Raw genomic sequence first — 72089 nt, 5'->3', positions numbered from 1 at the left:
AGCAAGGTACTTTACAACCCACAGATTATGATGGTCTTCACAGAATCCAGCTATTAATACACCGAGATACTGATGACAATAGCCAGTGTTTGTTTATTTGGGAGTTTTTTCTATATAAGAGTAACGCAGTCAACTGTTTTTAGGAGTAAGATACATTGTAAGGACTGTGAAATAAAGAAAGTGTATCCCCACAGTCGAAATACATGTATCAGTGTACAATTGAGAAAATAGTGCATTTTCTAAAGCATTTATATACTAAGAATAGACTACGTCATAAAGAACAAAAGAAAGAAATAGAGGAATTCGGGTCGACCATTACTTCCCCACAATCTACAAAGTGAAGTGGAAGAATGGTTGGGGAGGCAAAACTATATGTTAGTCAATTCAAAATCATTTCGGGGTCTTTTAAACAGCATAATGTCACGTCCGACCTTAAGGAAACGTGCGCTTTTTGTTTATCAATGACATAACTGTAAAGTATCGTTCTTATCGCATACAACTTGTCTGCACAAGTATGTTTATGGGGAACATGGCATACTCAGTAATGTTTAACCTGTTGCACAAAAACCGCCGATACAACGCAGCTTAAAATGCATTCTATGAGCTGTGCGCGCATCGACATCCCTGAGAAAACACTGGGAGGAAAAAAAAAACACAAGCTTACTATGACGTCATAAAGTATATTGCTTCATGTAGGTTACCGGTTTTTACTTTAAATGAAACCATGAGACACAGGGTCTCTTCGTGCCACGTGCCTCACGTCTGACAACATAAAGATCCTATATTATGAGTACAATGTATCCTTATCTCCCTTTTTCATCAATAGTGATTTCTGTGAAGCTCTTGGTTGGTCTTGGCGAACGTTCTACAATACGTCAAAAAGGAAGTAAACTTATTCTGTTCCTTTTCCTATTGTACAATCGTGCCAAGGTCAAAGCCCGGTCACACAGCGCTTTACGGCTTAATCACGGCCAAAACACGTCAAAAAGTGGTCTCCCGTGAAGCAGACGATTTTGTTCGCGTTGATGTCGAGTTTAAGACGAGCTACGGTCGATTTATAGACGTGGCAGGACGCGGGGAAAAATCGGAACGGCGTCGGACGCGGTAAAAAGTTTTGAACTGCTCAAAATTTTATTCCGCGGACAACCACGGGTGGCACACATGGTAAAGACGTGCAACACACGTGAAACACACATGATAATCCGTGTTCCGGCAGTGATTAAAACTTGGGGAGACGCGGTAAGACGCGAAAGTTTAGCGGTCATTTCACGCGTGTTACGCGTTGGTATCACGGGAAATAGCGGGTGTTTAGCGGCTTATCACTGACAAATGGATTTTTCCGCGTGCATACACGTGGCTGGACGTGGTTAGCCGTGCTTAGGCAGTGATTCAGCTGTGGAACAGCCGCCAACGGCCATACCCCGTACAAAGCACGGCCAAAACAAAATTGACTCCAAAGTTACCATTTACGACCACGTCCACCAGATTTTCATAATTTTCTGTACGTGATTTAGACGTGGAGTGCTGTGTGACCGGGACTTTACACAGGGAAAGGAAAGAACACCCAACCATGGAGAAGGATTTATCTGTTTGCGTATAATAACGGAAATTTTGCCCCGACATAAATCAGTCAACACACAGCCATTTTTTCTGCGGTTTCCGGATTCTGGTTATTGCTGGTCATCCTGTGTTCTTTTCTGCAGTTTACTTAAAGGTACATGACAATGAGTGGTAGAAGGCTTTACGGTGCACCACGTATTCTTTCTTGAGTATGTGAGTGGCCCTGAAAAGGGCCTACTCAATCCCGATGTTTCGGCAAGCATGTTCTCGCCGTTCTTAAGGGAATGGGAAAGGGCGCGAACATGCTTGCCGAAACGTCGGGATTGAGTAGGCCTTTTTGAGGGCCGCTCACATACTCCAGAAAGAATACGTGGTGCACCGTGAAGCCTTCAACCACTCAACGTTCTACCACCACGGAAGCCTTCAGAGATTACATGACAATGATAATGATAATGATAATGAATAACATTTATATAGCGCTTAATACTGATGTTTCTAAGCGCATCAATACGGAAAAAGAGAAGAAGAAAGTATACATAAAATATAATACAGCGTTATGTACATATTGTGATACAACGACAGCAACAACAACAGAATTAAGGTTGTGTAAACAGATAAGTTTTCAACAATGACTTGAACCTATCATCATTTTCAGCATTACGGATATAAAGAGGGAATTTATTCCAAAGAAGTGGGGAAATAACAGAAAAGGCCCTATCACCATAACGGGTCCTGGTGCGGGGACCACGTGCTAACTGGAGAGTGGAGGAAGAACGGAGAGAACGGGTTAAAGTGCAGGAGCGGAAGGAAATTAAGTCGTTAAGATAAGATGGGCCGAGATTATTTCAGATCTTGTAAACAATGAGGAGGATTTTAAAGGTGATACGTTGATGAATGGGGAGCCAGTGGGGAGATTGGAGAACTGGAGTAATGTGTCAAAACTTTTTGTAAGGGTCACAAGCCTAGCAGCTGTATTTTGAATTCGTTGAAGTGGTGCAGTACTTGAAGCAGGGAGACCAACAAGGAGGGAATTGCAGTAGTCAAGATTAGAAGAAACAAATGCATGAATGAGACGTTCAGTGGAAGACTGATCCAATAACTTATGGATTTTACCGATAATTATTTTACAAATACCCTAAGCAGCAGAACGACATGAATTCTTAATAATTATTATGTTGTTGAAAGTTCAGATGCTTATCTACAATAACTCTCTGACGGACTGAGAGATGGGGATAGTACCATCTTCAAGGGAAAATTCTGTGAGAGAGCTACCCCGCCTGAACTGAGAATGAACATATAAAAATTCCGATTTAATATAATTCAATTTCAATTAAATAATTATCGTGAGACCATTGCTTAATATCATCAACACATCTAAGTTTGCAGAGTGCTGCGACTTGGGTATTTGGTTGTATGATTATGTAGATTTGAATATCATCGGCATACATAACATGTAGAATATCCTAATGAGAGTTGATTTCTGATTACCGAAGACGGAGGGGCTGTATATAGAAGAAATAGTAAAGGACCAACCACAGACCGCTGGGGTACACCATGTCTGAGAGGGAACGACTGAGTGAGAAAATGCACCGTTCACAGTAACCATCAGTGGCGGTCGTGTAAGGCAATCCATCTCAAGACTGTTCCCGTTAGATCAAAATTAGTCTCCAATCTGTTAAGGAAAATTTCATGATTAATAGTGTCAAACGCAGCAGAATAATCTAAAAGCAGGAGAGCAACTTCGTGGCCTTTGTCTACTGCTAAGAGGAGGTCATTGAGTGGCCCTACCTTCAATAAGGCGGTTTCGGTGGAGTGGAAGTGCCTGTAGGCAGACTGATTACTATACGAAACAACTGGTGTTCATCAAGATGATCTCTCAGTTAGCGAGCAACCGCTTTCTCAAGAACTTACCAAGAAAAGACAGATTAGCAATGGGACTAAAATTATTCAAATCATTACAGTCTAAACTAGGATTCTTCAAAAAGGGCAATATGAGCGACCTTTTGAAGTGCTTAGGAACTACGCCTGATGACAACGAGAGATTCAGAATGTGAGTTAATGCAGGAAAAAATTCATCTAGACACTTTTAGTAGCCATGTGGGGAGAGGATCAAGAGAACAAGACTTGGACGGAAGAGAATTGATGAGACGTTTCATTTGCGACTCATTGATTAAAACTAACTCAGAAAATACACACTCAGTGTTCACATTTATGTGAGAGGAATTAGAGAAAGAGATTTCAGGAGACGCTGAGAATGAAGCTGCACTGGTACTAATCTTTTTGTCGAAAAACTCAGCAAACCGATTAGCAAGTACAGGATTTGAAGTATGATCAGGAAGAGAAGAATCCGAATGTACAATTGTGACTCTTTTGATGATGTTGAAAACTTGTTTGGTGTCTGCAGCAGCAATCTCCTGCCTTAGGTGCCTTGGCTTGGCGTCGGCAAGGTGACCGTAGTAGGACTCACACTCTTGCCGATACAGCTCTCTGTCAATGCTAAGACCAGACTTGATCATGCGGCGCTCTGCGCGGCGTCTACGCCTCTTAGCCTCCTTCACTTCTGTCGTGTACCAGGGATTATTTGGCCGCACTGTTACAGATCTAGTCTTGAGCGGAGCGTATTTATCAAGAAGTCTTGAGAGCGGTGGTGATGGCGGAGTGGTCAGAGGGCAGAAATGTGACAAGATTAACATGCGATGAGGTCGTATGATGCCAAGCTCACAGACCCATCAACATAAAACACTTTACGAAAGGAAATATTACAGAGCCCAATTTAAGTGGGGCTTCCTAGACCAGGCGAACATGAAGAAAAAACAATGCAAAAAAAAACAAAAAAACAATGCAACCCTCCCTCAAAAAAAACCCCAAACAAACAAACAAACAAACAAACAAGCAACCCCCCCCCCCAAAAAAAACCCCAACAACAACAAACAAACAAACAAACAAACCAAGAATGCAACTGGCAGCTCATTGATATTGAGCATTGGTGAATGCAACATACGGCAGCTGTTCTGTCATTAAAAGTCCATTTTCACGTGTATGCGCATAATTGCTGATTATAACACCTCTCATTAATATGTTGCACAACCTATACTGCCGTAGTACTAATGACGTACACACCGCTTCCTCACCATTAAAGAATAAACAAATACTTTTATCCTATAACCGCTGCGCATGCTGCTTTTTCATATTTCGCCTATCCTGCATTGATTACCTTTTGGAAAGGTAGTAATGGCAAAGGACTGGTTATTTCTAACGAGAATCAAATCTACAAAATAAAAGAACCCACTGTTAAAACAAAGAGAGAGAGAGAGAGAGAGAGAGGGAAAAAACAGACGAGATAAATCAAAATAGTGCATTTTCTAGCTGAAGCATCTAAATATTCAGAGAAGACAAAAACCATATTACAGATAAAAAATAAAGAACTTATAGATAGAGGGATTAGGTCTAACATTATTTCCGCACAATCGATAAAATGAAGTGGAAGACTAGTCGGGCAGACAAACTAAGCAATTCCAAAATCTCTTTATCTTCTTTTAAACAGCGTCATGTTCACGTCAAAACGTGCCCCCTTTTTTTTGTTTATTTATGACATAACTGTAAAATATCTTTCTTATTACATGCAAGTTGCCTGCACAAGTATGTTTGAAGAGAACATGGCACAAAAACCGCAGATGCAACACAGCTTATGCGCTGCGAGCACATTGACATACCCTTTAAAAAAAAAAAAAAAAAAAAAAAAACTTGGGGGAAACAAAAACACAGGCTTACTATGACCAAAGCAAACGTATAACGTTTTCAGAACGTTTCCTAAACGTTTTTTTTTTCTTTTGAGGTTCCATACGTCTTCGTATAAAATGGACGTTTTTGATACGTACATATAACGTCAAATTTGGGACTTAGCATTTGAATACCGCAAAGCACAGTTTCCTTGGAAAACGTTTTATAAACGTCAATGGACGTTACAAAATGTTTTTATTTGGTCCGCTACGTGTTCGTCATCGGTTTCTTTATCATGAATATTCATGCCTATTTATGAATATTCAAACAAGAAAATATAAAATTTGAAAACCAGGAGATATAAATAAAGACATTGAAATCTAAAGATTTCTGCTGGCTTCAACCATTTAGTGTTAAAAATAAACTTACCTACGCTATTGTTCAGTTATTTACAATTTCAAATTGAGGTATTTTCATATGTCAACAGGCCTATAAGGTGTGTGTGTGATCTAATTTTAGTAACCATGTCTTCATTCATTACAACATTTTGCTGGTATATAAAACAATGTGATACAGATTCATCAGGTGGGAATAATCATGATGTAGTATACTAGTAGGTGGTAGGACATTAGGAACAGGTTAGGATAGGATTATGTAGGATTAGGATTAGGGTACATTATCCCAGATTGTGCCTGTATAACCTCATAACTATATCAAATGTTTTTTGAATATTCAAGAAAAAAATGATCAGACGTTCTTAAAAGGTTTTCTGGACGTTCTAGACGGATATGAAAGGTTCTCTAAATGTCCTGGAACGGGTCGTAAGACTTTTTAGAAGATCTTAAAATGTTTTTTGAACGTTCACAGAACGTTGTGAATATTCTTGAAAGGTTTTACTGACGTCTATAACGTCCAAAAGGTTTTCTGCAAGTTTTTTATTGGTTTTTGAAACGTATGAAATGGTTTTTATAACGTCCATTTGAAACGTTTTAAATACGTCGAAAATCTTCCAGAAAAAGACGTTCGGAAAACGTTTTGACAAAACGTTCAAATAACGAACTTGGAAGGTTTAAAGAACGTTCAGAAAACGTCCAAATGTTAGGTGGGAGGCCATAAACTATATTGCTTCATGTAGATTACCGGTTTTTACTTTAAATGACACCATGAGACACAGGGCCTCCTCGTGCAACGTGCCTCACGTCTGACAACATAAAGATACCTTTTTCATCAATAATGATTTCTGTGAAGCTCTTGGTTGGTCTTGGCGAACGTTCTACAGAACCTCAAAAGGGAAGGAAAACATAATCTGTCCCTTTTCCTATTGCACAACCGTGCCAGATTTACACAGGAAGAGGAAAGAACATCCAACCATGGAAGATTTATCTGTTTGTGTACAATAACGGAAATTTTGCTCCAACATAATTGGTCAACACACAGCCATTTCTTCTGCAGTTTCCGTATTCTGTTCATGGCTGGTTATCCTGTATTCTTTTCTGCAGTTTACTTAAAGGTAAATGACAAGAATGCAACTGCCATTTACTAGTAGCTCATTGATATTGAGCATTGGTGAATGCAACATACGGCAGCTGTTCTGTCATTTAAAGCCTGTCTATTTTCACGTGTAGGCACATAGTTGCTGATTATGACACCTCTGAATGATATGTTGTACACAATTTAATTTTTGTATAGTGTTATTGCTGTAAACTGCAACCTACACTGGCAAATACAAGAAAAGCCACAGCACTATTATGTGGTACTAATAACGTACACATCGCTGCCTCATCATTAAAGGGGCTTTCCAGACGATTTTCATAATTTCACATCATGTAGTACATAAATCGTCAGCTCCGTGTATAGATTTGTTGCATTCCTTGTGACCTTTGAACAGAGAAACCCGTAATCTGAAAATCTTAAGCAAATTGCACTTAACAGTGCAGTGATGACATAGGAGCATCACATACTAGTATTTCAGAAATGTAGCAGTGTGTTTCCGTTTGAATACCGCTTGCTTAACAAGTCCGTCTGTGTAGAATGCATGCGTGCCTTCATTTGGTCCGCTTCCTTGAGCCCCAACTCTTGCATTCTCATGGTGAGGATGCCATGCCATCATCCTTGCTCATTGCAATTTGTCATAAATTTTGAAAACATTATTATTCCTCATCCTAGTCATTATCAATTCTAAAACTGCACTCACCCTTTATAACGTATCTATAGTTGTTTAAATGTAAAAGTCTGAAAATCTTCCGGAGGTCCCCTTTAAAGAATAATCAAAAACTTTCATCTTTATACTCCTGCGAATGCTGTTATTTCATAGTTCGCCTATCCTGCATTGATTGCCCTTTGCGAAGGTTGTAATGGCACAGGACGCATTGCATAACATGCGTCCAATCTACCAAATCAAAGAACCCACAAAAGGGACTAGAGAGAGAAAAAAATAACAGACAAGATAAATCACAACAGTGTATAGTACTGGACAGTCGCGCGTCTATCAAGTGGAGTGGTGTGTCTTCTTCTTCTCTTCTTCCGTGTAGTACAGTCCACAAAATGTGTATCAGCGTACTAGTGTGTGGGCAGGTGTGGTGCAGGCATATACAGTGTCATTAAAATGTCTACAACGTCACTATGTGCAGCTAAAAACACCCCTGGTTGTTAACGCAGTTGTATGTCCTGCACCCTCTTTTTGAATAGATCTAGAGAGGTGCAGTTGACAGCATCCAGAGGAAGGCTGTTCCACAATCGGATGGCATCTGGGAAGAATGATGATTTGTAACATAACGTTCTTGTGTGAGGGACAACAAGTTTCAGGGTATGTCCACGATGCAAGTACGGAGATGGTGCAGGTACTGTATAAGTCCGTGGGAGGTCCACTAGGGAGTTCATGACCCTGTACATCATTACTGCCTTCAGCTGGGCTCTGCGTTCTTGAAGTGTTTGCCAATGCAGTTGGTGAATCATTGGCGTAACACTACTTGTCCATCGATAGTCGCTAAGGACAAAGCGTGCGAAACGTCGCTGGACTTTCTCTAATTTGGTGATGTTCTCCTGTGTAGAGGGGTCCCAGACAGTACAGGCATATTCTAGGATAGGGCGCAACAGAGTTGTGTAACACAGGATTTTTGTTTTCCTTGGGCAGGCATTGATGTTCCTTCTGAGGAAAGCTGATGTTGAGTTTGCTTTCTTGCTTAGGGTATCAACATGATGATTCCAGCTGAGGTTTTTGGTTAGGTGGACTCCGAGGTACTTTGCAGTGTCTGCCCTCAAAAGTGTCTGCCCATGGAGGCAGTAGGGCTGAGTGATAGGCTTCTGTTTCTTGGTTACAGTGAGAACCTGACACTTTGGGGGATTAAACTTCATGATCCAATCCTGTTCCCACTGCTGCAAAGCATTTAGATCTTGTTGTAGTGCAGAAGAATCCTGTTCTGAGGTGATTTTGCGATACAGCATGCAGTCATCTGCGAACAGACGTACTTTCGTATCAGAAGTCAAGTACTCTGGCAAATCATTGATGTAAAGAAGAAACATCAGAGGACCAAGGACACTGCCTTGTGGCACCCCAGATGTAACGTCAGTGATTTTCGAGGATGTCCCCTCAAGGATCACCTGCTGAGTGCGGTCCTGCAGGAAGGCGGCTATCCAGTCATTCAACAAGCCCCGTATTCCATAAAACTGTAATTTGTATAGCAGCCTTTGGTGTGGGACTTTGTCAAATGCTTTGGAGAGATCAAGTAGGATGACGTCGTGTTGTTCCCGAGCATCAATTCCTTTGGCCAGGTCTTGAACAGCAAGGATGAGCTGGGTTTCACATGACCGTTTCTTGCGGAAGCCATGTTGTGCGTCATGTAGGACATTGTGGCTGTCTAGGTGATCCATGATGGAGCTGCATACGATGTGTTCCAGTATTTTACAAGAGACAGATGTTAGGGAGATTGGTCTGTAGTTACCCGGGTGGTTTCTTTCGCCTTTCTTATAGATGGGCACGACATTGGCTTTCCTCCAGTCATCAGGAACTTCACCCTTATCCAAGGATGTCTGGAAAAACAGTGTGAATACTGGAGTAAGTTCTGCTGCAAGATCTTTCAGCAATCTCACTGGGATGTCATCGGGTCCGGTTGCCTTGTGGATCTGAAGATTTGAGAGGAGTTTAAACACACCACTTTCTGACACCACAATATTCTTCATGGCTGGGTACGGACTGGGGCCTTTGTCTACCATGCAAGTTGGATCCTCATCATGGTTAAACACTGAAGCGAATTGGTCATTCAAGATGTTGGCTTTCTTTTGACTATCAGAGTAGGTTATGCCATCTTGCCCCTTAAGTGTGGCAATGCCCGAGGTGTCACACCGCTTGCTGTTAATAAATGACCAAAAGCGCTTTGGGTTTTGGGTGGCATCTGGACTGATGATGTTAGTGATGTAATCATTGTAGGCTTCTTTGCAGGCTGCTCTACACTGCTTCTTCAGACTCTGGTATTTGTGGAAGTCATTCACCTTTCCACTCCTCCTGGCACGCAGGTAGCTGCGCTTCTTCCTTCTGGTGAGCCTCTTAACTGGTCTTGTGTGTGTGTGTGTGCGTGTGTGTGTGTGTGTTGTGTGTGTGTGTGTGTTGTGTGTGTGTCCAATGTTTAAATTGGCAAACTTTTTACATAATCACCGACGTGTAAACATGCGTAATCAGGGTCCAAATCGAAGTCAATTTGTGGAGAAAAGACCTGTCTATATATAAATCCATATAGTTACGTAAAACCCACTGCCCTTTGCTCTATGATGTGTTACGTAATCAGCAATAAGAACAAATTTTGAATGAGTTGAATTATTTGACGTGTCTATAACGTATATACACTTTAAGGTCATTAATCTTGCTTTCCAAATGCTGTACTACCACCATGCTGACCAGTTTTTACGTGCTTATAACTTGCATTTATCAGTTAGGTTCATTGTTCCGAAAGTTCGTTATAGTTCGAAAATGAAATGAGGTTTGTCATTTCTAAGGTTAGTTAATCCCAAAATTATATAAAAGTTCGTAAAATTGAAAAAAAGTGTGCAAATCAATGAAACTTCCGCATTTCTAGCTTTATTTCGTTTTCGGATTGTCGAACCTTCAGAATAGACGAACATTATTTCATTTTCGGATTGACGAACATTTGGGATAACGGAACTTCGGAATAACGAACTGTAACCGCAGTTATGACCACTGATACTGCGTCACTCTTTAAATGCTGAAAACTCACTGTTACCGTATTTGCATTTGTAAGTTATTATACTTCATGGGATAATACTCCAACATTTAATAAAAAGGAATAGGATAGTGCAGGTACAATACCATTGCCTTTCGCTCGGATTCTCTTTTCGCTCTCTCTTTACCGTACATGTAGAAAGCAAACAAACCATTTAGCAGAATAACTTGTCAAACCGAGAATATTTTTTGTCACAGTATAGGAAGGAAATCAAGGATCGCAGCGTAAATCTTAAACATTTACAATAAAAGAGGAAGTTATCTGAGTTACCTCCGACCACGTGATTTTCTAAGTTTATTTCCGTCTTTGCCGCTTGTGTAAAGTTAATGCAAGAGAATGATACAAAAAAACGATTTCTCCTGAGTGAGTCTTAATTCTGAATCTTATTTGTAAGTCATGGTTCCCCAACCCATTTTGTTCTGACTCCCGCTCTAAATGATACTACCCCTTTCCCTTATCCAGCATCTTTATTGTTTTACAATTAGTGGAAGCATCATTCTAATTGAGATAGCATTACTAGAATGCGATAAAAGAACTTTGCAAGAGTCATTGCTCTTCGTAGAGGGACTATTTTTAGATGTCAAAATATCTCATCTGCTTCCCGAAAAAAAAAAGTACGAAGTATGTCTGACGCCTGCTGGAGACCGGTGGCTTAAACGACCAATGAAAATCCATACGCCGCCAAGTTGAAGAGTATGCAAAAGTTCAAGGCTTCTTGTTTATTTTTAGAAACAGCCAAAGATCTCGCCGATACAACAAGGAAGGAAATGCGCACTCTCTCAGTTATTGTTGGTTTTGTCTGTCACAGTGTATCCGTATGGCGGCACGTACCTGGATGCATTTGCATGAGTACAAGCAAGGAGCTTCAAACGTTTGAAGCTCCTTGGTACAAGAGTACGGCCTGAATATATGCATGTATAAATAAAGATGTTATAGAGACCTTGCAGCATTCCCAGCTCAACTTTTTGGTGATGCTGGTAAGTCTTTTCGGCAGCACATCAAAACATCGCTCAAGGACAAGTCGTCTGGATGCATTCTGACTGATGTCTGCCTGTACTGTAGACAGACTCTGAGAGGTCTTACGTAGTATTGCTGAGGGGTACCAGTTTTTCTATTCGATTGAATGGTTGTTCCTACAGAAGAGGCAGTTAAGATTACCTTGGCACAGATAAAAAGGGAGCTCCTTTTTAAAGTTTGAGTTGATCATGTTATCCCGCGGGGTAATAGTCCTTGCATGCTTCCACTTGATAGCTCATTATCATGTGACAGGGAACGAGCGGGTGACTAATGTAGGGACCCGATTCCGAGATATGATGTTATCGACCATTGGTAACGACCCAACGGATCTCGTCATCGTGCTCGACTCGTCTGGAAGCGTCGGAGCGACGAACTACGACAAATCCGTCGTCTTTGTCAAGACAGCTTCCCTGATATTTCCAATACAACCAGCAAAGACGAGGGTTGCCATTGTCTCGTATTCGTCGTGTGGTAGTATTCACACTTATGTCGATTACATCACAACCCCAGCGGGCAAGAATAAGTGCACCTTCAACCAAGACATCGACTCAACTGTTCGGTATGATGGTGGCGGCACATGCACCAACAATGCTTTGCAGAGAGCAGGACAAGTATTGTCCCAAGGACGTAGTGGTGTTAACAAGTAAGCCTATACCAATAACAAACATTTCCATTGTGTTATACATGCAGGCCTTATACATTGTGTATTCAATATTTACATGTATTATAATATCATATGCATCTATAGGCCTAGGTGGTTTTCTTTTTTCACAAAATGAGTTTACTGCAGTGAGTTCCCACTTATGTTTTTAACGTAGAGTGATCGGATCGCGGGGAAGAACAATCGAGGGAGAAACTTTCTGAATTTGTCAGAATCTTATTTAATTTTCGGACTATCTCACCTTCGAAATAACGAACCTTCTTTCAATTTCGGATTATTGAACCTTCGAACAAAACCTTATATCTTTTTGACAGCTGTTTGATGATACACGAACTGTCCGAATTCAGTAACAAACCTTCGAATAACGCCTTACAATTTTTTTAAAAAACAGTGAAATGTGTAGCGAAATTAAAGCTCTGTATGATGTTTTTTCCCTTTTCATTTGATGCAATAACTATAATTGAATGGAAGTGAGATGAATTGAATTGAATTTAGAATGTCTCGCCACTTGAATCATCTTTTTGTCACCTCTTCCTTCAACCCCTCCCCCCAGGGTTATTATGCTGTCGACTGACGGAGCCTCTAATGACGGCGGACCTCCATTAAACACTGCCCAGGGGCTAAAGAACCAAGGTATCACCATCTTTTCCATTGGATTGGGATCAGGTATTAACGAGGCAGAGCTGGAGGCAATAGCGACCTCTGTCGAGAACCATCTCTTCTATCTTGAACAGCTCGGAGATGTTTCGGACTTTGGTGATGTGATCAAGTCAGGTAATTGCACCTTCATATGTCCACAATATATGATTTTACACACACACACACACACACACACACACACGCACACACACACAAAAGAGTTTGTGCAACCTTTTCCTGTTACACACAGTATTTTGAATTGAATTGAATTGAAATGGTGTTTTATTAGTCAATATCTTTCGCAGCCCGGAGGCTGAATTACAGACATTGTTAACAATAGCCATGTATACATTAAAAATACTCACAAAATACAATGTAGCGATGAAAAAAAAATACATTAAAATAACAAAGGATCAATCTTATTTATCAGAACCATTGCACAATTAGATTAACCTATAATACCAAGCAAAATCAAATATTAAAAATATAATATATTACTATTCTCAATGATTATCAAAAACAAACAAACAATGAGTTTATGTTAATTATGTATACCGGTCATTTATACTTATTAATTAATACAGATGTTGTGTTGTCATACGGCTCAAATCAACACATTTTACGCAACAAAAATAATCAGTTTATCAAAAATAGTCAAAGATAGTCAGATAAACAAAAATAATCAAATAATCATAAAACTCAAATCAACACATTTTACTCAACAAGGATAATCAGTTTGATTTAAAAAAAAATCCTCACAATCTTCTCTTCGTAATATACATAAACTCCCAAATCAGAATACATGCAATCTATTCAAAGCGCATTACATCAAATCAGTCAATCAATGATTCGCATTACATACATTGTATGTGCATTGTATATACGAAAATAGCATCTGATAATTGCACATCTCTCCCCCTCTCTCTCTCTTTCTCTCTCTCTTTCTCTCTCTCTTTCTCTCTCTCTCTCTTCTAACTCTCATTCCACTATTACACACACTCTCACGTACAATATGTATATCTAACAAAGAAATATACTATTGTTTCGATAACCAACGCTCTGTGTTATATTATTGCGCATATTACACCAAAATTCGATCTCACAAATAAGCAATACCAAAACGCTAAAACATAACATTATATAAAAAAAATCCAACCGTTTTTGAGAATAATAATATAAAAAGACACAATTATATCTTCGCAGCAGGTGCAAATACTAATGTGACCTGACAGATCTCTAAGAGTATACATTGCGAAACGTCCTGCAGTATTATCCCCATCATAGCCAAAGACTATTTTTGTGTATATGCATGAAGACGATAGTGATTTAGGGGTTTATTCAATATCTTTCTCTCCTTTCGTCTATAGTCTTCATTTATTTGTCAACCAGAAATCAAGTGAAAGACAAATAACTTTGCTGCAGTGTATTTACAGGCTCTGGAGATAACATTCCATGGTTCTTTTTCGGAGATTTCTCCCCCCCCCCCCCACATCGATGTTGTACATTTTCTTTTGATTTTATACCCTGTGTCAGTCATTAAAGGGAAGATAAACCCCAAGAGCAATGTGGATTGAGTGAAAGCAGCAACATTAGTAGAACACATCAGTGAAAGTTTGAAGAAAATCGGACAATCGATGCAAAAGTTATGAATTTTTAAAGTTTTGGTGTTGGAACCGCTGGATGAGGAGACTGCTAGAGGTTATGACGTATGAGTGGACAAGAATACCAAGAAAATATAAAAAAAAATACTTTAAAAATCCATTTTCATGAAAATTACAAATTCCATCAACTTGACATTGACATATGTTAAGGGTAGCAATTATTCCCCCTGCTTTCTGAAAGCGGTTGGTCCATTGCTCTTTCATAATTCTAGAAAAGTGAATTTTTGTCGAATTTCCTTTATATTTTCTTTGTATTGTTGTCCACTCATACGTCATATCCTCTAGTAGTCTCCTCATCCAGCGGTTCCAACACCAAAACTTAAAAAATTCATAACTTTTGCATCCAGCGGTCCGATTTTCCTCAAACTTTCACTGATGTGTTCTGCTAATGTTGCTGCATTCACTCAATCCACATTGCTCTTTGGGTTTATAAAATACAAAACAGGTACAATTCTATGGGAGAATTGATGTCCACTGCCATAACGTATTTGTTGGAGAAAGATACGAAATCATTATGCCTAGATTGTTTGCTTGTAATTTCTTTGTTTGTTTTCTTTCTTTGGGTTTTTGTGTGTTTTTTGCGTTTTTTGTGTGTTTACTTGTTTGTTTCTTTTTTGTTTGTTTTTTTTTTTTTCTGGGGATCCCCTGCTGGAAAGAACACGGTGTGCCACAGTGTGTCCACAGTGTGTCCACAAAGTCGACTATGTGAAACGCTGGAATTAACTGTGTGAAGATGATTTCACACTGTGGTGTGGTTTTTCTCAGAGTGTTCAAGTAGTAATGCTTTGTTTCACACTGAATGATGATTCACAATGTGTTCACAATGTTAAAACGCTCGAATTTAAAAATGTGAAGAGATTTCAATATGTGCTCACAATGTGGTCACGTTGTGTTCACACTGTGTTTGGCATTTCACACTGTGGAACAGTGTGGGGTTTTTTCCACGGGGGGGGGGGTGTAAGTGATTGAGAGTGATAAAGTGTCACAATCCAGAATTCGATGTAAATTCTCAAGTTTGTTTTACTTTACTTGTGTACGTCCGCGATTGAGCGAATTCTGTAATCTTTGTATACTTCTATTTCCATTTTCATGTTATAAGGTAAAAAAAAAATGCGATAATTTTTCAAAAATATACACTGTAATGCACAAACGTTCGCTCAGACAATTACAATGTGATTATGATTTTTGGTTTAAAATGACTGGCAATGCCCTGAACTGATTAGAAATGCAGTCGCCTCCTATATTCCTCCCATCAGATGTGAAGGATGATGACTTCTTGCTACTCAGTGGTAATGCTTGTCCCTCGTCGTGTGGCCCAAACTCCGTGTGTTCTTGTGCTACAAAAAGCGGAGTCCAGGAATGTGTATGCAATGCGGGATTCTACAACACACCCTCTGGATGTACTGGTACGAACACTTTTGCTCCGATTTCTTTGCAAGTATATGTATAAGGCCTAGCATCTACACTGTACATCAGTGTTCGTGGAATCAAGGAAGAGGATGGGGGCTACAACGCCCCCATCCCTCACAAACACGTTTTGCTGTTTAAATAAATGTAAAAAAAAGAATCATTATACGAAGGTTCCCTTTGGAAATTCTTCTGGTCGAAATGGAAGGGGGGGGGCAATTTCAGAGCAAACTTGGAATATGTCAAGGAATATACATGCCCAATGGAAACTGACGCACAATGCATGCGAACAATAAATATTTCGAAGATACAGTAGCCAAGAAAATGTCCCGTTTTATGGATCGATCACCTGTAGGACGGAAATACCTACTCCCTACACACGGTGTAAACTAAACCCATTTATGGTTTCTACCCATCAGGGACACAATGGCATTAATTTCATGAATTAAGCATCTCATTTATGAATTCTTAAGTGATAAACTGTTATGCTTGTTGGTAGATTTCGAATGCTAACCACCCATAGATACCCATGTTAAGGTGGTCCAACATGGCAGGTGCACGTCAATTACAGGCAGAGTATAGATCCTACTTTAAGCAGAGGAAGCATGGAACTCTTGACTTATAGCACTGAATTCTCTTTGTATGATGTAGACCATGCATACAGATCTTGTTAAGTCTAACGAATTGCAGGCAAACTGTTCCTGATGTGGAGACTACTTTTTGATATTACACTATATCTGATTATGTCTAAAACAAATCGTTTTAACGACATGATAGTGGCTACTACATGTACTAGTGTTTCAAAATCCAGGTATAATTTTTGTAACATGCCCCAAACTGTGGATATATGCACCATTTTGCTCTCTTCTTGTTAATTGGTTGTCGCAGGTTGTCCGCGTGGAACCTACAAAACCGTTCGAGGAAACATCGACTGCAAATTATGCCCGACCCACTCGTCCACGAGTTCTACCGGCAGCCTTAGCCGCGCAGACTGTGAATGTGACACAGGATACGAGGGAACCAGCAACGATACTTGCGAAGGTCATTATCCCCTTCGATTTTCATGTCTTTGTCTTTCTAGAATTGCCAGATACGCTGTATTGTTTTGGGAGAATTCATTCGTAGAAACGACGTAAAACTTGCATCTCAAATGAAACATTTTCATAGAAAGTTATTGTAGAAAGATGTAGGTATAAAACGTAATTATAACAACGGTATAATGATAATATACATGAATAGATCATTGTAGGGCCTACATGTCGTAGGTATACGTAGCCATATACTTTGTCTAATAATATATGCACTATGGTATAATAACAACGGTGAAAGGAAGAGAATATTTGGCAGAGGGGTGAAGGTTGAGTTGTGATTTTTTCAGTTTTCTTCAATTTGTCTCCCTCAATAAGAACGTATATCGATGCACGTATTTATGCAATATATGCAGGTATATAGCATGCATCACGTATGAAACATTCTTTATGCAAATTATTGTACTGTGCCAATACAGCTCCCAAAGTTTTTGTCTTGTTTTTGTTTTGTTGTTGTTGTTGTTGTTTTGATTTCGCTTTAGTTTTAGATTTTGTATTCCCTTGGAGCTATGCTGCTTGACAATGAAACATTGTAAAAAAAAAAAAGATTGTGGAATTTTATTCTTTTACATTTTTTTTTTAACCTTTTCAAAGGGCTGGTTTCTAAGTTTTCAAGAGTTTGTGCATCTCATAGTACAAAGAGTACTTGACATTAATTGATATGAGGTTCCCAGGTAGAAAATCCATCAGAAACCGTTAGAAACCATTAGAAGTATTCTTAACACCTGTTCCTTCGAACAGTCGACCACATGTAGCGACACCAGGGTATAAGATGTCGATTATTAAGGTTTTCCTGAAATAATGCATGTTGATTTGTGTTCACTTGATTCATGATACCCTAAACATCACTTTTGCGGTGAAACGAATATCTATAGAAACATTCCATATATATTTTTGACTAATTTTTCGTCTACTTTTCTTCAGATTACAAAAATCCTTCCAAAGCAATATTCTTGAGATGACCTCATCTGTCAATCATTGCTAAATCACTGAGTTATGTTTAACAAAAAACATCGGAATGCACCTTCCCTTCGACTCAGCATAACTTGATGTTCTCTCGCCATGTCTTCTGTGAGTCACATTAATATCATAGAAACATGCAAAAGTGATGTTAAGGGTGTCATAAATCAACACAAAATCAACATGCATTTGTATTTCAGGGAACTTTAATGAGCTTTCCTTCTAATACCAATCCCGCAGCTGTTCAGTGTCCGGAATGGTCATCAAACCAAAGTGGAGTCGCCATGATCCCATCCGACTGCCCGAATACGTACAGCAGTACCCCGTGTCAGTTCGAGTGTCTGAGAGGCTACCGCGCCTCTGGAGGGTCGCGCAGCTCTCGGTGCACGGAGAACGGCGACTGGTCACATGACTTCTTGCAGTGTGAAAGTGAGTTGACAACATGGCGTCGAAGATCACACGAGAGTTGAGCAGTGGTTGGACCAAGCTTGAAAAAAGTGAATAAGAAATAGAATTTAAAAAAGAAAGTTTCGAGGCAACAGAGAGAGAGAGAGAGAGAGAGAGAGAGAGAGGAGAGAAGCTTTTGTAATTGCAACAGCATTTCACCCTAAATATGATATCTTATGTTGCTTTTTATGTGCTTATCCTAGATGCTATAGATATCCTGTCCATGTCGGTATTTTGAGAGTTCAATTGTCATCTTCAAATTCGTAAGTCATTATTTGTTTTCACTTAAATGTATCATGCATTATATTGATTCTTGTGCACCCAAGGAATTACGTGTCCTGCGTTGACACCGCCACAAAACGCAGACGTCACATGTAGCCCACCAAATGACAATAGCCTTGGAACAACGTGTAGTATCACTTGTCATAATGGTTACGAGATGGTGGGATCGGCCATCAACCAAGGTACTGCCGAATGTCAATCACAGGGCGCCACCAATGGTGCATGGTCTCGGCATGACTGGAAGTGTCAAAGTAAGTTAACTTGTCTCTTGATCTATTTGTTAATCTATCTTGATCTATCTATATACATGGCTCGACTTTAGCGGTGGTCCGGTGGCACGGCCAAGAAGCACTAAAAATTACTGTCGGGCCACCATTTTTGTTGTTGTTGTTGTTGTTGTTGTTGTTGTTGTTGTTTTGGTATAGCTAGATCTGGCAGCTAAAATCCAAAATGATACTTTACATTTTCTATTATTCCTGGCCACTTCTCTATATCTTTGTCGAGCCACTTAAATTTCATACTCAAAGATTTCAGTGGCCCAAATGGGCCGCCAGAGGAAAAAAAAATGTCATTGTCGGGGACCGATATACGTGGTGTGTCATCACGTTACCCGGTTAAAGTCAGAGATCATTAAAAGGGGGAAAATGTGTGTTAAGCCATCTTTGGGAATATGATAGTTACAGTGTTCTAAAAGCGTTATTCTTTCTTTTAAAAATTAATTTTCCTTATATGAAGAAGTGCAGATCATAAAGGCCAATCAATCTGAAGCTTAGAATCTAACCAAATCTGGCAAGTAAGCCTATACAGGGGAGGATCCAGGAATTTTGTAAAGGGGGCCGTGACTAATATTTCTGATGCCACTTCCGGGTTTCATTTCATTTTTTTCTTTTTATTTCTTTTGTTTTTAACAAAAATATAAGGGGGGCGTGCGCCGGTTGCGCCCCCCTCTGGATCCGCCACTGTATATAACAAAACGACAAACAAAACCGCACATACTTTCCGGACATTACATGGCTCTCGTGATAACGGATAACATTAAATATAACGATGAATATTTTGTGTTTGTCTTTCAGCTGAATCAGCCAAACGAGAAAACTTACCGGTTTGTTTTCTTGTAAGACCATAATAACCCTGTCAGATGTTAGAATAAACAAATAACTCTTTGTGATCCCAATCTCTTTCTTTTTGCTGTTTAACCAACAATCTTCAACGTGTATTATGAAACGTGAATCTAGTGTGCTTTCGAAAGCGCATATTCAATAGTCAAAAGCACTTGTCAGGTCAACGTTGATTGTTCTGAGGTATTTCTTACGCACTTTACTTACGAGATTCTTTCTTTCTATTTTTTTTTTTTTTTTGCATGACATCATACTATCGATTGATAAGGGTCTGCTAATATTGATTGGCCAATATGGGTAATGGAAAAAACATTCCTTCGGACATTTTCCTTTGGAACAATGATGTTTAACTGCATGGTTTCTATTAAGCGCTGTCATAGGAATTGAAAACATTGATATGTGTCTTGCTATATACTCCATAGGTTGATGTAAGAATGCAAGATAATAGCGTTATCACGTATCGTTCTCTCTCTTTATCTTTCTCTCTCTGTAGCTATAATGATCATATATACCTACCTATACATACCTACCTGTGTATCTATCTGTATATCTGTCTACCTATCTGTCTTTCTATCTATCTATCTATCTATCTATTTATCTATCTGTCTGTCTATCTCTCTCTCTCTCTCTCTCTCTCTATCTATCTATCTATCTATCTTAATATCTATCTATCTATCTATCTATCTATCTATCTATCTATCTATCTACAGTAGTATTATACCGGTCTGTTTGTATCCTCTGTATGTGTGTCTGATTGAGAGTCGCTATGGTTTGCTTTTAAAACCAGGAGAACGCTTAAGAAGAAGATTTCATTTATTCCACATTAATTTTATACCTCTTTGCGGGCATTTTCTCCTCTATCTTATAAAGAGAAAACTTGCCAACCACTCGAAGTGGTGTCTCCGATGCTCGTGGAACCAGCGTTTTGCCAGAATATCTTCGAATACGGACAGGAGTGTACCTACAGGTGCGGGAATGGCTTTAGTCTAAATAGCTCCGATGACACCGTCAGGTGTACGGCAACCGGAACCTGGTCTAGCCCTTCCCCGCGAGTTGAGTGCATAGGTAGGCCACGCACAGAGTAATGCTCGCAGGGCAGCCGCCTTTGCGTAGGCCCTAGCTTTTTTCTTGTCATGTAGTTGTCAGTCCTTAGTCATGAACAGCTCACAAACACAAAAACAAACAAACAAACAAACAAACAAACAAACAAACAAACAAACAAACACATTTCTTAAAATGCAATTGAATCATTCGTAGATGCAAAAAATAACATCAAATGTCAACTAGAATCGGAATTTGTCAACACTGACAAATTAGGTGATCCGATCTGTTCGGAAATCAATTGTTTGAGTCTCCTGATCCCAATAGCCATGACCATACCGGTTTCATCTGTGTGTAGTGGACATTGGCCGTGTGATGTTTGGATTCTCATTTGGAGTCAGACCTGCCACCTATGGTACACAATTCCGTGTACACTAACGAAGATACAGAATGAAGTATATTTGACCTTTGACCCCACTTTCCACAGACAAGATGGCATCTGAGCAAAAAGTGGTTATTTTGTGAAATGATCCTTGTAACATGGACTTTACGTGTACAAAATATGGGAAAGAAAGGACATGTATTCACCAAGATACAGGATGATACATTTATGACCTTTGACCCTAATTTACATACCCAAGACGACGTCTGATCAAGTAGTTGTTATTTTATGAAATAATGTACGTGACATGACCTAAACATGTGCAAAATATGGTGGTGATAGGGTATATTTTTCTTGAGTAATTGCAAAGAAAATTGCAAAAAGAAAGGAATATGAAAATACATCGAAGATGAGCTTTAATTTCAACCAAGTTTTTTGACGTAATCCCGACATCGTATGAAAAAAAGAAAGGCACATGAACGAAAGCCCAAGGTCTCAGCTACAACATATCAAAATCTGGGAGAAATTCACTGAAGCATAAGTGAGCTAGTGCTCGAAAAAGACAGTCATGTCAATTTTCATGTCCAGAAAAACTGCACTCCCATAGAGATAACACGTAAACTGGTCAAATTTGACAAGCTTACTTTGAATCCATTTTTACGAGATGATGCCGTCATCCTATCAAAATGTTGTTATTACATTAATGAAAGAAAATTTAATAAGCTACAACATACTGGAATCTGGGTAAAAATCGGCGAAGGATAAGTGAGATACGCTCGAGTGAACTTGAAATTTGATGACGTCATTTTGAAAATTTACTCTTTTTATTTTATTAAGAATTTGATATCTTTTAATCATTTTTACAGCATCGCCAACCCATGAAATGACATATACAATTCATCAGCTTTCAGAATATATAAAAAAAATCGGGGATCACCGTCCATCCTGGCGAGTAAAATCGGATTTAAAATTGGCGGTTTTTTGGCATTGTTGCACTGTATATCGCCATTGACGCGCGCGCGGAATTTCAACTTTGACGGGGCCCTTTTGACGTCATATTGAGTCGGATTGACTTGAAACTTGGTAGAAATATTCCTTGACATTTCAGGCAGCCGATAACTGTGAAAAAACGGGAAATTTCTATTGCATATGAGCTGTGCGTGCGTATATGTGCGCGCGCGTACGCGTCCGTCCAATTTTTTTTTCAATTTTTCAAAAAATGCTCCACATGGTCTGAAACGTGTGCAAAAAATTGAGCTCGATTTGAGCATACAAATATTTGAACGCGCGCGTACGCGCACGTTTTAAGGTATAGATGAATTTTGAGAATATGAGTAGAATGCGCTTGACTTGAAATATATGTGACGTAAATTTCATTGAAAAATTCCATTCCATTAATGAGATATGATTGAGAATGTGTTTTCATATAATGACGTCATAGTGACGTCACGGTCGACTGATCACTTTGATTTTAGTTCACTTGCCGTCTTTGGGAGACGATACATATATGGTATAAGTTTGAATTTGATAGGAAGAGGACTTTCTGAGCTAATCGATGCACAACTTTTGGGGAGAAATAAGAAGAAAAAGAAGAAGAAGAAGAAAGAATCCGTACAGAAACAGAAGGTGATCCGAGAGGATACTCGGATCACCTAAAGAAGTACGTCAGAATCTGTGACATACCATTCTCTCCGTAAAGTTTTAATAGGCTTTCAAATAAACATAACTTTTAATGTACAGAAATAAACATTAAGTGAGCTACTTCACATAGTCTAGAAAGTTGTCGAAATGAGAGCAATATTGCTGTACCTTCCAGGAAGCCATACCTCATTAAGTACAGAATCTTCAGTTGCTAAAGGGTTGTGAGGTAATTGCACCCCTTCTTTGATCAACGTATGTGGTCAAAACCTATGTTCACCTCATTTAATCGGTAAAACTGTTTCAGCAGTTCCATATGTTTTATATTTTCTCTCCCTCCTTTTACAACAAATCTAGCATGCAACTCTCCAAGTTAATGCGAGTGATTTTGTCTCGATTTCCGTAGATACCGAACCACCTAGCATAACGTGTCCTGGAGATATTACCGGCACTACTGACAAGCACAAACCAACTCGACTTGTAAACTGGACTGATCCAGCGGCCTCTGATAACAGTGGAGCTCCACCAACGTTAACACCGAGCCACGAGGCTCCCTATGACTTCCCCATTGGAGTGACCGTTGTCACGTACAATGCGACCGACATGGCAGGGGAAACCAGCCAATGCACCTTCGCAGTTCTCATTACAGGTTTGAGCTAGAGCAATTGAGGCGTAGAAGTATTATCATGACAATATATTGGCGGATCCAGGGGGAGCGCACCGGGCGCGCTCCCCCTTTATTCATTTTTGTTTTGTCAAAACAAAAGAAAGGAAAGAACAAAAAAAAATGGGGGAGGGTGGCTGCGCTCTCCTTTAAGTTTGTAAAGGCTCCCCTCTTTACGAAATCCCTGGATCTGCCCCTGCAATAGTGTTATGCCATAACGACTAAAGATAATCAAAGAAAAATGTTAAAATTGCTGAAATAGGTGCCAATAACGGAAGACTAGGTAAGAAGTCACCACTTTTAGTGTTACAGTTGGTAATGACATTTTGAATGCGATGTTGTGATTGCAATGGTTTTACAAAAAATTCAGTTTCTAATTGGACATGAAATGTGAGTGATACAAATTAGTGTCTCACATTCAATTCTCTGTGGGGTTGTGCGCTGCCATCTTCACAGAAGGCTGTTAAAATCACAAAAAGACGACCTGTGGACGGCGGACAGTGAACACAAAACTACGACAGCATAAATTGTATTTTTCAATGATGTCCCAAATAGTAGTTACCTCTATACATCAAAAGTAAGTTTATTATACTCATACCAGATACTAGAGTGCGCGCAAGATGGACCATTGGTGCCTCATTTTTGCACACAAACTAACTGCGATCTTTTGTCTTTGTGACATCTATATTGATAACATTAAAGTGAGGGCATTATCGATAATTATGATATCGTTCACAAGTGCAACAATTTGTTGTCATGTGATTTACATTTCAAAAACAAAATACTTCATCCTATAATGAAATCATAAGGACGGATAATTTCTGTAAGGAAACGAACGTACCTCACTTAACCCACCTTGGACCAAAATGAGATTTAAAAAAAAAAAAAAAAAAAATGCTGCAACTGTATGCATGAGGGACTGCACGTTTATAGCCCAGCAGCGGCGGTTGGTGTAGTACTGACAAGACAAGACCAAGATTTTTTATTTATTTTTTTTATACAATTTTTACAATTTTACTTGAATTGTCATATTATTATAAATACACTGCACTTATTTGAGATAACCCCATTATACGCTTCCATTATGTTTGTACTGTTCTGTTGTTATATGTCGCATGATAGAATATTGTTATGGAAGATATTGACGGGGAAACTACTCCTATGCACTCTCCTCGCCCAGTACATAGTGAATATTATATATTAATTGTACAAATAGTTCCGATTGTAACTGGCAAACTTGCAATCGATTGTACCTCTATGAAGGATGAGTAGGCTGCGTATAATGGCTCGAAGCGATCCTTTGAAATTTATAAGAAGGTCAATTCTTACTGTGCATGTATTAATTCCTAGACGAAGAAAGGCCGAGGGTAAGAGAGTGCCCCGCTGACGTCACAGTAAATACCTCTTCGACGCACGCTGACGTCACCTGGGAAGAACCAGAATTTGTCGACAACGCCGGAAATTATACAATCGTTATTGACAAATACAATGCAACACCTGGGTCGCCATTTCCGGTGGGTGACACAAACGTCGTTTATACAGCTACAGACCCGTCTGGAAACAACAACACTTGTGAATTCACGATAACAGTAACACGTGAGTGCTTGTTTTTTTATTTTTATTTTTATTTATTGTCTTCTTTATAAAAGCAGGGTAGTCCCATTCAAGCCGTAAGGCCTGCTTTCCAAGGGAGCCCTGCTGTAACAAATCACATTTATGATACAATAAAATATATACATAACAGTCATATGCAAACATACACAATAATACATTTCATAAAAGTGGAGATCCTCTGTAGATAGATAAAGCGCGCGCGCGCGCGCGAGAGAGAGAGAGAGAGAGAGAGAAAGAGAGGGAGAGAGAGAAAGACAGGTGACAGAGAGAATACATGTGTACAACTTTCAAAGAAACGAGAAATTAGCTACTGCTGGTAACCACCTGGATGTTGCGGACATTGCGTTGTTGAGTGAAATGAGAGCTGTGTAGTTGAAATGAGATAATATCAGGTTTGCTTGTTTGTTAATTTCATTCTGAAAAGATGGCTGGATAGCCCATATTCAGCTATGCTAAGCTGGTCTTCCATGGGGTCCAGTTGGAAGTGAGGTGGGACCATTTCACCGGGTTAAAGGGGACCTTCGGATGATTTTCAGATTTTTACTTGAAGAATCTATAGTGATTAGGATGAGGAATGAGAATGTTTTCAAAATCTATAACATATAGGAATGAACAAGGATGATGACATGGCAGCCTCACCATAAGAATGCATGAGTAGGGGCTCAAGGAAGCAGAACAAAAGCAGAAGGCATGTATAGATTCTACACAGGTGAACTTGGTAAGCAAGCGGTATTGTAATGGGATTACACTGCTACATTTCTGAAATATGTGAGGCTCTGATGTCATCAACACTGCTCAGTGTAATTTGTTTAAGATTTTCAGTTTATTGGTTTCTCTGCTCAAGGACAACCAAAAATTCTACGAATCCATGCACGGAACTGTCAATTTATGTACTACATGATGTGAAATTATGAAAATCATCCCGAATGCCCCTTTAAACACCCTGCTCTTTGCGATGAATGAATGAAGCGGGATATTTTACGTGCATAAGTTGTTACTCTCTCATACACGGGACCTTCATTTTATGGAGGTGGCTGTTGAAAACAAAGCAAAGTTAGGAAAATGCTCATAATCGAGACCAAGGGAACGAAAAGCTTTCAGTCCTCTTTTGAAAACTATAGGCAATGAGGATAAGATACTTTGCCCCCCCCCCCCCCCGCCTCCTCACTTTTTGTACAGCTCATGTAGACTGTTTTAAAGGAAACCAAAACCCGAAGAGCAATGTGGATTGAATGAAAGCAGCAACAGTTATAGAACACGTCAGTGAAAGTGAAAATCGGACAATCGATGGAAACGTTGTCGTTTTTAAACTTTTGGTATTGTAATGAATAGCTAAGGAGACTCCCACATTTCATGACGTCATGTGTGGACAACAATATAAAGAAAATATAAAGAGAAATTCTCCAACATTCATTTTTTTTCCAAAAAAAAATTACACATTCCATCAATTCGATACTGACATATGTTAAGGGTAGCAATTATTCCCTCTGCTTTCTGAAAGTAGTTTAGTGAAGTGCTCTTTTATTACGCTAGAAAAGTGAAAGCATGCGGAAATTTCTATATTTTCTTCATACTGTTGTCCACACATGATGTTATAGGGCTCACATGGGTAAATAATTCCCCGTAGAGGCGTGTTCTAAAATTCAAAATTCAAAAAATTCTGTAAAATAGCTGGGAGAAATAAGGTCTTTCATCTTCACTAACCCGGATAAGTGAGATATACCCTTTCATCCATCAAATTTCCAAGGCGGGTTCTTTGGCTAAAACTCTGTCCAAGGGTCCGCAAAGCCAGACTGCGAGTTCTTTTCAATAAAAAATCATCTATTTTCTGTACATGCACCAAATGAAATATAGTCCCTTTAAATTCCAGGAGAGAAGCTTTTATCTTTCAACCAAAATGCAAATTGTATAGGAATTCATACTCAATATCTGCAGCTATTCAGTTTTTTGCCAAACTGCATTATTGATTTTTAATCAAATTTTTTCTTAAGTTATTTTGGTATCTTTGGTACGATTTTGTGAAGGGGTCGGGGACATTCCATTTTATTTACAGGTATAAGCCCTATAAACTGAAGCAGTCTCCTTATCCAGTGGTTCCAACACCCAAAATTTTAAAATTCGTAACTTTTGCATCGATTGTCCGATTTTCCTCAAATTTTCACTGATGTACTCTACTAATTTTGCTGCTTTCACTTAAAGGAGACCTCCGGATGATTATCAGATTTTTACATTTGAACAGCTATTTTTTAGTTAATTATACTGAGGACAGAGTTTCAGAATTCATGATAACTCGGATGAAAATTAAGAATATCTTTGAAATTTATAAAAAATTGCAATCAATAAGGATGATGACATGGCAGGGTCACCATAAGCATGCATGAGTTGGGGCTCACAGAAGCAGAACAAAAGGAGTATTGTAGTGGAATTACACTGCTACATTTCTGATATATGTGAGCCTCCTATGTCATCATTCTTGTTCAGTGTAATTTGTTTAAGGCTTTTCAAAGTATTATTTCTCTGCGCAAGAACCACAATGAATTCCATAAATCTATACATGGAGCTGCTGATTTATGTACTACATGATGTGAAATTATGAAAATCGTCTGTAATGTCCCTTTAATCCTCATTTCTCTTTAGCTTTTGGTTTCCTTTAAGGGATACTCGTGTATGTCTTTCAATTTATAATAACCATGATAACAGTAGTGGTTATTTGTATAGTGCACAGGTCCAGTTTCGGTGCTCATGACGCTTCAAGAAAAAAAAACTACTATGTACACACATAACATGAGGGCAGACAAGAAGATAACAAACAAAAACAAAACAAAACAAGCAAACACTGATACCTGAAAAAGAACACACTTTTCCTGAGCACTGTAGATTGCAGTTATTATAATCCTCAATGTGAAAGGAACGTCAGTTTGGATTGAATGTTTCTGTCAGTGACTGAAATCTGCGTCATAATCGGCAAACAGGCCCGCGTAACTGCAAACGTTTAAGTGGAAGAGAGAGAGAGAGAGAGAGAGAGGGAGAGAAAGAAAGAAACAATGTTTCTGTAAGACGTATGCCTTCATGTGTAAATTCGTATTCTATATGCTAATCGACGCATGGGCAATGGGATTTCATTTGGCACTGTTTGGCCTACAAATCCTGATTGAAACATCAATTCCACTAAGACAATTTCACACTTCTTAAGCCGTTTTGTTTCATATAAGAGTGATAAAAGCAATTGCAAGAGGAGTTCCCAAATTTGTCATCTAAAGATAATGCAATCAAAGAGAAACAAGCTAATGAAAATTAGTTTTGACATATGCGTTGCGAAAGTCACAACACGAAAGCCAATTAAATGTACTGTATTTCTCCCTCAGTGCAACATACCGTTTGTTAATCCTATATTTCTTCATAGAACATTCCTGTAAGTACTACCCTCCTCCTCTGGACGGGGCCCTGACATGTCATGAAGCAGGGGAAAACACGTTCTGCTCGGTCCTGTGCAACAAGTACTACACGTTCGCCGGCGTCCCGGAATCTATATACATCTGTGACGCCACGAAGGAATGGGTGACTGGTGTATCTACGCTGCGGCCGGCGTTTATGCCATGGCCTGATTGCACTGGTGAGTGGTTCCTTCCGTCCTGGAGAAATTCAAAACTTGCTTGATGTTAATGATTCAACTTTATAAAAGCTTACCTCTAGTGATATTGGTGAGATGCAGGTTTGGATGACGATGTCACGCGTTCAAACCTCCCAGTTTGCTTGTCCATTTCGTTTGCAAACTATGTAGAACGAAATTTACTTGGTATCTGAAAACAACAATTAATAGTAACTAGTAATTATTTATAGTAACTCCCCGTTTCTGATTAATGACCTATAATTTGGCTCTTGCAAAAAAAAATCCTCCATCGGAAACAAATCAAAAGAAACAAATTGAGATAATACATACATATCTAACTCTTTCAACCCTAATGTTTTGTCATTATGATCACAAAACGTCTATTATTCCAAATCAATGTGTTTCAACGGCAGATCAAAAATTACTTGCAATGATTTGCAAACCAATGAATTTAAGTCTACTTCATGAAATTTTTCTAGTATTTCAATTTCTACGTTAGGAAATTGAAAATCTTAAGTAGATTGATTGGTTGCGGGACCAGTGAAACTATCAACTTTGTATTACACAATACAATAATCATTACGGTATGCCGTTCTTGAGTCTGCCATAAACTCATTCCCTACGCAATAACCATTTCCCTTTTCAGTCATACCGCCTAATGCCGGTCGAACGTTCTCTAAGGGGGTCCGCTTCTACGCTGGTCCTTGCGACACTGAAAACAAGAAAATTCGAAAAAAGTTCTTGAGTCACTTCGAATCACTTGTGCTCGAGTCTTCGAACGGTATACTCTCCTGCAACGCTAGCGCGGGGTGCAACATCAAAGGTGTCCAAGTCACTTGCAGTGAGGCGGGGAACCGTCGGCGTAGGCAGGTGGGCGGTGAGGGCGTCCTCACTGTCACATTCACTGCTACAGTTGTGGCTCCACCACAAGACACAGATACCTTTGATCAGGTAAGCCAAAGAAAATAGTCTGCAGATGTAAAAGAGTCATGTAAGAGACATTTCATTTCATTTCGTTTATTTCTTTTCCAACAATTCAAAACATTTTCATACACAAAATAACACAATATCAATACAATGTAGTGACAAAGAAAAATACGTGAAGTTAAGAACACTACGCATTACAAAAGCAAGTGAAAATTGAATTTAAACTAAAGTTGCAGGAAATGGAGGAGACATGCTAAAAAGCTAAGCTTGTATTTTGCAGTCTCCTCGTGGACAAAAAGATATGGAATTACTTCTGTACAGCTGCTAAATTAAACAAGACCAATGATACTCTCTCTCCATCTCTCTCTCTCTCTCTTTTCTTCTCTTTTCTTGGGGGGGGGGGGGGGGGGGGGTGACTTGAGGCACAGGGCGTAACCAGAACACAATGACAGCATGTCTTTCTACCTATGGGGACAACACCTTTGAGCGGACTTGATATCAACTTTTGAATCTACCTACCTACCAGATTGCATAAAAAAGGGGGACTAGAAAAGAAGCACACACACACACACGCACGCGCGCACACACACACAAATATATACACACTCAAAAGTTTCGCGACTCCTATCCGATTATATGAAATACACACAACAATTAAGCGTATGATGCACCATTGCACTTATGCTCAGTGGCACAGTGGCACATGAGGTGGTGAAATGTCTCTATCAGCTTTTAGCCCTGGGTGACCCGGTGAATAAACTAGGTCGTGCTAATGGAAATGTTAATACTACAAAGAAGGGTAACTTCACACAAGATAGTGTATACTCTGAAATAAACTTTTTAGAACAATGTTGGCACTTTCAGTCTTATGTACTTAAAAAATACAGTGAAAATCAATTGGTACATAAATCAACAAACCTATACATCATGTATACAAGGTGGTAACTTGCTGCACAATAGATACTACTTCAGGGTTGTGGGAAACATATAATGTAAAGATGGTATCTCATAGTCATGTGAAGGGGTTACGGATGGTGAATAGAACCACAAATTATCAATCCTCCAGTCCGCTCCCATAATGCTCACAGCACGAAGTGTCGGCCGTACGCGTCATGCATGCGGGACGAGAACGGGGAGTGAGGTGGCGATGCCTGAGTTGATGCGAAAACCGATGAGTGACGAACAATGTGCCGAACAATTGGCGAACAAGGACGAGTGACGTAACTATGATGCGTGACTTGTGACGGTCAATGACGTATGATGGGTACTGCATACTGAATAACATGCACTTGATGAGCCCAGGTCATCCCTGAAGTAAATTAAGTTTTGGATTATCAAAAGGGGAAAATAATTCTACCATCCCTACTACCTGTCACATCTCCTTTAAGCTTCATTCTGCCACGTTCATCTTTACAAGAAAATAGTCTGTTTGAATGAAACATCCAACAGACGAGCTTATCAGTTTTACGGCATAATAATAACAACATCTGTGCAATACACCTCACAAACCAATAAATGCCCTTTTGAATTTGCAGTTCCTTCACATCCAAACCGCCTCCTCCTGTTATTATTCTTACTCCGAAATTATATTTATCGGTACACCTCGATGATACTAAGTACAACTTGTCTACACACCTCAAAACATCGGGGTAACTGTTCATAAACGAAATCAATAACTAACCACACTATAAATTTCTTACGCCTCATTTCAGCTCCAAAGAGCCTCATCAATAATTTTGATGTAATAAACACAGCAAAGCATTCTCATAGTATACCATTTTTTTTCATACGTTACAGCATCATCTTACAATAGGGATTTTAAATTCTGTGTAAATTGATATATGTAATAATGATTTAGTGAAAGTATAGGCCTATGTAATAATAATGTAATAATTGTGTTTCTGTGGTTTACTAATTTCACAGCTCTTCCCACCTTCCTATGAAGGCAATATCGGCAATCAATGTTCTACAAAAACTACATAACAAAATACAAACAGTATGTATATTCAAAGTTCTTGAAGGGATAATGGGCTTCTCCTGGCCTGCGCTGACAAAAGTTAGTCTCCTTTAGAAAAAAAAAATCATCGCGACAAGAAAAAACAAATGTTGACTCTTTCATTTCAGATTGTTCAATGATAATTTGGGATGATGTCTAACTTTACCAAGCTCTTCGCCAAGAGTATTATGCTATATGCCAGTCATTAGTCTTATTTGTGTTTCTTAAATGGCATTTTTTTTCCAAATTCATGAAATGTAGTATTGAAAAGTATTAAGATTATTCCTAGGATGTTTAATAGGATGCAGAAGGCTCAAAGCAAAAAAAAAAAAAAAATGTTACCAGCTACTTACTTGCTTGTGCTGTAGGCCGCCCTGGATGTTAATGTTCCTCAATCTTACCAGACATCACAAGATTGATATTACATACATTAATGCATTTTAGAGAGGGGTACCACCCGAAGGTATTGCACTGGATACATACATCGATTCGATACGAAACGTGCTTACCGACGGGGACATCTCGATTGACGATACGAACATCACGCTGGATGCAACGAGCTTCGAGGTTGACGATGACTACGTTGTGTCGTGTGAGCCTGGGGAAATCTTGGTAGACGATCTGTGTTGTGAGTAGCGTGACTTCCAAGGCCTGTATCTGTATATTCCCTGCTGGAAAGAACACAGTCTCCTACAATGTAAAACAGTGTTCACAGTGTGAACACAGTGTGACATCTCTTCACACTGTTGAGTTCAAGCGTTGTGAACACAATGTGAGTCATCAATTCACAGTGTGAAACAGAGTATTACTATGTGAACACTCCGCAAAAACCACACCACAGTGTGAAATCATCTTCACACTGTTAAATTCGAGCTTTTTCACATATAGTCGACTATGGTTAACTGTGGGACACTGTGCTCTTTGCAGTATAGGGTTACATTAACGATTGATAATTGGAAGTTATGAAAGAAATGAGTAACATGGGCATTGGACTGAAACTTAAGTACAATGTTCTGCCTTGGTATATTATCAGGGGAAGGGATGATGACTATTTTGACTGATAACCGATGAGCCACCAACACGCACCAAGGCACCATTGCGAAAAACCTTGCCTAAGTTTTCACAACCTATTACCACCAGTCCTCTTTTGTTCAGTAAACATACTTGGAGTGAATCTAGGTGACCTGCATTCCTCATATACATTCTTTCAATAAATTTACCTTATTCCGGATGCAAACTCCATCTTAAAATGTCAAGATCACTCATGAATACATTGGACAAGATCCACATGATCGAAAGTACTTACCTTTTATGTCGTATAGTCTTAATTTTAACCAGGGTTTCCATGTAAGACTCCTTTGAGGATATATGAGCACATAGATATTGTATGGGAGATCCGAACATTGTCCTCTTGTGGGCATTTTGTAATAAACAAAAAATGGTATTCCACTCATATGGTCTGGACTTTGACGGTATTAAACCGTGACATTCCAGAGAGAGAGAGAGTATTTCGTACAGTGTTGCACTAATGATGTGTAGACCTACAAATTTGTTGCTCCCAAGGACTTCAATAATCACAGAATGCGTTACTATGTACGTTACCGCACGTCAAGAGACAATCTCGAGTAATGTGAATTCGATATAACCTTGCCTTTCCTCCTTTATTTTTCTTGATTTTCCACATAAATGTTACCCTGGAACCAGTGCAATGCCCTCCTGGAACTGGACAAAGTGACAATAGGTGCGAGAGGTGTCCAGTGGGAACTTACCAGGACGAATACGGACAAGTCCAGTGCAAGAATTGTTCCGATGGCACATCCACTGTGTCACGCGGAAGCAGATCTTCAGACAGATGTAGAGGTCAGTATGTCCATTATCCCGAAGAGCATTGCAATTCTCGGCTTTCGCGTTTTCTTGCAGACTTGTCCTATCCTATACAGTATGAACTCCTCCCCCCCCCCCCAAAAAAAAAAAAAATACAACGGGACCCTTCGCAATGACATCTTTAGAAATAGTGAATTAATCCAAATACAATTTCAGGATGTGAAATAATAACTCGTTGCCCACATCTAACAGAAAACCCCCCTTTCGATTTGCTTCAGTGGTCAAAGAGAAATGAGGAGTTGTGTAGAGCATGTCAGGAATTCCTTCCCTCCAAGTTCTGTCCATTATCTTTACATATCAATATGCAGTTCCAAGAGGATCCAGGTGCTGAATTTGGAAAAATCTGACCAATGACATGCTTTACAACAATTCACATTTCTCTGTGACTACTTACAATAACAAAATTGAATGGGGGTTTTCTGCTGAAAAGAGCTAAGATGTTGTATTTCAAGACCCTGAAGTAGCACTTAGAAGTTTAATCACATAGGGAGTAATCAATTAAATGCGAAAATACGATTGTAATTTTCTTCGGGGACAAAAAACTGTACACCCCGGTTTCAGCACGATGGCCTGTATCCCGCATCGAAGTTTGATATATTTTCACTGTGTCTTGATAGTAATGCATTGTAACCATTATAGACGTTTTATAGACCTGTTTTCATTATGTCCTGTGCGTTAACCCCATTCGGCATTAATTGGTCAAGAAAATAAAAATGATATCATCATGTAAGATAATTCGAATCAATGATTTGGAATGGGATCTGTGAAAAAGAAGCCCGCATATTTTGACACAAGGCAGCATCAGGAGAGATGTATTATTATCTTGTGCGTGCTTTTAGTTCAATACGTTAATCTTTTCATATATTTCTGACAAGCCGAAGTTGAAAATCAGAATTTAATGTGGGCAGCCCCTGACTGACTTTACCCTTCGCAGCCCTCTGTGAACCCGGGACTTACTCGGCCTCAGGAGTGAAATCCTGCGTAGCGTGTGGCGAGGGCTTCTACCAGCCGGAGTTTGGGAGCAAATCGTGTCTACCTTGTCGAGAAGGTTACACCACCTGGACCATTGGTTCTGCGTCCGAAGACGAATGTACAAGTAAATCCACCAAGCTTCGAAATTGCTCTCCGTTGTGTTTATCAATTGTAGATGTCCCCTCGTTCTAGTGGAATCGTTTTTTAATCTTTATGTCCGCTCATTATCTGAATGTTGTAATGAAACTACTATAATGATTTTATAATATTTCTGAACACATTTCTAATGTTTCTCCGTCAAGCGAAGAACAAACTCGGTGGTTTCATTATAAAGTGAGATATTCCAGGTCTGAAGAACGTCTTCGCAAGTATACAGTCAAATATGTCTGTAACGACAATCATACGGAGACGGAAAAGTGGCCGTTATAGACAGGTGGCCGTTATAGAGAGGATCTTAAACACGACTTTTCGGGGCGGGGTTGTTTTTAGTGACCGTATACGGAAGGTGACACTGTAGACAGGTGACCGACAAGGCATGTTTTATGACTATATCCAAAGCTGGTGTGGAAGTGTTCGCGTAACCACGAGCCCAATAATGTGTCCATTTGTCATGTTTGTGGTGATCTTTCGACAGATCCATGTCCGAAGGGTTATGTGTCTTACACGGGATTCAAACCATGCACACCGTGTTCACGGGGATTCTACCAGCCGGATATCCAACAATCCCAGTGCATCATTTGTCCCGCGGAAATGTACACACATGAGACTGGTGCGCACGCCATTGAATACTGCCAAGGTGAGCTCCTGAGGAGATATTCCAATCATGTCGGAATGAAAGGTTGCAGTGAGAACGAAAGAGCATAAAATGATGTGGGGGGGGGGGTGGGATAGAAAAAATGACTGAGAAAAACTATGATCACTATGATGAATCCAAATTGAGACGAAATGTAGACTTAGGATATAAGCCTATACTGTTACATCTCAATCCGAATCAAATTAAGAACAGACTTCGTTTAAAATATCTGCTCCTGGTCTTACAGAGCCTACTCTTTCCACATTTTCTATTAAACACTAAGGACCCTCTCACTCCCTTCCCCTCCTCCTCCTCCTACCCCCCCCCCTCTCTCTCTCTCTCCCTCTCTCTCTCTTTTCTCTCTCTCTCTTAATCTATTTTCTGGTTCGTACGCTTTTGGTATGCAGTGATCGATGAATGTGAATTGAACCAACCATGTGGTCCCGGATCGACCTGCGTGGACCTTACTCATGGCTATCGCTGCGATTGTGCACCGGGATACGCCGGCGAGCACTGCGAAGTTGACATCGACGAATGCAGCAACAACGACGCGTGCCTAAACGGTGGTCGTTGCGAGGACCTCGTCGCGGGATATCGGTGTGAATGTCCGACGGGATACGCAGGGGCCAACTGCCAGATAAACGTTGACGACTGTATAGATGGTAAGTGATAGCGCCGATGATTTGTGTCGTTGAATGACTTATACAACACAGACGATAAAGGGATCGTTCAAACAAGCCTTTCCATGACTTTGAAAACGTATGTCGTTCTCAGGAGCTCAGCTAGTGTCCGTGATCGTACAGTTTTTCACTCTTGTAATGCAAGCTTCTTCAGCTGTTCGTGTTTAACATTCTTACAATCCTCGTAACGATAGGTCCAGTGGAAGGTATCTAGGAATATTCCGTTATCTTCCCTCATGCAGGGGAATTAGTAAGATATTATTCCGCAAATGCAGTAAATTATTTTATAACATCAATATTTGCAATGCAGCCTACTGTCGATTTGGTGCCACATGCATCGATGGTCTGAACTCCTACACGTGTCAGTGTCAAGACGGTTTTGCAGGAGAACACTGCGAGATTAACCTGTACGACTGCGCGTCGGACCCCTGTCAGAATGGTGCATCCTGTATAGATCTACAGGCGGTAAGCGCGTTGCACTTTATTCCCACTCCCGAGTGTTATCCATACGGAAATGGTTTCCCCTCTGTATCCAATACTGACATTACCAATGTGCATTAATGAATGTAATCATACACTCGTCCTTTTCAATGCATCGTTTTATTATTTCATTTATTCCTCTCTTTGTTTTCATCCCAAGATCACTGTTTAAAAAAGCCACATGTATCTTACTGAGACACCTCTCGTATAGTCCGGTCTCAAATGACCGTGTAACTACTGTAGAGTTACTGGGAGTTGATGATAATATGATAACCATTAATTGAGAAATGATTGAGCAGGGTACACCGTGTGAGAAATGATAGGTATGTGTGCATGTGTGTTGATGAAATAAGAACGAGATACATCTACGAGATTCTGCTCAGCATTGTCTGAGGTGTAAAAGTATCCGAAAGGTTTGGAGAACACATCTGATGTAACCTGCACAATAATATCCCTGTCTAGCAAGCAATTGCAGGCATAATAAAGTAAAAATTACCCCTGCCCACTGTCTATGCCACTTCATCCACATTCCCCGTTGTTATGTTTACAGGATTTCTCCTGCTGCTGCCTCCCGGGATACACTGGTCGCTTCTGCGAGGAGATAAAAGACTACTGTGCTTCAGCTCCGTGTTACGGGGGTGCCAACTGTACCTCTACCATCACTAACTACGAATGCGCATGTCCCCTGGTTTCACTGGTCGCGACTGCGATGTTGACATCGATGAGTGCAGTGCCGTCAGTTGCGAAAATGGCGGCACTTGTAAAGATCTCATCAACGGATTTCAGTGCGCTTGTCCTCTTGGTTTCATCGGAGAGCAATGTGAACAAGGTATATTTCAGCATCACTTCTCGTCACATCCTGGGAAGTTAATCGAAATATCATTGGGTTGTGTTCTAAACCCTGCCATGCACATACAACAAAACTTATTGGCCCGAATTCACGAAGGTGGTACAAATGAAACCATGGTTTGGACAAAAAGTACGGAGCGCCAAGTGTCGTTACAAAAATCAGTAATTTCTTCAATGAAATGATTATTTTGTAACGAAATGACAACATTTTGTGAGTAAATGAACATTTCGTCCACGAAATAATAATTTCGTTAACGAAACGGTCATTTTGTCGACGAAATGACCAATTTCGTAACGAAACATTCCGTGCGACACTTGGCGCTCCATGCTTTCATTTGTACCACCTTCGTGAATTCCTACCAACTATAGTGTATGATGTCATTTTTTTCTTTTTTAGATTTTTGACATAACAATTTTTGCCGACAATTTATTCGATGTGCTGATCTCCAAAGTTTGACATCATGATCTTTACTGATTTGCACCAAAAAGGAATTCAGAATTCAGTGTCCCCTAAAGTAGGCAATCATAAAGTCTCATTACATGTGGAATTACACGACGTTTTATACAGTGTAGTATATACAGTATTCTTTTACATGATCGCTTTACTTAATGAAAATGTTCACTTGTCAAAATTTCATCGTGATATGTATTGAAGGAATGGGGGCATACCTGGTTGTTTCTTCATTTCCTAATGTTATAATTGGAAACAAGTCTGATGGTATTTTAAAGACCCTGGCAAGCCATTACAGCAGTAAAATCGTATCATATGTCAACCGGGATTACTTTTGTTTCAAATATATGCATTGACAGTTTTGATACGTTGATATGAGGAAGTACTCCATGTTCGAGCTTTTTGTTTGTTGGTTTATTTTGTGTGTATTGTCTGTAGTGCTGTCGTCGGATTTCGATCTTCCGTTTCCGTCGGCCAGAACGACAGATCGAGCCGAATTAGAGGGCGTCCTACCAGATCTCTTCGAATTCACTCTCTCTTTCTGGATGACAACGTCCGACCAAGAGAACTACGGCACTCCAGTTTCCTACGCAGTGAGAGGTCAAAACGATGAGGAAGATATGGACAACGCCCTCACGCTTCAAGATTATAACAACCTCGTTCTCTTCGTGAATGGCGAGGCAGCTTTCACGTATGTTGAGGCAAATAGGTGAGCGCAAGGTCTTCAATAGGCACTATCAAATGAATCCTATAAGTGCCCGAAAAGTGAGGGTGATCCTTCCTCTGGTATGATTTCAGTCGGCAGTGAGCACAAAATTATTGCTTCATTTGTCACTAAGTGATTAAATGACTTCACTCTTTGATTGCAGCATGGTCTCCATATTCTGTGAATGGAATTGTTCTTACCTTATTCAATTGTTCTTACAAAGCTGAAGGTTAGATAAATCCCAGGAAAGCATTTTCGAAATGGCGCTACCAGGAGATTATATCAAATGACATATTGTCAAGATAGGTTCTTTGTTTAAGTTTGTTTATATAATCAAGCAGGACGCTTTTCTCTGTTGGTGTAAGTCAAAATTGAGGTGATTTGGGTCAATTCATTGATCAAAGAACACTCATTAAAAAGGTGTTCCCGCTGGTAGAAGTGATAGTGGGCTGAAGCAAGATATACCAGTGTCATTGGCAGATCTTACGGAGGGGACACGAAGCCGTCCGTCGAGTAGCTGCGCGCCATACCATCTCGATGTTTTCTATAATCCACACCCAAATTGAGCTTCGAATTCATTTTTCTTTTCTCAGAGACAGTAACTGGCGCTTTATAACAGTAACGTGGACCAGCGAGACGGGGGCGTGGGCAATCTACGTCGACGGACGCCGAGAAAATTCAGGTTCGGATTTGTCCCGCGGGAACCTGATCAGGGGGCGGGGCATGTTTGTGGTTGGCCAGGAGCAGGATAGCTACGCGGGATCCTATGTTTCGAGGGAATCCTTCATCGGGACAATAACACAGGTCAGGATATGTTTCTTAATTTAACCCTCTGCGTGTGTGACATTAATTTCTTATCCAAAGGGGTGTGTGTGTGTGTGTGTGTGTGTGTGTGTGTAATGTATATTTCTGCACATTTGACTCATTGGAACAAATAGGGTTACGGAAAGATCTACCAACTGTCTAATGATTTCATTGTGCAGTGATTGCAGTTACCATAGACACAAAACGAAATCTTGCGACAGATTTTTTTAAAGCTGCCCTTCCTTTGCTAAGGTAGTTGACAGTGGTTGATGGTACGAAATCATCTTTAAGGTGAACAGGATGAGCAGTCTTGGTTCTACACTTTGCATGATAGCCTAACCTAGCTATTATCCTGTTTCTCTTTTCATTTATCCCATATAAAGTCATTTTACTAAAGCTCATAAAGCTGACCTACAATGTATCAACAGACGAATACCTGCTATGAAGAGAAAATGAATAGATGGTGGAATACATTCCTAAATCGAATAACTAAGTCGGTCGATTTTTTTTTTCAGTGCCCAGAAATAGTTAAAGGGATCGTATAGTTTTGGTTGAGACCTCATTTCAGGTTTTTAACATTTTTTGGTGAGATAATGAGGAACATCTAATGAAATATGAAAGAGGATGTAATTCCACGAGGAATTCAACGTTTATTTGACAAAAATTGGTTTTGAAATGGCTGAGATATCCAAAACAGAGCGATTCTAATAAAGTGTGGGACCCACATTTGATTATGATCGCGTTTTTTACTTTGTTTTTTGGATGTTTTAGTCATTCCAAACCCGATTTTCATCAAATAAACTTTTAATTCTTCTTAAAATGGTATGTTCTGTACTATTTCATAAGTGTTTTCTTGGTATCTCGCAAAAAGTTAAAAGCCCAATTCTGATCTCCACCAATACTGTCCATCCCTTTAACTTCATGAAACCATAGGTTCAACCCAAGGTGGTGGGCGAGTTTGCAATCTGTTTGAATTTACGAGATGAACATCTCATTCGAATAATCATACCGCTTTGGCTGAATTCAGCAAACGTTTGATCTGACATGTTACTTTCAGGTGAATGTGTGGGACTACGCGATGAATCCGGACGAGATTCTGGACGTACATGCATCGTGCACACACTCTGGCAACGCCATTTCATGGTCTCAGCTGTCCACAGGGATTAGGGGTCAAATCACAGCGCGTACTCCGTCCGCGCAATGCGGTGGTAAGTTTGTGCTGTGCTGCAGCCAGATGATTTTAGTTTGTATGATTTCAAATACTTAACCGACGTTTTTGTTTGTTTGTTTTTTCGGCAGAGGGTCTATATGGAGTGTTTTTACTTCAGTCATTAATAGATACATGTATGTACACATACACTGTCACAGACCAAATGTCCAGATGAAATGGAATTGGAATTAGGGCCTAATGTGCAATGAATTACACTATAAGAGAGTCCAAAGAAATCAAATTACAGATCACGCGAATAAATGTGGCCTCCTTGAAGACAGCATGTAACATCATTTAAACAGAGAATATTATGTCTAGACATGTTACACACATACTTGAAATGAAGTAAAACACATTTCTGCTTGTAGTCCTCATTAGCAACGGATTAATTGATTCTTAACAGAAGTAGCAACTACAAAACTAAGAGCGATATTTTTTAACCACTTTGATAGTTTTTTTTTTAAAGATTCCTCTGAAAACACAAGCACGCAAAAAAGGGGAAATTTCAGGAAACATCATTGCTTATTTTTCCTTTCCACTTGAAGACGTCGGAGGCGACGTTGGAATACGGAAAATCTCATCAAAATCTGACAAGTGGACTTCGGACGATAAATATTATAATGACATTGTAATTTTGTGCAGGCAACACGGTGTAATTATGCTAATAATTAGATGGATATTCCAATGTGGCTTATCATTCAATTATTGATTCGTTGTTGTAATTTTGTTGCGGTAGCAATCGACATGTGTGAGGCATCATACTGCATGAACGGAGGAGTATGTGTGGAGAATCAGTCCGGACGTTTCTGCGTGTGCTCTCAGGGATGGTATGGACCGCGATGTGAGACCGAGGCCGTACCGTGTGCGCTAGGCATCCAGTGTTTGAACGGCGGGAGCTGCATGGGACAAAATGGTGTTTGCGCATGCCCGATAGGAGTGGAAGGTAATTGTGAGGTGCTCCTCCAAATGCACATTGACGTATTTACTTTTATTCTTGTTGTTATTGTTTTGTCTCAGTAAGTGTGTCTACCGTGTAAACAAAGGGATAACTGTACCAAGATACAGAATTCATTGATTTCTACTTAGAAAAAAAAAATGTTTGTGTACGGAAAGCCTAATGTGTCATAATTAATCTGGGATTATCGACTGATGGACCGGTCTATAAACCATTTTTTTTTTTCTTAAGCTGTGGCTTGCCACAAGGCAAATATCCTATAAAAACGATAAAAAATAGATTTCACCTTATATCTATGGCCAAAAGGCCCCCGAAAAAGAGGGGAAAAGTCCAATAATCGAAAACGCTTTTCGATTATGGAACATTTGGCCTGCTATACTTTTGTGTGTGAGTGTGTGTGTGTGTGTGTGTGTGCGATTTTAAACAATAATACTATCAATTTATATAAAGTCAGAATCTTGTGCATAGTCACTGACTCTTGTATCGGCCACGGGAAAAGAAAGAGAAAGGATTGAAAATAACGCCCCATCTGGCAATGGGTGTTGGCGCTGTGTACTGGCACGATCATCTATCCATAGGCCTAGTATACTTCCCTACCTTTCGTTTCATTGTCTTTCTATTTCTAAAAGGACGCAATTGCGAAGATGTTGTTGGTTGTGACAGTCTACAATGCCAAAATGGCAGCATATGCTCCATTAGTATGGGCAAGCCAGTTTGTGCCTGCAGCAGTGGCTTTACAGGCCGACGTTGCCAATTTGGTGAGTGCATCTGAATATCCCTCCTTTTTTCTCTTTTTCATGTCTTTCTATGTTTGTGTTATTTTCCTTCAAAGTGTAGTCGCAGTTTTAGATACTGACAATTAAGTAAAATTTGTCATGTTTGGACATGTTTGTACACTGGTCGTATCAGATTATGTTATTTGTGTTTCATACAAAATAAAGCTTGAATGTTTTCATACATTTTGATATCAAATTACCATGCATTCGTATCAAAGGCCACTAGTTTTGCTGACACGTCTATAGCACAACATATATCTGCACAAGTCCTCCGATCTGTACACAAATTGTCATCGGGTTTTTTTTTTCGTATATGAAACAGGAAAACGCAGAAGTTGTGCCCTTAGCCTCAATGATTTTGTCGTTTTTGATGTTGTTGTTTCTGTTGTTGCTGCAATAAGCTAGATACTAGATAACGGTGTGTGTGTGTGGGGGGGGGGGGTTGTACATAATATTTCCAAGTGTGAAATATTAGTGTACAAAACAATAAGAAAGTTGTGAACCGTTGACAGCGGCTGATTTGGACAATGTTCTTGCGGTCAATGTCGTCAGTTGGCGAAAACGGTGAAATTAAAATCGTTATTTTTAATGTTCTTATTCATATTTGAGGAAAAAAAAATATTCTACACGAGTGTTTTTTTTTTTTCAAAGACAGCATGACAGTGGCGTGGAATTTTATTTTGTGGGTGACAGTCTTCATATTTTGTGTGTTTGACGCACAATTTAAAATTTCATTGCTTTTTTCCGTGTTGCGATAGATGTGAACGAGTGCTCGTCTGACAATGGAGGGTGCGATCACATCTGTCAGAACTCTTTTGGTTCATTCTCCTGTTCGTGCAATAGGGGATACGTTCTTCAAGAAGATGGCAAAACGTGCAATGGTAAGAGAATGATATATTTAGCGGAATAAACTCACCTATTCTCATCCTTCTCTTTCTCCACCTCCTTACTTCCTTCTTTCAAACCCTTGCGTAATGTCTTTGGACTAATACCCGCAATAATGAAATACCTCAAAAGGGAATAAAACCCGGATAAAAGTGTGAATTGAGTATATACAGAGATATTTTCAGAAGGCATCAGTGAAGTTAGAGAGAAACTGTACAATTTGTTCCAAAGTTATGGATTTCTAAAGTTTCAGTAACGCGACGACTTTACAAGAAGACTACCAAAAGTTGTGATGGCACAGCAGGACAAAGACAAAGTGCTCTTCCATTTTGCTAAAACAAAATGAAAATTGCTGAATATTCGTTATATGTTCTTTATCATAAATCATAACTTTTGAAAGGGTTTCTCGATTTTCTTCAAACTTTCGTTGCGTGTTCTACCAATATTTTTGCATTTATTCCTCATACTGATAAATTTAAGTGTCGTTCCCCTTTAATCAGTCATTGATACAATGTATAGATAGATGCAAAATATTTGTAACAAGTGTGAACTTAACAAAGATGTCCTTTGAGGTGCAACATCATTTTACAAAGAATTCAAGATTACCCGAATTGATGATTCAAAACCCAACGGAACATGACGATGAATGCATGAATGAATGATGATAATGATAATATGAATGGCATGATGAATATGAAAATTGATACATATTAAATTATATAATGATTGATTTTAAATCAAATGTCGATTGGGCAATTTGTCTGTCAGTTGCAACGAAATAATATTTTGTGTGGTCACTTACCTTCACAGATATCAGTTTCTGCGAGTACAAAGGGACATTTTATGCCGTGAGTATCACCAAATCTTTTGACCACGAGATGACCAGATGACGGTTTTTAAGATCATAAAAATAGGCTGACAATTATCATTTGTAGTATTTCAAACAATATGCCACATGGTGATTTCACCGTAGAATAAGAGGAAGTGGCACAAAAACTGTTATGAAAACATGTGGCTTGCATGCTGGGACATAGAGCGACCCACATAATGACGATCGTTTCTTTTCATTGGGTCCCTCCACTTTTCGTACCTGCATGATCGTTCTCCTTGGTGATTTATTGCAATTTTTCGTTATTGCAATGTTGGCGTATGATAATGCTTTGTTATTGTACAATATATGTTCCTTTTACAATGTACCATTTACATTACTCTTTTGTAAAAAAAAAAGAGAGTGGAGTGACGGTGTTCGATATGTTTTGTCGAAAATTGCAAATACAGCTGTAAACATGAATTAAATTGAATTAAATAATCGTAGATATAGATACGCTCTACGGCAGAAATCCAATCATATATCAATTCATATGTTTTCGAAGTCCAGAAATCTCCACACACTTTACTAAGGAGCTACCAAAATACCGTAGCCAGAAGATTAAATTTTCAGACAAGGCCTGGTTTGTCATGTTGCATGGCGCCGTATGAAGATCGTTGATATTCGACGTCGTAAAAACTTCATGTACGAGGGCCCTGGTTCATAAAGCTGTTAGTTATGCATGACTTTACGAACGAATGGAATTTGAAGTGCCAATATGTGTGCCCAGTTTTATCCTTACGTTTTTACGAAGTAAACGACTGTATGTCAATGAATCATCTACATTGGTCCAAAAACACACGTTCAACTAAAATGTGTGTTGACATGTGAGAATGATCATCTAACATCTGCTAATTTCAACTTTGGCTATTGAAATGAACAGCAATTAGGTTGCCCTTTTGGCTTGCCATATTTAAGTTGTTCGTAAAGTCGTGCCTAACTTTACGAACACCTTTATGAAACGGAACCCAGTTCGGGCAGCACACTCCAGGAAGCAACAATCCTTTCAAGTAGCACGGTTGCAAATTAAGTTCTAACAAGTTAATCATTTCTTGTTTGTTTGTTTTTTATTTACCATTTCTTGTTTATTTGTTTTTTATTTCATTTTTCTTCTGTCACAGAGAGGAAACACGTGGGAAGACGGGTGTGATGAATGTATTTGTCAAAACGGGAGAGCGCAATGTTCACCGAGAACTTGTCCTGTATTGAACTGCAACGCGGTAGGTTAACCCGTGTCACTGTGTATGTATTGTTGTAACAGGCATCTCCCCTTTGTTTAAAGTGTTAATAGACATAGGCCTACGCATTCAAACTATAATACCTAAAATACAGTAATACTTTAATCATATGATTATGCATGTCGTTTGTGCAGTTGTAAAAAAAAGGGTTTAAACGAAGGAAGCAATATACTTGTCTATACACAGTGATTGCACATGTACATAAATGTGTGTATAACATCAAGTTCCTGCCTTCACTTGACATAATTAGGCCATTCGTAAATATAGAATACAACAACCCTAGAAGATGCAGCACTCAGAAAATTATACGTCATATATACCGTGTCCAGAGGCAAGAGAAATGCAACAGCAGTAGAATTTTGAGATAGTGGTGGTGATTAATACACCACCATGAAAATACACAATTGGTTATTATCATGTGCAATGGAAATCAAAAGGAATGCGTCCATATTTTATTGATGTCAATTAAGCATTAGTGCTCCGACAAAGTCACTCACATATCCTGTTTAATAACAACCTGAGCCTGTTAGCGTTTTGAAGTTGCCAATCAGGAACTCGACCTCTCTGGATGTCACCAACGTAAACCAGTGACTCAATCAAAGTGTAAACTAAATGGTAAATCTTTGTATGCGTTTGATTCAACTCGTTTTTGCTGCTAGATAAGGAAAAGAAAACAGAAACAAGTCGACTTCTTCTCTGATGATAATATATTTTGTAAATCACTGGAAATACTCCGTAACTCTAATGCACTATTGCGATGTTTTTATTCTGTTCTTCCTGTAACAGGATGAAACCGAGATTTGGCTGCCTGGCGCATGTTGTCCCACATGTCTACCAGGTAATATTTTCCCTTCTCAATCTCTTATTTAGAAGGTAACGGCAGCGAACCCTTGACGGGTTAATCATATCCTCCTCTCTGCATCTTCTCTAAGCTGTCTATCGGTCTTTCATGACGTCACAAAGTCTTCTAATAATCTTTTCTGATTGTGGAGTTGTTTCTCATGTTCGTTTTCTGCCTGCCTCCGCTTCTCACCCCTCTATCGTATGCCATTTAACTCATTCGAAGTACCTTCCATGTCTTTTTTGTTTTGTTTTGTTTAATTTCCAACTGAGAGAGTAGCTAGATAGCCCATGTTCAGTGGCAATAGTTCATACCGGGTTTTCTGCTCTTTGCGATGAATAAATGAAATGGGATCTTTTACGTGCATGAGTTGTGACTCTCTCACGGACGGGACCTCCATCATAATATGCCCTATACGAGGGACAAAGTGTTTTCGCTCTTACTAAGGGGGACGGGATGACAGCATATGAAATTGTTCAGTTAGACTCGAGAATCGAACCCGGGTCCTTTGGATCTGGAGGCAGACGCGCTACTGGCTGAACCAAGTATTGTCTCTTATGTTTTCTCTACAAGTGTATCTATACACATTAAATCTCTAGTAATGTCCATCTTGGATATACACTAAAACTTTGGTTTGTTTGTTCGTTTGTTTGTGTCTGTACGTTGTAATCGTTTGTGAAATTGATATGTTTCACCTTTTCTACACTATGTATCAACAGAAACTAAAACATGTTCACTGGATACAGCAGGCAATCACACCACCTTTGACGGGTATAGATTCGAGTCGATGGGCAAATGCCGCTACGTCCTCACGCAGGACTGCGGAGGCACGGCCAACTTCGAGGTGCACGTTCAGCACGAACCAACCAGCGGGAAAACTCATATGAATCTGACGCTCTATATCTACGTCGACTGTGTAGAGATTACCATAAATCCAAACGGCACCGTGAACGTCTTCAATGAAACTCTGGCTTTGCCGTATGTGCACGATAGTCCACAGAATGTGAGGATTGAAAACATCGGTGAGGATGATATCTTGGTGACGACGAACAAAGGTCTGTTTGTTGAATGGTCGTCCACAGAGGTTCGGGTGCGCCTTTCGACTCAGTATAGGTCAACGGCCTGTGGATTGTGCGGGAACATGAACGGGCAGGAGGCCGACGACGGACTGACACGAGAGTTTATCAAGTCAAAGAGAAAACAGATCCTCCTTCATGGCTGGAGGGTGGACGGAAACAAGTAAGCACAGATCATGACAATTCAGATGTGGTCAATATGGCTGTTGTTCCTTTTGAAGGTCTTGTTTACATTTGGGAGCAGTACATGATTTAAGAAATGTTCAAGATATCACATTTGATGCATATGTGTAGGTCTGTTGTATATAAAAAAAATCCTACCATATAAAATTTTCACAATAAAGCCTAAAATATAAGGAGATATCAGTATATTTCTCAATAAACCATAATTGTAGACGGTTTAGTCTGGAACCGTTTTTATGTAACTATTGTTCACGTTTAGTGTATTTAACAATACTTTACATCGATTATCAGATTCAAATGGTCTGACAACTGAATTTTATAATATATTTTGGCCGGAGATTGGAGGAGTAGTAAGAGAAGCCTTAAATGAGGCATATAAATTAGGGAAAATGTCATCTTCACAGAAGCAAGCAGTAATCAAGTTAATTGCTAAGGATGGGAAAGATCCGTTTTTATTGAAGAATTATAGACCGATATCTCTTCTTAATGTAGATTATAAGATTTTAACAAAGATTTTATAGCTAAACGGATAAAGGAAGTTTTGAATGAAGTTGTCTTGGGAGATCAAGTAGGTTATATGCGCGGGAAGAAATATTGGGGTAGCCATTCGAATCATAGATGATATGATATTTCATACATCTTATTATAATTTACCAGGGTTTTTATTGGCTATAGATTTTGAAAAGGCTTTTGATTCTATTTCTCATTAATTTCTTCAAAAGGTTTTGCTTTCTTTTGGATTTGGCCCGTCATTTCAAAAGTGGGTACACGTTTTGTATACAAATGCTTTGAGTTGTGTTTTGAATGAGGGGGTTTCTACCGGTTATTTTAAAGTGGAGAGAGGTGTTCGACAGGGTGACCCACTGTCTCCTTATTTATTTATTTTATGCATGGAAATAATGGCGCATAGATTACGAAGAGATAATTCTGTACATGGAATAAAGTTTGGAGATGAGGAAATTAAATTAGTTTTATATGCAGATGATATGACTATTTTTATACGTAATGAGAAATCAATTCATAGGTTAAGAATGTTGTTTGAAGAATATGAAAAAATGTCGGGATTAAAGGTAAATATGGATAAGACTAAAGTATTAAGATTGGGATCATATCAGCATTTAGATACTAATTTTGGAGAAACAGTTGATTTTGTGAAGATACTTGGGGTTTTCTTTTCTTTAGATGAGGGAACGAAGGAAAATATGAATCATAAAGAGATTTTGAGTAAGATAAAAGTTCTTTTGAATTTCTGGAAACAAAGAGATCTAACTTTGATGGGAAGGATTCAATTACTCAAAGTACATATTTATTCAAAAGTTATATATCGAGCTTCTCTCACTCCAGTTCCCAGGTGGGTTTTTGACTCTTTAGACAAATTGGTTTTTGATTTTATATGGAAAGGAAAAAGAGATAAAATTAGAAAAAATATATTGTTTTTAGATTATAGACAAGGTGGGTTAAAAATGATGAATTTTGTTGATTTAGTTAAAGCACAGCGAGTTATGTGGGTTAAGAAACTTCTTAATAAAGATGAAAATATGAAATGAAGCAATGTTTTAATTTTGTTACGAGGGACATAGGAGGAGAATTTATATTTTTGTGTGATTATTTACCAGCGCTGTTGAAAGTGAAAACTCCATTATTTTATAGGGATTTATTAGAAGTGTGGGTAAAAACGAAACAAATGAGAAGTAATGTTAGTAGTTTGTATAGTGGTAATGTTATGATATTTAATAATAAATATATACGATTAAATAGAAATTGTATAAATGATGAAAATATGTTTAAAAAGGGAGTTTATAGATTAAAACATATATTAGGAAATAATGGTGAATTGAAATGTGATAGATATTTTAGAGATTTAGGTTTAGGAGTTAAAGATATTTTTTTTTTTGCTAAGATGTATTTATGAAAATATACCGATGGGTTGGAGGAGAAATATGAAAGAAAAAGAAAAAGATATTTTGGAAACTGATTTTATTATAGGAGGGAAAACAATTGATATTAGCAATTTAAGATCAAAACAAATGTATTTGCAATTTCTTAAGGAAAAAGGAAGTGCAGTATTGATTTTTGATATAATTAATCAAAATTATGGGTTTTCTGTTAAGGAGATACAAAATATATTTTTAAGGCCAAGACAATCTACATTAAATAGCCGATCAAGAGAGTTTCAGTTTAAACTGATTCATGGTATTGTTTATACAAATCACCATCTTTTCAGGTTTGGTTTTACTACAAGTAACTTATGCTCTTTTTGTTGAAAAGAAGAAACACACAAACATTTATATTACATTTGTGAGCATGTGAAATTACTCCGGGAATTATGTGAAGAAATGATAGAGGATATTGATTTAAAAAATTGTACTTTGGAAGAAATTCTGTTTGGGCGGAAGGAGGATAATAGGGGAAAACATCAGTTGTTAAATCGTATTTTAATTTTGGTTAAATATTTGATTTTTAAAAGTAGAGAATATGGAAAGCCGCCTACATATAATGAAATAAAGAATATATTTTAGTGGATAGATTTGAGGAAAAGAAATTAGCATCAATGAGGGGAACTTTAACCATTCATTTTAGTAAATGGGAAAATTTGAAAATAAGTATGGAAGGACCCGGAGCCAGATGTCCACGGGGAAGGGGGTAAGGGAGGGGAAGGGTAGTGGGGAGAGGGAGGGGGGAGGGGGGTGATTAAAGGGAATATCGATTCCATTTGGTTGTATATCGATTTTATTTGGGTGCATATTGATGTGTTAATCTTGTTTTTTTATGAAGCACCGTTATGCTGAAAGTACAGCTCCATTTGATATAAATATTCTTTTTTTTTAATGAATGCGCTGTCATGCTAAAAGGACAGCTCCATTTGATTTTAATGAAAGTAAGTAAGTAAGTAGTGTATCTTGTTGTTTTTTTTTCGGTGCATTGTATTTTCTTTACGAATGCACTGTTCAAGCTGAAAGTACAGCTTGGCTTGATTTCATTATAATTGTGTTTTGTTGAATCGTGTATTCTGTAATACATGTGATTCGATTTATCGTGAAATTGTATTGAATATGGAATCAATAAAAGATTATGAAAAAACAAAAAAAAATTACAGTGGTTGTTTCTATTGGTAACTCACATTTTAGCACTAATGTTGAGTTTTTGTTTCACCTGCAAATGGTAAATTATGCTTTTAAGCAGCGATGCAGGTCATTGTGAAAAAAAAATGGTGGCAGTCATAAAAGAAGGATGAGAAAAGGTTTTAAACTGTAATAATGGAACAAAGAAAAGCACAACAAAAGTGTCCATTTGCTACGCGTTATTGATCAGTGATTGTCAGTCGCTGCTGAAGTTAGAAATGTCCCTTAACTTTAAAAACTCCGAGGAATGGACAACTGTGAAATATTTGTCGTTTCGGGTCATTTTGGATCTGCCAGTCAGTTTGTCTGTTTGTCTGCCTGTGTCTTTCTCTCCGTCTCTCTGTCATTTTCTTTTGTCATACCTTGTGATTGATTGACTTTTGTATTGTTTTGTGTGTAACTGTATGTCCGTCTGTCTCTTAGTGGGCTGCTAAACTTTTTATGCCAAACTTTTCGTGCTGCTTTGTTGCTATATAGTCAAATTTTGCATCGAGTTTTTAATACAAGAGGGGCCCACACTCTACAAGCATTGTCTTTTTAGTGGGTCCCTCCGTTTTTTCACACAGTGCATATTGACAATTCTTTCATTTTCGTTACCTCTGCAACAATTGCAATGTATTGATACTGTTAGTTTTTCCAATTATTGTTGTTTTCTTTGTACGAATTTACGTGCATTGTTTCTGTCACTCAAGAAAGCGAGATTTATGTTTGTATGACTTTATTGTGGAAAAACGAATAAATTCGAACTTGTACTTGAACTTGAACTTGACTGATTTTATTTTCCGTGTAAAAACAAACAAACACAACAACAACGGCTGGATGGCACATATTCAGCGATGCTAACATGGAATCGCTGGTCTTCCATGGGGTCCAAAACATGAAAATTAGAAATACATATGTTCAAAAAACATGAATATAATGAAGTACATAGATTGATAGGGAAAAATCGCATATTACAATTGATACACGCAAATAACAAAAGGAACCAAGAGTAAGAAAAGGGGAAAATATGATAAATCACAACTTATAATAACCTGTGCTAATTGAAATGATTGAGCTCTTTTCTCATCAACAAAAAATTGAAATTAAATTGACGAGGCAGTGACCCTAAAAACCTATTGTGTAGGGCCATGTTCATGATGCATGTCTTTGAAAGATTGATTCCCCGCACTTCTACTATATCCCCCTACATGTATATACTAGATAATATTCTAACTAAATGTTGCGAGGCGAGTTCAATGTACAATCTTTCATTCTTCCAGGAAATACGACTAACAGCTGTTCGATTGCTTTCGCAGGTACTGCAAGAAGCGAGAAGCAAAGAGCGAGACAGGTATTAGGTTCGGGAAGATCGAGGCAGAATGGTGTTCCGATTACGATCAACTTACTGAGGCCAGGGGAAAATGCAAGATATTTAAAAAGAACAAGTTTAAAGCGTGCTACAAGTACGTCGACCCAAAACCACCATACTACAAGCTTTGCCTGGAAGACACATGTACCTGTGGCGTGACTGAATCATGCTACTGCGAGCCTATCTCAGCCTACGTCAACGAGTGCCAACGCAATGGAGTTACGATCAAGTCGTGGAAACGACAAACATCGTGCTGTAAGTTTAAATACGTTTCGTTACTGCAGTTTTATTCTTTTTAAATTCATTCATTTCATCAGAATTATTATCTTATCTTTTTTTTTTTTTTCTGTTTCACACTCACGGCAACACACAGTCATGACATTGATAATATATAACGTTGAGACATATTAAGATTCCAATGCAATACCACCAACAATAACAAAAATCAAAACAACAAATTTTATGAATTAACGTTTTATTGAGTGGCAAATAGTAAGAGAAAGTGGCATTAAAAAAGCGGAACAAAGAGCTTTGTGAAAAAGCAAAGCTTGTTGGGAAAAGGCTCCGTGGACAAAAAAGCAAGCAAGCAAACAAACAAACAACAAAAACCATGGGTCCTACAATTTAGTCGACAAGATTCAAATATTTGTATTGCAGCAACTGAGTAAAGAGAAAGACAAAGAATAATGTAATGCTACTGTTCTATGAGATGGCAAGTGTTATAGAATAAACATAACGAGTTTATACACAAGTTTTTTGCCCATATATGGTCTGACACTAATACTGAGACTTAAAGTTATGGTCACGCGACAGTCATGATAATATACGGAATGCGGTTGAAGTTTGATTTCTGACGTATTGTTGATACACGTTGATAGGCTATGCGTCATGAACTGTAGCAAGGTATATCACGTCAGCCGTTCAGTATAATTATGGGCGCACTTAGTAACCTATTAAACCTAAAAACAAATACACTGACTTTTGTGTAACAAAAGACCGGCAAAAAAAAAGTTTAACAAAATCAATTGAAAGTGTAATGAAGAATCTCTCATCAAAATGTTAAACTTTAAAAGATGCTTGAGGCATGATAATTAAAACAAGCGAAAGATATTTAGCTTATTCTTTTCGCACGCCTTTATATTCGTTCTAACGAAAAGATCTCATATCAAAAAATACTCTAAAAATTGTCACATTTAATCGTGGAATTCTTGAAAGAAAGTTAAACATTGAAGTAAACCAGTCAACAAAATTCACTGATATACATCAACTGATTATTACTCTAAACTAACAATGACAGAAAGCTGTTTATAAGTGTTTATCAATGTTTAATACAATTACAGGAAGCTCTTCATGAAGACCAAACGTGAATATTTGCGTTGCATACTCATTTTTAAGATATTTAAGTATCTATCGCACATGCCTTCGTAATTTATCTTTACCTATTTTTCTTGCCTATTTTAGAATTTCACATTTATCACCATAGTTTGATACAAGAAGTACGAAAATGCATGAATTAGAATTACCTGTCTATAAAGCAAGTTGGTGTTTTCAGAACATAAGTAAATAGTCATTCTTTTTCACAAAACCTCTTCCTCATTCAAGACATCACCTGTTACCACTCTGAAGTGTACGATGACTGTGGGCCGCCATGCCGAGCGACGTGCGAGGACCCAGAAGGCCAAAGCTGTACGCCTTCGCCGGTGGTATGCAAGGCTGGCTGTCAGTGTAAGGCCGGGCGTGTTTTGCACGATGGCCAGTGCATCAGAATCGATGATTGCCCGTCGTAATCGATATCAATCTAGCCGCCGGTCAATGATATCGAATCTGAAATATGTTCACTGCAGTAAAAACAGAATACTCGTTTTTCAAACTTGGTGTCACAGGCCGCCTTGAAAAAGAATCGTGAGGAAAAGCAGCTGGCGAGTTAATCGGATGGAAATATTTTAGATCTTTGTGAAAGGTGTTGTTATAGATGATTTACCACTATGTATGGACCAGCTCATATTTGATGTAATCGTACACAACTTTTTAAATGATCTGGGTTTATCTTCTACTAAAAAGCAGGTCGTGGATGATTGTAAAGTATGATTGGAAAATTTAGTGATACAACGTAGTTCTATCTTCTTCGTAATTTGTTTTTGGTGTTAATGTGTGTGTGTGTATGTGTGTGTGTGTGTTTGTGTGTGTTTGTACTTGTGATCAAGGTTGAAGAATGTCAGTTCATGTGACACATACTTCCTTTCTTGTTGGGAGAGGTAAGGAAGGTTAGAGTGTGTGCGATTATTTCTGGAAGACTAAATGATTTAATGTATGTTACGAAAGTGTGTATGCTATATTTTTTGTATACAATCTTGTTGGTTTTTTATAGACACGCTGCAGTGTATATGACCCTAAACCTGATGTTGTATAGTTTAATTTTCCTTTCCTAGTGTAAGCACTCAATGTCATGCCTGTGTTGTTGTTGTTGTTGTTGTTAAAACTATCACAAGTAACACGTACGAGGAGTATTTACAGAGACAAATCCCTAATTCCGAATGCTGCAAATTTGGCTTATGTTTACCTTATACCACATTCCTTTCGAACAAATCGAATACGAGTGCCCATCTAATAGTTGCGGCATATAGGGCCTATGCAAAAAAAGAAAAAAGAAAAAAAGAGGGATGCTGGTTTAATTCTTAAACGGTACCGTCGAGCACACAAAATTCAGGATTCGGGGGAATTGCACGATCATCCCATTAACAAGAGTCAATAGGGGTAGTCCAATCACGTATGATAATTGGTGTTGAGTTGAATTTTAAAAACCACTAATAATGATCATGCTGGGGGGCGCTGTAGTATAGTGAATAAGACTCCCGACTCCTGATCGGAGGAGCCGAGTTCGAATCCCGCCCAGTGCTTACGTCCTTGGACAAGATGTTTTTACCCACTATGTCCTCTCGACCCAGGTGTATAAAATGGGAACCTGTCAACGCTAGGGTAATGATAATAGCAGGGCCCTCTGGTAGAGCAGTGGCAACACTGAAGAGGCTACCCTGGGTAAATAAGGACCTTATTATTAATATTTACTATTATTAGTATCACTGAATTCCTTGCAATCATAATATTATGATCTCACGTTTTGTCAAATATTTCGTTACACTCCTTGTATTTTTGGAAAATTCGTCAGAGGAGGCTCGCCACCTATAAAAACGAAAAATAAACACTGCGTGAACAGTTTCTTCCACTGCAAAAGTAGTCGTTGGAGCATGCGTTTTTCTGACACCTATCTAATATCTCTTTATTTTTTTCCTTTCTGTGCGACGCCCGAAGTGTGTATGCAGGTGTGTGTGTGTGTGATTACTTGTATGCGATCAACTCAGATTATAGGGATGTTGCAGAAAGATGTAACAGTATCATTAACAATGCATAAACAAATAAAGGTTTATACCTTGTCGAAACAATCATCATTGGAAAAAAAAAATAGAATTACCAAAAAAAACCGATGACTTGGTGTTGTATTCTAAAATCTTGTTAGGAATATTAGTCTTCCATGTCTAAAAATAAGCTCATGCAGCTGTATATTATTAACCTTCCCATACATTATATACCACGTTTGTATAACTCTAAGTATTTACAATATGTACAATGTTTTTATTTTTAGCTCTGTGTGGACCCCTCTATGGAAAATAAAAACTGAACTGAATCGAATCGTATTTGTGCATGCTTCTATCTATACACAGTGTATAAACACATATATTTATGATATGGATAGCCAAAACCAACATACAAACGCAACTCAGCGCTCTTTGGTGATGTCAGCACACTCCTTGAAGTGCTATTGACAGCGTTGGGATCTGTCGTAGCGCATTTAAACATTTTATTTACAAACAGAATGTGTATTTGCGTGAATACTGGTACGGACGAAATGGTAATTGACAATATTATGTCTTTTTTGTGTTAAGATATACATAGATAGTATCGGTATATTATAAAATGCATATATGATCATGACTATACTGTATATACGTATACATTAGGTAATCTATAATAAGATCGTTCGAAATGGTAAATCTTAACATGAAAGCCTATAGCTACGGTTTATTATGCGATTTTTTAATCGATACCAGTGATCGAGAGATTATTGTTTTGTTGGTTTGAGAGAGTGAGGCGTAGTCCTGTTGTATATGTGCCAGTGATTTCTGCTTTGATGTGTTTGTATTTATTCATGGTTTTATGTGTGTGTGTAACCATGCATGCAGCTTGAGTCATGAAGTTTTTCCATTTTATGGACAAGAAAGGAAATGAAATGAATTTTTTTTCCCTGACCTGGTATTGGAGAATAGTATGAAGAGAGAGTGTTTTTTTTTTTTTTTTGGTTTTTTTTTTTTTTGGCCTCCATAATTGTATATATACTATATATATTTTTTGCACGTTATAGAGATGGATTATCTATTGTGATTAACAGTTGTTGTGAGACGCTTAATTGACTTTAGGAATTTTAATAATTTACACATGCACTGAACACGCTGTTAGAAAAACACTCTATCTCTATCTATCCTCAGTCAGTATAATCTACAATAAAGTCAGGCTTGGACCATACTCTTTGTCTGCAAAACGCGCGCTATCGGTCAAAAATCAACACACACATCTTCTTTTGAACACATCACGTTCAAGTTTCCTGATTATGCCTTCTCTCTTTAATTGTCTTCTCAGCTTTAAACGCATTGTGTTTAAACAAGGTTACGAGGAGCTGGTTTACTTAAAGTGATGAGAACGTAACCGAGCATGTCGGGGACGACTGGTGACGTCACTGGCATGTCCTGTCAGTTTATGGAGAATACTGGTGACGTCACTGGCAAGGTATAGTTGCTCTAATTCTTCCAATCTCATTGCACAGTTAAGGAAGCAATTGAGTATCTGAATATAAGAACGACCCATGTCCATGAAAGACCATTTCGAGTAAACTTTAAAAAACTTCATATCTTTTTTATTTGTCCAATAACATTCTATTTAACTGTGATGGGAAGGCAACATTGTATATACAAATTAGAACATACATTATTATGACAATTAACATTTACATTAATTGTGGAGAGGCCATTTTGTGTGATGGACTTGGGTCGTTCTTTGAATCATATACATTGTACATGATATTCTGCTATAGAGATGAGAGAAGGATGAGAGCGGGCGCTATAATATGAATGTAAGAATGACCCAAGTCCTTCATTCTTACATTCATGTGAGGATATTCAAATCATTCATTTCAGGCACTTCCGGGGTTGATTAGGACTTATCATTTATACAGAAGATGAGTCCATGCATAAGCTTCCCATGTCAAACTGAATATGGCCAAAAATTGGACTTGGGTCGTTCTTACATTCAGATCTTCAATTACTAGGAGTCAGGTAGGCAAACGGCGGCCTAGTACCCTCTCCTGCTAGTACAGTGGCTTTATGATAATCTGCCTGCGATCGAATGGCGCAGGGTTCGGAGCGCCGGATTTGAACCCCAGTGATGGAGGTGGAGAATGGAGTCACGACTGTCTTATTTCCTCAGAACCCATGTTCAAGAGCCGCCACTGAAAATATTTGAAGTAGGAGTGGGCAAAAATTGATCTGCCTCGGAAATAAGAAGACAGTAAAAGTACATATTTGATTTCGTATTTTCATTGCATAATAACCAGCACCTTTCTAAGATATGCTTTTATGGTATTTGGTTTTGGTAATTACTTTTCACTATGCCTCTACTAGTACTTTAAGATTGGCGATATACATAATGAAATAATAATGATAAAGACATGGGCCATGCACGAATATTAATTGCGCAAGAGAATTTATGAAACAAAAATCAAAATTACTCGACTGGGCATGCTAGGGCACGGATCTGATGAAGTAATTGATAAAGAACCATACTTACATTATATATATATAGGGGCCTATATACAATATCAGTTTTATTTTTCTGAATTAAGCTGAAAGGGGATAAATTTGGCTTTCCAGGAGGGTACAGTTTCAAACTCTTTCACATGATACAACCCTGATTATACTTTTATCTGGGCATGATTGATCTTTGTTTTATATGTTTTTAGCATCAGGTGAAATTTCATGCTATTTAATGAGTAAACAAGCAAAACATAGAAAAACAATGTGTTAGAGTTCAAAAAGAATCTTCAGATTGCTCGGAAAGTCGGCGTCTTCAAACCCCGATCATCAAAGGCACACATGCACCTGTGTAATTCTTTTGTCCATCCATATAAAAATGACAGCTCTTTGAATAATTAAAGCCAGTTGGAACTCTAGCTCTTGAATGTCCTTGGCCTTACAGAAGAATCATGCTGTCCCCTCTTTTGTAGAGGAAAAAATGCTCCGTCCCAGGCCTCTGTTAGGACAAACACGAGAGGTAAGGTTACGTGTGTGACTGAACACAACTTAAAGGGACTGTACAGTTCTGGTTGAGGTGAGGATTTAGCTTTTAACGTTTTGCGAGATATTCAGAAACCACTCTATGAGATGTCAAAGAGCATGCAATTCTAAGGGGTATCAAAAGTTTATTTGATGAAAATCAATTTTGAATTGGCTGAGATATCCAAAAACAAGACGGACCAAAGAGATCCTAATAAAAGGCGTGGCCTGTCGCCTTTTATCATTATCACCTTTTTTGATATCTCAGCCATTTGAAAACCAATTTTTATCAAATAAACGTTGAATCCTTCTTAAAATTACATACTCTTTCATATTTCATAAGAGGTTTCTCATTATCTCACTTAGGAATGTTATAAACCTGAATCCCCACCTCAGCCAGTACTGTACAGTCCCTTTAAGCACGTACATTATTATGACGCACGTAAGAAAATCCCGCTACGTTCACTTATTGCAGTAGAAGCAACAACAAAGTTAGATACTAGAAATATACACTTAAAAGTTCAGGCTTGTTCATTTGTTCCCTCTACTATCATTTTTTTACCATTAAATGTTTAAAAAATATGTAAGTAGTAGTCTAAAAGAATGCAACTTTCCATGAAATTGAAGAACACTGAAATGGGATTTTACATTTTATTATCTTCCTTTTCTTCCTCCTTGTGCAGCCATGTTTACACATAATCATAATAAAACTGATGAAAGCCAGTTCAAATCTTGAAAGATGTATACATGAAGAGAAGAGCTAATGCAATATATTTACATTAGAGAAGAAAATTGAAAAGCAAAACGAATGCATGTATACAATGTCACAAAGGAATAAATGCCTCAACATCCCTAATACAAGTAAAGACGAAGTACTTTTTAGGAAAATAAAAACATTGTATAAGACACATGTAGTTGCAGAATATGACAAATCTGAAAAAAAAAAAGATCCTTGACTGAAATTCATGACCTGAATATTTCAATCACGCTATAATTTAGAAAAGTTTATGATTGAAGAAATTACAAACACAACGTTGCAGCACAAGCTGAACACTCAACACCCTACTTTCACAAGCACCAACATTTTGACATGGAATACATCGATACTAAAAATAGAACAGAAAACAAGGACCAGCAATGTCTGTTGATAAAATACATTAATAAATTATCTAACCCTGGATATTTCATCTGTGATAATGGACCAGAATTGTCCCAATTCATTTAATGTGAAGAACATATATACTTTTGCAGGAACAACAATTCTGTTAAATATAAAAAATGTGACCGTAATTATAATACAAAAAAACCCAGAATAAACCGTCTACAGTTATGGTTTAAAGAGAAAAAATAGTGATTCCTCCTAAAATTTTAGCCTTTACAGCAAAATTTTTATATGGTAGGATGTTTTGTGATACAGCTGATCCACATAATTATATAAATCAAAACTGATATCTTGGGAATTTTTGAAATCCCTCCTTCCAAAGGTAAACGGGACCTGAAAGTAAACTTAATGGTATCAAAGGAAAAAGTTGAGATATCATCCTTGTATTTGTTTATCCGGCTGTCTGTCAAGCATGGATATTGCGATAAAATGCATCACTGGCGGCATATCAGCTCGCTATGCGTTCATTGTTATTTATTTTCACAACACGGAGACAGAAAGAGAAGAGAGGGAGAGAGAGAGAGAGGGGGGGGGGGCAGGGCGGGGGGAGACAGACAGAGAGAAAGACACATATACCTATAGAGATAAAGATAGCCTTTTCGGAAGTTTGGTGGTCCGATATCAATTTTCATTGGCCCCGGACCACCGGGGCCGCCGTTAAAGGGACATTCCAGACGATTTTCATAATTTCACTTCATGTAGTACATAAATCGACAACTCCATGTATAGATTTGTGGAATTTATTGTGGTTCTTGAGCAGAGAAACCATACTTTGAAAAACCTTAAGCAAATTACACTGAACAAGAATGATGACATAGGAGGTTCACATATTTCAGAAATGTAGCACTGTAATTCCATTGCAATACCGCTTGCTTGCGAGTTCACCTGTGTATAATCTATGCATGCCTTCTTCTTTTGCTCTGATTCCTTGAGCCCCAACTCATGCATTCTTATGGTGACTCTGCAATGTCATCATCCTTGTTCATTGCAATTTGTTCTAAATTTTGAAAATATTCTTATTCTTCATCCCAATTATCACAAATTCTGAAACTCTCTCCTCATTATACCCAATTTATAGTTGTTCAAAAGTAAAAATCTGAAAATCATCCGGAGGTCTCCTTTAAAGGACAAGTTCACCTTCATAAACATAAGGATTGAGAGAATGTAGCAATATTAGTAGAACACATCATTGAAAGTTTGAGGAAAATCAGACAATCCGTTCAAAAGTTATGAATTTTTGAAGTTTTTGTGCAGTACCCACTGGATGAGAAGACTACTGCAGTGTATGAATAACTTAGATGTCACATGCGTACAACAATATAAGGAAAATATAAAGAGAATTTCACAAAATTCCATCTTTTGAAAAAAGTACACATTCCCCTGACTCGTTACCAAAAAATGTTATGGGTAATATTATTCTCCCTGCCTTTAGAAAGAGGCAAGTCAAGTGCACTTTTATTATGCCAAAAAAGTGAAAATATGTTGAATTTTCTTTTACATTTTCTTTATACTGTTGTACGCATATGACCCACAAGCTGTAGTAGTCTCCTCATCCAGCGGTTCCAACACAAAAATTTAAAAAATTCATAACTTTTGCATCGATTGTGCAATTTTCCTCAAATTTTCACTGATGTGTTCTACTAATATTGTTGCATTTTCTCAATCCTTATGTTTATGAAGGTGAACTTGTCCTTTAATGTCGAGCCCTGCAATTCCTAACCTCATCCCTTGTACAGTACACTCCCGTTAAAACGAATTGCTCGGGTCCAGCAGTTTTCTTTCGTTATATCGAAATTTCATTACAACCGAACAAATGAACAAAAAACCAAAGAGCTGATAATATTGAAGCCTAATTTTTTACTTCGTTTTAACCGAAATTTTGTTATAACCGTGTTCGTTAATGGGAGTGCACTGTAATCGCAAAGAACTTCTAGCCATGTGTACTGGCAGAATATCCATCTCATATTCTGCGTAGAGTATTTGCATTTGTCAAACAGAATGATTTTACCACCATAACATTTGGCAACCGCACTCATAAAAAGTACAAACTTTTCCAACTTTTGTTTTCCTTTTTTCTTTTTTCTTTTTTTTTTGGCAGGTGTCCCGGAAATGTTCTATAGGGTACATCAGCAGAGCCATGCTTTTGGCCAAGTACTCTCTAAAAAAATCGAGTGAAAATATTCACTCTTAAAGGAGTGAATACAAAAAAGAGTGAATTTAGAGTGAAATTGGAGTGAATTTCGAATGAAAATGTTCATATTCACTCATTTTGGAGTGACCTCAGGGATCACTCGAAGATTTTGGAGTGATCCCTGACGTCACTCTGAAACGAGTGAAAATGAACATTTTCACTCAAAATTCACTCCAATTTCACTCTAAATTCACTCCTTTTTGTATTCACTCCTTTAAGAGTGAAAATTTTCACTCGATTTTTTTAGAGAGTAATATCATGATTATTTTTTATGATATACTAGTAACCCATTGTTCATTTGGCATATAGCAAGGTCCCTTACAACCCACGGGTTATGATGGCCTTCACAGAATTTAGCAATTAATTACCATACACCTAGATACTGATGACACTAGCCATTGTTTTTTCGGTTTTTTTTTTTTTTCTATACAAGAGTGGCGAAGTCAACTGTTTTTGGGAGCATGATACATTGTAATAACTGTGAATTAAAGAAAGTGCATCTCTACAGTCGAAATAACAGTGTACACTGGAGAAAATAGTACATTTTCTGAAGCATCTATTATTCAAAATAGACAAAACTATATTATAGAAAACAAACGAAAGAAATAGAGGGATTCGGGTCTACCATTACTTCCCCACAATCTAAAAGTGCAGTGGAAGAACGGTTTAGGAGGCGAAACTAGAATATTCCAAATCACTTTGGATATTTTAAACAGCATAATGTTCATGCCAAGGAAACGTGCGCTTTTTGTTTTTTAATGACATAACTGTAGAATATTGTTCTTATTGCATATATCTTGTCTGCACAAGTATGTTTATGGAGAACATGGACATAATATTTAACCTATTGCTCAAAAACCGCAGATACAACACAGCGTAGAAAGTATTCTATGCGCTGCGCGCGCGTTGACATCCCTGAGAAAAACATGAAACCTGGGAGGAAAAAAAAAAACAAACCACAAGCTCACTATGACGTCATAAAGTATATTACTTCATGTAGATTACCGGTTTTTACTTTAAATGAAACCATGAGACACAGGGTTTCCTTGTGCAACGTACCTCACGTCTGACAACATAAAGATCCTATATTTTGAGTGATCTAATCTTGCTTTTTCATCAATAACGATTTCTGTGAAGCTCTTGGTCGGTCTTGGCGAACGTTCTACAGAACGTCAAAAAGGAAGGAAACTTATTCTGTTCCTTTTCCTATTGCACAATCATGCCAAATTTGCACAGGAAAAGGAAAGAATATCCAACCATGGAGAAGGATTTATCTGTTTGTTTACAATAACGGAAATTTTGCTCCGACATTATTGGTCAACACGCAGCCATTTCATCTGCGGTTTCCTGATTCTGGTTATCCTGTGTGTCGGCAGTTTACTTAAAGGCATAATTTACCATTTGCAGATTAAACAAAAACCCAGCATTAGTGCTTTAAAATAATTCTAAAATGTGAGTTAGGGATAGAAACAACCACTGTAAAAATTTGAGTCCGTATAATCGATGTTAAATATGATTAAATACACAAACTGTGAACAAAAGTTATAATAAAAATGTTTCCAGACTAAACCGTATACAGTTACGTGTTATTGAGAAAAATACTGATATCTCCTTGTATTTTAGGCTTTATTGCGAAAATTGTATGTGGTAGGATGTTTTGTGATACAACAGACCTATACATGTGCATCAAATGTGATGTCTTGAACATTTTTTAAATCACTTCTCCCGAAGGTAAACTGGACCTTTAAAGGTAAATGAGAAAAAGTGCAATTGCCTTTTAGCTCATCGACACTGCACTGAGCATTGGTGAATGTAACATACAGCCTGTTTCGCCATTAAAAGTCTGTTTATTTTCACATGTGTGCATCTTTGGTGAGAATAACATCTCTAATTAAATATGTTAAACAAAATTTCATGTTTGTAGGATGTTATTGCTGTAAATTATTATACAACCTACTGGCAAATGCAAGAAAAGCCATAGAACTATTTACTGTAGTCCTAATAACGTACACATCGTTGCCTCATCATCAAATCATTTGAATCTTCATTTCTATAATGACTGGAGTGACTTTGGGAGCAAGAAATCTGATCATATCAGTTTTTTCATTGTGCATTGTCTTTAAATGAGCATTTTGTTTCATTTCATTTATGGAAATTAATGTATGATAATTTCAGAATTGTATGTGTCATATAACTATTTCAATGATGTATTACTGATTATGTTCAAAAATATGTAACCTAATTGTTATCAATGTGTAATTATGTTTTATATCCATGTCTGTCAGGTGCAGTTTTATCTGTAAACTTTTGCTTTAAAATGCTATGTATTGTATCTTTTTATGTTTTTACCCATCTGCAGAGCCCTCATTGAAAGCAGTTTTTTAACTGACGAGGCTACCCTGATTAAATAAAACTAGAAATAAATGAATAAATATGAATGAAGAATAAACAAAAACTTTTCATCCTACTGCTGCGCCTGCTGCTATTTCATACTTCTCCTATCCTGCAGCGACGACCTTTTTTGGTTGGAAGTATAAGGCAGTGGCAGATCCAGAGGGGGGTGGGGGCAACCGGCGCATCCCCCCTTATTTTTCGTGAAAAACAAAAGAAATAAGAGAAAGAAAAAAATGAAATGAAATCCGGAGGTGACACCAAATTATCAGTTGCCCCCCCCCCCTTTTTACAGAATTCCCGGATCTGCCCCTGCAATTGCACAAGATTCCTTGTAACGAGCATCAATCTACCAAGTCAAAGAACCTGATTTTAAAACAAAGAAAAAAAAGAAAAAAAAAAGACAGTCAGGATATCGCAACACTGTAGTGTCGTGTGTGTTCGTGTGTGTGTGTGTGTGTGTGTGTGCGTGAGTGTGTGTGTGGGCCTACATATTTGTGAGTTTTGTGTCCAATTGTTTCGATGGGCAAACTTTTTACATAATTACCGACTTGCATACATGTACTTGCGTAATCAGGGTTCAAATCGAAGTCAATTTGTTGATAACATCCGCTTGCTGTATAGGATTTTCCCTATTCCCTCCCCCAAAGAGGTGTCTATAAATCCATATAGTTACGTAAAACCCACTGTCCTTTGCCCTATGATGTGTTACGTAATTGGCAATAAGAGAAAATTTTGAATGAGTCAAATTATATGATGCGTCTATACGACACAACTACGCATTTTAAGGTCATTAATCTTGCTTTCCAGATGCTGTACTACCACATTGCTGACAAGTTTTTACGTGCTCATAACTTGCATTTATCGGTTAGGTTCATTATTCCGAAAATTCGTTATAGCTCGAAAATGAAATGGGGTTTGTCATTCCCAAGGTTTGTTAATCCGAAAATTAAATGAAGTTCGTGAATCTGAACAAAAATGTGCATATTAATGAACCTTCCGCATTTCTAGCTTTATTTCGTTTTCGGATTGACGAACCTTCAGAACAGAAGAACGTTATTTCATTTTCGGATTGATGAACATTTGTGATAAGGGAACTTCGGAATAACGAAGTGTAACCGCAGTTATCACCACTGGTACTGCGTCACTCTTTAGATGCTGAAAACGCACTGTTACCGTAGTTGCATTTGTAAGAACATTACACGGCATCGGATAATATGTCAACATTATATTTCAGTAAAAGGAATAGGATTACAGTGACAATCTGCCATTTTGCTCGGATTCTCCTTTCGCATTCTCCACGCTGTTCATGTAAAAAAGCAAACAAATCATTTGGCAGAGAGTAACCTGTCAAACCGAGATAATTTTTTGTCACAATAGGAAGGAAATCAAAAATCACAGCGTAAATCTCAAACATTAAGAGAAAGTTATCCGCGTTGTTACCTCCGTGTGTATATTTCGCGACCACCAGATTTTCTTTGTATATTTCCGTCTTTGCCGTTTGTGTAAAGTTAATGCAAGAGAGTAATATAAAATCTTAATAATTTCTCCTGTCTTAAAGGGGACCTCCGGATGATTTTCAGACTTTTACATTTGAACAGCTATAAATCAGTTAAACTGAGTACAGAATTTCAAAATTTATAGTAATTGGGATAAGGAATGAGAATGTTTTCAAAATTTATAACAAATTGCAATGAACAAGGATGGTGACATGCCAGCCTCACCATAAGCATGATAAGAATGCATGAGTTGGGGCTCAAGGAAGCAGAACAAAAGAAGAAGGCATGCATAGATTTTTCACAGGTGAACTTGTTGAGCAAGTGGTATTGTAATGGAATTACACTGCTACATTTATGAAATATATGAGGCTCTGATGTCATCAACACTGTTCAGTGTAATTTGTTTAAGATTTTCAGTTTATTGGTTTCTCTACTCAAGGACCACAATAAATTCCACGAATCTATACATGGAGCTATTGATTTATGTACTTCATGATGTGAAATTATGAAAATCGTCCGGAATGCCCCTTTAATTTCTGAATTGGATTTGTAAGTCATGGTTCCCCAACTCATTTTGGTCTGACTCCCGCTCTTAATGATACTATCCTCTTCATTTGCAAATGTCAAAAGTCATTCTTCTTCGAAGTTTGACTATTTTTAGACATCACAATATCTCTTCTGCTTCCCGAAAAAAAAAGCTCGAAGTATGTCTGACGCCTGCTGGAGACCCGTGGCTTAAACGACCAATGAAAATCCATACGCATACGCCGCCAAATTAAAGAGTATGCAAAAGTTCAAGGTTTCTTGTTTTATTTTTTGAAACAGCCAAAGATCTCGCCGATACAACAAGGAAGGAAATGAGCTCTCTCAGTTATTGTTGTTTTTGTCTGTCACAGTGTATCCGTATGACTATGGTATATACGTATCGGTATGCATTTGCAAGAGTGCAAGAGTACAAGAGTACGGCCTGATTATATGCATGTATAAATAAACATGTTATAGAGACCTTGCAGCATTCCCAGCTCAACTTTTTGGTGATGCTGGTAAGTCTTTTCGGCAGCACATCAAAACATCGCCCAATGACGCGTCGATCGTCTACATGCATTCTGACCAATGTCTGCCTGCATACTGTAGACAGATGCTGAGAGACAAGAGCTTGCGAAGTGTTTGCTGAGGGGTACCAGTTTTTCTATTCGATTGAATGGTTGTTTCTCCAGAAGAGGCAGTTCAGATTCTTTTGGCACTAATAAAAAGAGAGGTTCTCTTAAAGTTTCAGTGTAGCTAGAAGCGCGTTGATCATGTTATCCCGCGGGGTAATAGTCCTTGCATGCTTCCACATGATAGCTCATTATCATGTGTCAGGGAACCAGCAGCAGGTTGCTGATGTAGGGACCCGATTCCGAGATATGATGTTGTCGACCATTGGTGACGACCCCACTGATCTCGTCATCGTACTCGACTCGTCTGGAAGCGTTAGAGCTGATAACTACGCTAAATCCGTCGAATTCGTGAAGACAGCTTCCCTGATATTATCAATACAACCAGCAAAGACAAGGGTTGCCATTGTTTCGTATTCGGGGTGTGATAAGATTTACATTTACGTCGATTATATCAGGAGCCCAGTGGGCAAGAGTAAGTGCACCCTCAACGAAGACATTGACTCATATGTTCGGTATGTTGGCGGTAGCACATGCACCCACAATGCTTTACAGACAGCTGGACAAGTACTGTCCCAAGGACGTGATGGTGTCAAGAAGTAAGCCTATACCAATAACAGATTCCCATTGTGTTGCACATGTAGGCCCTATATTGTGTATTCAATAGTTACATGTGTGATATTTGCCGATAGGGCCAGGTTTTTGAATTCACAAAGTAAGTTTTCTGCGGCACGTTCCCACAGTATTTTTAACGTAGAGTGAGCGGATCGACGGAAAAAACAATTGAGGAAACCTGAATTATTCAGAACCTTCTTTCATTTTTGGACTATCGAACCTTCAAAACAACGAACCTTCTTTCAATTTCCGATTAACGAACCTCGAACAAAATAACCTTATTTCATTTTTGGACTCACGAAGTGTCAGAATTCAGTAATGAACCTTGGAATAACGCTTTACAGTTCTTTTGATAACATTCAAATATTTAGCAAAATTAAAGCTTTGTATAATTTTGTTTGCCCGTTTCGTTTGATGAAAGAACTATAATTGAATAGAAGTGAGTTGAATTGAATGGAATTCAAAATGTGTTGCCACTTGAATCATCTTTTTGTCACCTCTCCCCTCAACCCCACCTCCCCCCCCCCCCCCCACCTTGTTCAAAAACTCTCAGGGTTATTATGCTGTCAACTGACGGAGTCTCCGATGACGGCCAAGCTACATTAAACGAGGCCCAGGGGTTAAAGGGCCAAGGTATCACCATCTTTTCCATTGGAGTTGGGACAGGTATTAACGAGGCAGAGCTGAACGGCACCGCGTCATCTGGCGATCATGTTTTCAAACTTGCCGATTTTGGATCTGTGTCGAACTTCGGTCATGTGATTAAGTCAGGTAATTAAACCTTCACATATCCGCAATGCATGAGTTTTATAATGAATAATGAATTCAAACGTTGTGTCCAACCTCACACCAATGCAGAGAGAGATTTTTTTCTGGCATTGCAAGAAAATTTGTGCAACCTTTTCCTATAATATGCACAGTATATACACATCAGGTGCAAATACAGTACTTAAGTGACCTGACAGAAATATCTGTAATTGTAGCACTTTATGAAACGCCCTTCAGTATTATTAACCCCATCGTAGGCCTACGTATAGAAGGACAATTTTTGTGTGTACGAAAGCAAAGACACGTGGAGACAATGGCAATAAAGAGTTTATTCAATGTCTTTATCTCCTTCCGTTTAGTCTTCTAGTATTGACGTAAAATACAAATATTTTCAACGTATTCGACTTGACACCTCTACAGATAACATTGCCCACATGGTTCTTTTTCGGATAATTTTTTTAATTCGATGTGGTTCGAAATCATATTCAGGACATTCAACCGAATGTAAAATTACGAAGGATTTTAACAATGGTTTTGTGCTAATAACGCACAAAAAGATTTCGCTGTAACATGTCATATCAAACCGTTTTGTTTCCCATTTATTAGCAGGTTTGCATTAGATGTACATTCACACGATATTGTTCTATCAAAAATGGAGGACCAATTGGGAATCAGTTCATGAGGATTTAAACGGTCTTGAAAAGTTTTCCCATGCTCTAGTGCATATAATTGCAGGGTGTTAGTATAAATAAAAGGAGAGGAATTTTATTGGACAAAGCCTTTTTTCCCATCTCTTCAAAAGCTTATTTTGATGAAAGTACTTGCAGTTTCCTGATAACGTGAATTTTTTTTTCTATCGTTAGATCTTCTTCCCAGAGGAAGAGTTGCTCATTATCGTCTCTAGAATAATTTGAACGCATATAATCATACGTGGGAAGGAATCATGAATACATACTTTCCGGTAGAATTATGTAATGAACATAATATAGATAAACGCTGAATACTTTTATTCATAAGGAAATTATGATTGACTCTCCTTTGTTACCATGGTTACGGCAAGGCAAGATGTAGAATCGTATTGCTCTACGAAAGCACAACTGCAAAATAAATAACCTGAATTACTTGATCTACTAATGATGACGCACAGTATAAAGTCAGATACAATCATGTAGAAGGCCGCACAAAGGATCCAACCCTGAGACTGAAGAGTTAAATGTTATGTACATGCACGGGGTGGTTGGTTTTTGTTTGTTTGTTTGTTTGTTTTTTGTTTTGTTTTTTGCAATCATGCAGGATTGAGTTCATTGAGCTTAGACTTCAGCACAAATGCTATTCCTAGAATTCACTGCTCTCTAGCTGAAAGAGTAAAACCTCTGACAAGTGCGACACCTTCCTTTATACAAATTGAACTTATGACCGCGTGTAACTTGGTCATTGATAACAAAGAGAATAGCTGGATCAACACTTTCTATAATACATCATGCAAAATCTTGAAGACTTGAATCATATCTGCACATGCATGTCTATACTATTGGGATGGAATCCCCAGACTTGAATCTCTCAGAAAATGACAATTAGTCTAGCGGATATAGAGCACATATAGGGTGAATCATGCACATTATGGTAAAAGCACCATATTTGGTACACATGTATATGATGCTAGTACAAGTCATTTCAGATATGGAAGCCACTCTGATTCTGCCTGTGGCGGCCGTGGCGACCGTGGCGGCCATTTTTCAAAATGGCCGCCATGTGATATAGCAATCCTGTGTATTTTGGAAACTACAAGTCCGATTGTCGTGATTCTTGTACCAAAGTATAGGTTTTGAGGGACAAGGATTCCAATGGAATAATTTTTGAGAGGATAAAACCATGGCAACGTACTTATTGGTGGCCATTTTGAAAAATATGGTCACCATGCTAGATATAACATATCCTTAAAACGTATGGACAAAGGGTCATGACTCTGGTACCAACTTATATGTTTTTGGCGTCAAGGATTCCAATAAATTGAACTGTCAGTGAATATGAATCGTTTCATCCTACGTTTTGGCGGCCATTTAAATAAATATGGCTGCCATACAACAGATAATGAATATTGTATATCTTCGAACTCAAAAGATATATAATCACGATTCAAGTGTAAAAGTATAGTTTTGGGGTGAAGGTTTTCAATATAATAATGTTTTAGCAAAATGAATAGGTTCATCACATCATTTGTTTTGGCGGCCATTTAATAAATATGGTCTCCCTCTAGTTAAACATGGCTGCCGCTCTACATTCTATTCATATATCTTTAAAACCAATGGATGCATCTTCATGATTCTGGTACAAAAATATGTTTTTGTGGTTCAATCATTTAAATGGATACATCTTTTCGTGTATACAACCATCACATCCTATGTTTTGGCTGCCATTTTAAAATATGGCCACCGCAATATATACTATCCTTGACGTCTTTGAAACTAATTGGGGTCAATGATTTTAAACAAGCATTTGTTGATGAAAGAACTGACACATTTCGTTTTCTTGTCCATTTTGATAAATATGACTGCCGCACTACATAGAGTATGCACACACACACACACACACACACACACATTATATACAGTGTGGCCTAGAATTAACGGAAATGCGAGTTTTCGCAAATATCTGCACATTTGCATTACTTTGATGCCAAAATGAATGACATAGAGTTATAGAGAATTTATCTAGAAGAAGAATTACACCAAAATCATCCGATTTGGTTGAGTGGTTTTCATTCTACAGATGTTTTTTGTAAAGACGGGTCGAGCGTAAATTTCTTAGCTCAATTCAACAAATTTCAGCATCGAACAAAAGCCACTGCCTTGGGAGACTAACAAAGAATTGAGGCCGCACATCACAATGTGGAATGCCTGAATAGGATTATTGTCGAAAATTGACCTTCAATTGTTGGGTAGTCTCCGTTGCTGAGCTTTGATGAAATAAAGTAAGAAATTAATGATTAACAAAAACATGTCTAGAAAGAAAAGTACTCAACCAAATTGGACAATTTCGTTTTGGTTTTGGAAAAATATTTGTTTCCATTTTCTGAGGGGCCACCCTGTATATATTTTATATACACCCTCACTTGCCATATGTATTGTGCCATTGACAAGAATAGTTCACCTATTATTGGTAAATGAACCTCCTATGTTGTTGCGGCGTTTAGTTCTTTATTGTTCATTGATTGTTGTTGATTGGTCATACCTCTATCACATTCACTATTCAAGTAGGTATTGAACATCACATTAGTACAATTGTTGCATACCTGGAATACTAAAGATAATTATGTTGAATATCAAAGGTAGAACTAGACCCGGAATTTGTCAAGACTGACAAATTAGGTGATCCGATTTTTTTTTAAATCAATGATTCGAGTTTTCACCTGAGATTAGGGACATTGGTCGTGTGATGTTTGGATTCTCATTTTGAAAAGGGAGTCAGACCTGCCATCTTGGGTACCGAATTTCGTATACACTATCAAAGATGCAGAATGAAGTATATTTGACCTTTGACCCCACTTTGCACCCCAAGATGGCATCTGAGCAAAAAAGTGGTTATTTTGTGAAATGATTCTTGTAACATGGTCTTTGCGTGTGCAAAATATGGGAAAGATAAGACATGTATTCACCAAGATACAGGATGAAACATTTATGACCTTTGACCCTAGTTTACATACCCAAGATGGTGTCTGATCAAGTAGTTGTTATTTTATGAAATAATGTACGTAACATCAACTAAACATGTGCAAAATATGGGGTTGATAGGGGCTATTTTTCTTGAGTTATTACAAAGAAAATTGGACAAAGAAAGAAATATGAAAATACATCGAAGATAATCTTTAATTTCAACCACGTTTTTGGACGTGATCCCGACACCATATGAAAAACAAAGGGAACACGTACGATAGCGCAAAGTCTCAGCTACAACATATTAAAATCTGGGAGAAATTCACCGAAGGGTAGGTGAGCTAGTGCTCGATAAAGACAATCATGTCAATTTTCACATCTAGAAAAATTCCCTCCCATAGAGATAACACGTCATAACGAAGATAGAGAAAGAAGTGCATATGACCTTTGACCCCGATCTGCACAGACAAGATGGCATCTGAG

This window comes from Diadema antillarum, unplaced genomic scaffold (assembly GCF_040938485.1).
Source record: "Diadema antillarum isolate AM-2024a unplaced genomic scaffold, OU_Dant_1.0 seq00001999_RagTag, whole genome shotgun sequence".
Classification (NCBI taxonomy): Eukaryota; Metazoa; Echinodermata; class Echinoidea; order Diadematoida; family Diadematidae; genus Diadema; species Diadema antillarum.
This window is presented reverse-complemented; position numbering follows the sequence as displayed.